Genomic DNA, 72,089 nt, shown 5'->3' with positions numbered 1-72,089 from the left:
CACAAGTATACAGGAGTCACGAACCACATATCACAGCCAGGTACACACAGGCACACAGCTTCCCTCCCCCAGCTTATTTACACTGGATGGCTTTAAGAGATGAGGGTGGCACTGTGGGTTAAACCACAGAGCCTAGGACTTGCCGATCAGAAGGTCAGTGGTTCGAATCCCCGTGACCGGGTGAGCTCCAGTTGTTTGGTCCCTGCTCCTGCCAACCTAGCAGTTCAAAAACACATCAAAGTGCAAGTAGATAAATAGGAACCACTCCAGCAGGAAGGTAAACGGTGTTTCCATGCGCTGCTCTGGTTTGCCAGAAGCGGCTTAGTCATGCTGGCCACATGACCCGGAAGCTGTACACCAGCTCCCTCGGCCAATAAAGCGAGATGAGCACCACAACCCCAGAGTCGGTCACGACTGGACCTAATGGTCAGGGGTCCCTTTACCTTTACCTTTTAGCCAAATTCATGGAGGATAAGGAGATCAATGACTCCTAGCCACAATGGCCATGATTTGTCTGTACAGTCGTACCTCAGGTTACAGGCGCTTCAGGTTACAGACGCTTCAGGTTACAGACTCTGCTAACCCACAAATAGTACCTCGGGTTAAGAACTTTGCTTCAGGATGAGAACAGAAATCACATGACTGCGGTGTAGCGGCAGCGGGAGGCCCCATTAGCTAAAGTGCTGTCTCAGGTTAAGAACAGTTTCAGGTTAAGAACGGACCTCCGGAACGAATTAAGTTCTTAACCCGAGGTACCACTGTACAGTAATACTTCTTCATAGCATTGTTGGAAATCGCAGAACGGGAAACTGCTCTGTTTTCCCGCGGGCATTTGGTAGGACAATGTGAGAACAGGGTCCTTGACCAGATGGGCCATTGGCCTGATCCAGCAGCCTATTCTTATGTTCCATAGTTTAAGTCACAAGAAATGATGGACTGATCTCATTTCACCCTGGATGGAATACAGTAGCAGAGCCTCAGGCACCAGCTGCTTTCAGTGTTTCAGCCACTATGAAGGCAGGGCCAATTCAGCCAGAGCTACGTATTTGGTGTCAGTGGGTGACATTTAAACATGGGTTTCAATTTCCCATTCAAAGTGATAGAAAAAAATGCTTCCTTTTGTGCTCCATTGCCATCATCATCATTCCGGTGTATTCTTAGCCAGGGAATAGTAATTTTATGCTCTCTTATTCTTATGAAAACTTATTATGTAAGTACTGGAGGAAGCTTTTGCTTTCTCACTGATGCTCCTTCCTTCCTTTCAACCCCCCATGCCTTCAATATTGGACAGTTCTGTCAAAATGGTTAAACTGGATCAGGGGTCAGCAAACTTTTTCAGCAGGGGGCTGGTCCACTGTCCCTCAGACCCTGTGGGGGGGCCGGACTATATTTTGAAGGAAAAAAATGAATGAATCCCTATGCCCCACAAATAACCCAGAGATGCATTTTAAATAAAAGGACACATTCTATTCATGTAAAAACATGCAGATTCCTGGACCATCCGCGGGCTGGATTGAGAAGGCGATTGGGCCAAATCTGGCCCCCAGGCCTCACTTTGCCTACTCCTGAACTGGATCATCCAAGGCAGCATGTTCTAATGGGCCACCTACAGTTCAAGCAAAGGCTGGTGGGCTAGAGTGGAAATCAAAGGCTTACGGAGACAATGGTAAGGCTTTTAAAGCCACAGCGGCAAGGATATATAGTATAAAATGGTCAGTGTTTATTTAATCCTTAAAACACTCAATTCCTTATGGGACTGAAAATGAATGGAATTCCTGAGGATGCCGCATCTGAGAGTGGTTTGTGCCAAAACAGGAAAGTTTTGGGCTGGCACACTGCTAGGGCACATCATGGGAAACATTCCAAGTTGACTCGGATATAAGATTTGTGGTAGCCCAAATGTTCTTTATACGGTGGAGAACCAGTGAAGGCTATGTTTCCTTGTCCTGCCTGCCGCTAGGAACTAGAAAGCACAAAAATACAAAATCAGAAAGCTGGATCAGCATTATCCTTTACAGCCACTCATACTTAGTAGCTGACTTCGTTGTTTCTTTGTTTTTTTCTTCACTGTAAGTCACGGCAAGTTCAATGAATCCTTAGGGAGGCAGACACCCCCCCACCTATGCCTAGTTTAACAGCATGTTATATAAGGAATACAGTCACTGTTGAGCAATGCCCTTGTTTTGCAGATATTTTGTGTTATTTTGGTAGCTGAGATCTTTCTGACTAAGCTGAACTATGACTAGACAAATTCATGGAGGACAAGTCTATAAATGGCTATTAGTACTGATCACTCCAGGATCAGAGGCACTCTATATCTTATTGCCAGTTGCTGGTGAGGGCTCATGTGTTGCCAGAAGGCTTCTCATCAAATTGGAGCAACTGGCAGGGTGTGGCAGCAGAGCTGCCGCCCCCAACAGCAGCATCATTGCCTCTTATCAAGAAGTTGGGGAGTCAGGGAGCCAATCCAGTGCTCCCACCACTTGGTTCAAGCTTACCTGACCTCAACACCACCTGCCCTTCCCCTTCCCCCCCTGATAACACTGCCAGGAGGCTGACTCTGTAGTTTGGTGTTGCCAGTGGCTTTGAGCCTATGAGAAATCCTGGTGGCCATACCTGCCATAGGCACGTGAAAACAGGGTGCAGGATACGGGCCTTTGGTCTGATCCAGCAGGGCTCTTCTCATGTTCTTATTTATTGCCCTGTACAGATCCCAGCAGTACCCTGTGTTCTTTCTGCGTACAGATATTTGCCCTCTGCACATGTTTTGTAAAGGCCAAGTAGACAGAACTGACATTCTAATCAAAATAGCATGAGAGATGTCCCTGAGTCAGAATAAGGATACCTATTTGCTTGTTTGTTTATGTATTTATAGAATGAAAGTATACCCCATCTTTAAGGAAAGCTTACCTTACAAAGTGCTTACGGACACGGAAAAATAAAGAAAATGACCTAACAGTACATATTGTTTTTAAAAAGTTATTACATGGTGTCCAAGTAGATCCAAAAATATCTCCAATTCCCATATAAAGGCAAAAACATCGTCCTCCCCCAACTCCCCAAGGGGAATAAAAACAGCTTTAGGAGCAGAAAGGAAGATGGCAAGACAGATTTAATTGAACACTTTGCTGAAATAAAATCAAGTTGTGGCTGACTATGGCATCTTTCAACAACCAAGAGAAAACATATTTCATTCTTCTCAAAGTCACTTCCAATGACCATGCACAGTAAATAACACAGTACAGAATGTATCACCGAACAACCGACTGTTGATGGAATCACAGTCGTTTTTATGGGCTAGCTTACATTTACAAGCCGAAGTATCACAGGGTTCACAGCCCTGTTTCTTGTCATACAGCAAGCGAACAAAGTTGAACACACACAGTGAGACACTGAGGTGGCCAGCTGGCATGGCGGGAACTGCATAATATCATTTGCCCACCCACATAGAGAGGGTTTCAAAAGTAATAAAAGGGAGGGCAACAGTAGTTTTGCAAGAGGACCCGACTCTGAATAATTAACACATTAGATAAGCTTGTAGACTTCAAGGAGAGACAATGGAAACACTAGTAAACCTCTTAAACATTTAATAATGTTGTCGTGTTTCTTGGGAAATGGAACTTTCCTAAACAAAACTAACAAAATGCATTTACAAACACTTTGTATATTCAGTATTAGGCGCAGGAACGAACGTAAATTGCAGGCTTTAGCAGCAGGGCTATATTTTAATATCCTGCATGTGTAGTCTGTTTATACCTCATGTTTCCATATTCTGCAAGAGATTTAGGACTAGTTCACACTTGATAAAGTGTCTCATGTTTATGGGACTGGTCGTAAGCCACACTGACATGGACCAGAGGCACCATTTGTGTGGTCCGTCACCTCTACACAGCAGCTGAGGACCTAGTCAACAAGGTCCTTCCTCTGCCCCTTTGGTGAAAAACTCTGGTTTGCATTCTGAAAATCTCTCCCATTGGCTACCACAGCCTCCTCCTCCCCAGTCTTTTATTGTTGCACTTTGGTTCCCTCACGTCTCCCCACCATTCTTCTGCTCAAAAAATTCAATTCTTTTGTCATTCTGATGACATGGTGATGCCCACCCTCAAATCCTTGCACTGTGTCAAATTAAAGATAAACTCTCTACTCTGGGAAGGGACCTGTCCCTCTGTAAATCATCATGCATGATGATGGTGCTATATGAATAAAAACATTATCATATTATCCATGGATTGGGGAAATCCAAAATAAAGTGTGGGCTGTCACTTGGTTGAGGACAATGGGTGAACAACATGAAAAACCTGCAGTCATGGGATATACTGAATTCAGCTTAAACTGCTGTGTGTGCACAAGATAGCTCAGTTAGTACACCATGAGACTTTGAACTTCAGGGTTGTGGGTTTAAGCCCAATGTTTGGCAAAATATTCCTGCATTACAGGAGGTTTAACTTGATGGTCCCCGTGGTCTCTTCCAACACTACAATTCTATGTTTCTAAGCCTCATTCCTGTCAGTGATCATGCCACAGCATCCTGAGATAACTTTAGTCTTGGACCAAATGCAAAGGAAACCCCACATGAAGTGTGTTGCAGAAATCCACTAATGATGCTACCAATGACCACCCTCTCAACCAGTGAACTATGCTTTGCACCTAACAAGTCAAACCCCGCATTGCTCATTTTAATAAGTCAAGAGAGACAGGAGCCAATGGGTTGTTGTTGTTATTGTTGTTGTTGTTGTTACTGCTACTACTATAATAATATACATGTGGAGGCAGCTTAAAGTAGTGGTCATTTCAAATCGGCCATATTATGTTTGCATTTATATGTATATATATCTTGCCCTTTGTCCATAGACCCCACTGCAGATTGCAGCAATCAAATACAAAACAATCACATATGAAAACTAATTATAATAAACCATTGCGTAGCACCATGTGGATCATCCCTGATCCACATGGCTTCTCCAAAATCTCAATTAGCCTTACTGTCCTCATTAAAAAGTACTTAAGTCTACTGATGTGTGTTTACATTCTGGCTGCTTGGAATAATGATTGCAGATGTTCACACCTGATGAGGAAAGCCTTTTCTCATATCTGTGAATTTATTCCCTGGAAACCATCCCACTGGTGTATTTCACCGCAGGGCACTGCAAGAAACGAAAGTCTACCGCAGAAACAGAAGAGAAACTACCAACTGCTGTCACCTGCCCAGCGTGAAAAATTATTGCCAGCTTCAAAGAGGTGGCTGGAAGAAAGGGAGACATGTAAAACAATAATCAAATCAGAACTTTTACTTTCATTTCTGATCTGGCTCTGGGGACTTTTTATCCTTTGTTTCTTTCATTTCGTAACAGAGATCTATGATTCTGTTCCATGTGTTTTTCTGGGCTTTAAGATGAACATATGTGGGGAAGGCGTCTCCACCTGTTTTACAGACACAGTTTATATTTCGTGATGTTAACACAAATCAGGTACAATTAGTTTTCTCCACCACTGAAAGGCTTAATATGACGGGTATCCATATGGTTTAAATAAAAGTCAAGGTCCTGTTTACATATTTCATGAATTAAACACCTTTTTTTTCTTAGCTGCTGGTAGGTTATCCAGATAATCAACATGGGTGAGGCCTGGTATTTGTCATTATACAAAAATTAAAGTGATTGCCAGATGTAGAATCAAGCAGGAGTTTCATCAGAAAACAGATTTACTTGATAAAACCAGGCACGGTGTATGGGTATGGACACTGTATGGCGGCCTCTATTTGTACAGGCCATCAAGCCTCTTATGTACTGTATTGTCCTATCCATACAGCTAATACAAATAAAGTATTTGGGCAACCAAAGAAAACCATGTAATTACTCTATGTGAGAGAACCACTTACAAATATTCTGTATGTCAGATGCAGCAAAGAGATGTACATAGGAGCAGAGACTATTGAAACAAGACATTCACATTATTTTAGGATTTTTGTTATTACTGACACACGAGAAGAGGCTAGATGAGGGCCAGTAAAACCCCAACCCTTCACCTTTTGCCAGCAGGCACTCTGAGACGTCTCAACTCTCCTGATGTCACCCTAATCTCTGAGCAGTGAAAGATTCCAGAGGTCCCAGGCATTTACCCAGAGTTCAGTTTCTTTGGAATGAGGGTCACGGCGGAGACTGTAGTGTTCTTATGGTATGTGGTTCATTAACACATACAACCTGACAGAGGAACTCAAAGCATTAAGATACCAATAAGGTCTTGCTTCTCCCATAGCCACAGCCTTGGATCCCACCAGAAATCAAGAATGGCTCTGCCTCTCAGCTGCCTAGCCTGCTTCTTGCTTCCTGCTTCTAGCTTTCACACACAACTCCGGCTTTTGTCTTTCTACCTAACAGATAGTTGAGGGATGGGGGCCCACCTATTTGCCCTCTGGCACCAGAGCCACTTCCTTTGTTACTTTAAGGATCCCTACTTAGGTCATTACCTGGCTATTCCAGCAATCAAATCCTTGTTTTATCCAGGAATTTGAAGAGACTCAGGCATACAGCCTACTCTCCCTTTCAAATTCACAACAGTATGAAGACTCAGCAACCATAACTGGGTTCCATTTGTCTGGTTGTCACAGCTTCTCTGAAGGTCAGTCTGCAGAGTCAGAAACTCCTAAGCTCTCCTCCCGTCTTATCTCCTGTGGCTTCTCTTTGTCCTCTCCAGAGCCTTCGCCTCCCCACATCCTATCCTTTTGCTCCAGCCCCACTCTATGCTCCTCTGTTAGGGAGGGAGTTGCAAAACCAGTATACAAATGTCTGTGGCACAGAGACCAGTCCTAGCACAATCATGTCAACCTTAAACTAGGTGGAAAAGATTCTGGAGCTGTGGAAATATTACCACTCATGCCACCCCCAAGTACTATATTAAGAAAAAAGCAGTGAAATACTTTTCCAGTGAACACCCAAAATTAGCTGCCTGAGGTGGCTGCCTCACTGTCCCTAATAGTAGGGCCTGTCACAGTCACACAGCCTTCCCATGGGCATTTGTGCTTTTGATGAACAGATTTCATACTTCAAGCAGCTCACAGTTTGCACAGTATTACTTTATATGCTTTGATGCATAAAAGGTGTAATGTTATTTTTGTTCCAACTCCTCCTTCAGTAGGTCTATCTTTCCCCCCTTTTGCTATACTGGCTTTTCATGCCTGAGTTGTAAACTTTGTATTATAGCTAGATTTTGCTTTGGTTAACTTGGGGGGTGGGGGAGAAACCCTACTTAATAAATCTATTTCTTTAACCTCTTCTCAGCTACTTGGATGAAACAGGTGTGGAACCGTGAACAGTGTTAGACCTGTTTAGCATGAAAGAAAATAAAATATTTCAGCACACAAAGAGCTTGATGGTTTTTGAATGCATGACAGGTGTATTGATTTCTGCACCTTGCCATTTTCTGAGTAAGATGAAGATTTATTCTTCAGGGATCATACGGAAATGAAAGAAATAATGACATTGTGATCAGAACATAAACATGAAATGCACTATAGCATAAGCCACTTCTTCATTATTTCATTTTATATTTAAGCACATTTGTGATATATAAAACCCACATGTGTTGTAAGCATGTAGAAATCACTACTTTTTCTTGAAAATATGAGAAGTCACAAGGAGTAAAGTGTGTGTATTTAAACACCAACATTGTCGGGGGGAGGGGAAGCAGTCAGGTTGCATTTTCTCCCATGATGACCCCTCTTTCCTTATGACCTTAAAAGCCAAGATTTATGCATGGAAATTACCATTGGGGTGTAATGAATACCATGCATGGGAACAAATTTCAAAGCTTAATACTATATTCCAGTGGTTCCCAAATAATGATATATAAGCTATCAAAGTTCCATGGAACAGATGGAGGTAGTCTATGGAAAGTTAGTTTTAACATAATTTAGCATTCAAAAAGTATGTTTTAAGCAACTTTCCTATTTACTTGCCCACTTGGCTTTTCAATTCCTGCTATTCAGTTTCAGAATGTCACAAGATTATCACCAGCTTATCTACAAAACCAATGAGGGATAATATGTCTCAAAACGTAACATTTCTACTGAAAACTCTTTGAAAAATGCATTGTCTAGATGGCATGAGAAATTAAAGTAGAAGTTAAAATATATATCTTGGCTGTTATACCATAGAAACTATAGTCTTCTTAATAACTTGGCATTAAGAATCAATTGCAACATGCATTGCATTAAAAATAAACCCTCTGTAATAATATTTCATAGTCAGATATACTTCTTTGTTCCAGGCACTGAAAATAAGTAGGATTCAAGGGTTCATAAAACTGCAACCTTATGATGGAAAAAAATGATTGCAATCAAACTCACCTTGTATTACAGTTTTCTGACTAGGAAATAAGTTTAACAAATAAAAGAATAAATGTACAACCAAAAGTGATTTTATCCTAGAGCAAAAATTACTAGGTACTGAAGTTCCTCATACTGGAAAGCATTATAGTGTGTTGTTCTTGTTCAGCTCTTTAAAATTTTTGTTTATGAAGACAAGGACAAAGATTGTGGTGATATAAGAATAGATTGCTATTCTTGTGCTACATTACTGGCAGCTAAAATCAAAACCTTAGATTTACCAGAAACTAATACGTTTGTGCTTGGAGAATAACTTTGAAATATTACCTTTCTTGAATTTTGTGTCATTATTTTGAGAGCCTAACAGCTCGTGTGAATAAAGGACTTGGTAAACGGAAAAAAATAAGTTACTGACCCCCAACTTACTGGGAATGCTAACTTGTGGCCCCACATGGACAGGAGGAGGAAGGGAGCATGACCATTTTCCAGCAAGGTCATGGTGATGGCTGGAGGGATCCTGGCAGGCTGATTGAAAGGAGAGGTGGTCTTCCATCTGAGAAGCCAATCAGAGGCTGCATTGTGGGATAAGACCTGAGAGCAGAGCAGACTGAAGGCTTTTATTAAAAGGAGAGCTAGACTACTCTTCACATCCAGCAACTTCCTTATCTTCTAATGTGGGGGTGGTATCGTTTATTCTTATTACTATATGTTGTGCATTTTTGTGTCTTTATATTGTTAACTGCCCTGTGATCTTTGGATAAAGGGCTGTTTGTTTGTAAAATAAAGTAAAATTAAATTAAATTATTGGTTTATGCATTTCCCTCTGGGAGACTCAACTTTGAAATATTGCTGTAGATGTCAGCCACTGAGTTGTTCAGGGTTGGAGAGAAAGTTTACCCACAGATCAATGGGTTTTCACCTCCCTCACAGCATTATCATACAGAGATGTTAAATTTTGGAATCTTCTATTACCTAAATATATTGTATAATCTTTGTGCTTAAGGTTCTCCTCATTTTATTTGGATTTTAAATTTCTCATTGCAGGCACCTTGAGATGGTTACTGAAATGAAAACAAGGTCAGACAAATGGTATACTCTCTGTATTGAAGCCCAATTATTACCTGCACTAACTTTTTAAAAAATGTGCAAGGTGATTGGCTTTTAATACTCCATGTAACAGTTGACTTGTATTATATGCTTTAAAAATATTTGAGTGGCAGATTGCAATGTCTACCATACTGTGATTAAATCCATACTTTAAACTATGAATGGCCATTACTCCCACCCCCACTTTTGACTACACATTCGAGTCATCAATTAAAACAAAACCTTAACATTCCACAGGAAGCTTGTCCCACTTGATTCAATCTGGCTACGTAATTAGCACCCCATTTATAGACTCCTCTATTTATTGTGACACTCAATTTATAGACTATTATACTAAGGTAGACGAGAAGTACCAAATTGTTTCAGTGCTTTATAATGTGCAAATTGAAATTCCAGGTATAGTGAAACACCATTTATAAAATACTGTGGAAAAAAATGAGTTCATTTTAACAACTCAATTTTATATAAAACCCTTTTGCATCTATTACCATCATGTTTTAAACTGATGTTCATCCTTATTAGCCGCATAACTGTATATTAGAATTGCTTTCATTAACTATTTTTCTGTTCTGTATATTCTCCGAGATCCTTGCAGCACAGCCGACTTTCCCCACGTCATCACGGCAACTGCTTTACAACTGCTGAGAGTTCAAGGCTGGCCAGAGATGGTCCAGGGAACTTTGTGGCTAAAGAGATTTGACCTCAGGCCTTCACAGGCCAAGTCCAACAATGAATCACTCTGGGAATTCAAAAGAAGCTATAAAAATGTTGTTATTGTTACACATATATAGCCCAGGCCATCTGTCACATCAGCTACATGGCTTCCCAGATGAACACAGCTAGTGAACAAGTACTTTTTCCTTTCTGTAGTTACCAGACCCTGGTGAAGGAGGGATGTTCTTACTAGAGGGGAAAGAAGGGCAGCACATTTAACAGTGTTGGAACAGCTACAATTCCCATCAGCCCTCACCTTCCCTTGAAGTTTAATATTCACCTGAGACTTCCTGGGCTGAAGCTGCTTTGCTTGTGCTGCCATACAAGAAGAAATACCAAATGGTATAAAATATAGTATTGCAATCTCTTGGAAGTATGAAGGAAACCTCAGTTTTCTGTTGCATATGAATAGTAGCAATGTCAAGGGATGAATAGTAGCAGTGTTGAGGATGCTTATTTTACTGACTTCTAATTTTGTAACACGTACTTATGGTTTTGTTGTTATTTTCTCTTTAAAAAGATGCTAAATTCCCTGCCTGGCATCAGATGGTGAACTGCAGATTAGAAATTTCACAGACAAAATGAAATGATGGCTGTGAGCTTCTTTCTGGTGGTACTGAAGGATACGCAGTACCAGCACCTAGAAGAAAAGCACAGTGATGGGGGTTGAAGTCCAGCAAATTCTGAAGGGCCACAGGTTTCCCACTTAGAATGCTGGACCAGAACTGGGGGATCTGGGTTCAAATCACTAGTGAGCCATGAAGCTCAGTGTGACTTTGGCTCACTCAATATTTCTCAGCCTAATAGCGTCTTTGTGATTTTTGTGATGATAGGTAAGGGAGAACCATATGCCCTGCCCTAAATTTCTTGAAGGACCGTGTGGTATGTGTGTGTTAAAATGTCCTTGAAAACTGGTTGTGAGATTAAAGGTAAGCTGAAATTTCCCAGAAAAGAATTTTCTGATACATTTTCTGAAAATCTATTTTTTCCAACCTCCATCCAATTCCTCTCTCCAAGAATATTCAGACAATATGGCTTCCCCATTGCTGGCCATTGATAGTGTGGAGAATTTGGGAGCACAACTGTGAGTCCAGTTTAAATATGCTTTGGTGTTTTAATATTGATAAAATAAGCAATAGGTTTGACCCCTTCTCCTTCTGATACTTCCCTCTTAGTCCACTGTGTCCTGGATCCACCAGTATGAACCAACTATATTTGTAGCATATATTCAACAATATATTTATATCATGCATCAACAATCATATGTATGTGTAGCTTTTTCATATTTTATTATTTTATAAGTATTCAGAGTTCTTTATTCAGGGTGTCTGGGGGGAAAGCTCATAGCAAAGGACGTGCAAAAGTAAAGGATACAAATAGTGCTTTCTTTCTGTGGGGGGCGCAGGGGTACGCATACCCCTAAACATTTTGTGAATCTAAGTTTGGCTTCATTGAGGGGCAGTATTTCAATGTGAGTAGGAAAATGAGAGTACCCCTAAACATTTTTTTTAGAAGAAAAAAGGACTGGATATAAATAACATCAGTCATTAAATGATACCAGTCTTCATGTGTACATAAATATATGAAGATTTTACATAAATGACACAAAACAATAAAACACCGTCCTCCCAAAGTTCTGCCTATAAAGCTGTCACCACTGAAAATTGGTCACTATCACTTGCTCTCCCTAAAGCCTGGGGCAAATCCACACTTACCTTTTGTCCTGCTCTTTCAATGCACACTCTTAAAAGCTGCATGCTCAAGCATGTTGCATGCTGTTTTGTTTGCCCAGGAGCTTTCCCCACGATAACCTGCTCTTTTGCACTCAGAGCAAACGTCATTTTGAGTTTTAAGCCATTTGCAATCATTGAGCCTTAAAAAGCAGGTTTTCACAGGAAAGTTCTGGAACAAAAAAAGGGGGAGCTTTAAAGTATGGACCATGCATAAAAAGAGTGGCAGAAATGTAAGTGTGGATAAGCCCTTGGTCTTGCTCCTGGCACAGAACTAACATTGTATTGGTTCATTCGCTTTGACTCCCCAGCAGTCTTCTCAAAATGGCTACCAGTGCCACTAACTCAGGAAAATGAAATTTACAGGCTTTTATGTTATAAAGAGCATAAGCAGAGAAGGAACTTATGGTTTTGGAGAACGTCATAACTCATTTCATTTTCTTCTTTAAAAAAAACTTCTCTACTAACATCTTGCAGGGGTTCAGGGCCTTGCAGAGATATGATCGCCAGACATCATGCTAACTGCACTGAGGTGCTATAGCTAACTGCCTGAAATGGTAGCCACTCCCTCCTTTAACTCTCTTACTGAGCATGTGTAGAATTATTGGTTGCACATGCTTAGAGGTAACTGAATCTGTGTTCAATGGTGCTTACTGTCAGGAAAGTACGCTTAATATTTCAGCCTCAGTCTTTAAAACCCCACAGGACCCTTTTGTTGTTTCTATCATTGGAAGAGTCTAGTCTCCATGAGGGATTTTTAGTAAAACTTGGAAATTTTACATATCCTGAGGCAGGGCAACTGTGGTTTGATGGGTAAATGTATCCTGTGCCCCATTCCCTGTGCACCATTCTTGGGGAACCTTAAAATCACCTCACCAATAAACTACTACATGTATTTCTCAGTCAGCCCTTATGGGAGAGCTAAACTGAACCTAAAAAGATGAACAAAACTTTCTTTAGGCCATTTAACGGGGGAAGAACTCCATCTTATGTGAAAATTGGAAAGAAATAAAAAATAATTGCAACAGTCTGTGCTGAGGAGCCCCTTAGTGTAGTGCACTTAAAAGTACTTCAAGTAATAGCTTGGTGGAGTCTCAGAAAGCATATGAAAATGTTTCTTTTTTTTCTCCCTCCTTTCCCCCTTAAAGGATACCAATTAAGCATCTCTAACTATATACAGACCAACAGTTTTCAATTATAAATTGCATTCTCCAACAATTACAAAGCCCCTTTGTATCTAAACACATTCATTGGTTGTATTAAATACATTTTATTGGCTTAGGATCAGTAATAATCAAAGAAAAGCCATTTGGTCAGCCACCCTTGGAGCTCTTTTCAACCATGACTTAATATAAGGCTCTAACCTACATAAATCATGGGTGAGTGGTGCATATACAACACAGATTCAAGACTGGTCATTAGTTTTAAAAGTTCAAAACAAATGATTCCTTTCTGTAGAAAAAAAGGGAGAACATTAACTGCTATTAATGCTGACAATTCAATTGCTCAGGTTCCAATATTTTCTCACGTTTTAAAGAAATGCAACTTTCAAATAGTTATCCACAAAGGAATTACCAGGAGTAGTTACAAGGAAGCATTATCTAAGAACCAGATATGTTCATAAAGGCAAGGGTTCAGATCTGTACACCACTCCCCATACGTTACACTTTCCTATTTGGTCCAGCCTTCAAACACTTTTTGGGAGGAATAGTTGACACTGTGGGTGGGTTTTTCAAGAGTGTCTTCATGGGCGTCTCTTGATTTTTCTTGCAGGCATTGGGAGCTTAACAGTGACACCATCAATGGTTCTTAATTAACATCTCCCCAGTGATACTTAGTCTATTTGTGTGTGAGAAAGATGCCCAGAAAACATATATGAAAATGGAGTATGCCACTGAAAATGCATTCCTTGGAAAGCAAGCAGCCTTTTCCACAGCAAGGTCTTGTGAACATGCTATGAAATAAAATGTCTGTTTCTATAGTGACAGGGTGGAAGTAGTTTTCATAGAGAAGACTGTAGCTTGATGCATATCTAACATGAGTGTCAGTGGGACAAGGCAGCCTATGCTAAGATCTGTATAATAACAGCATGTAGAAGGTAACTAATCCAGCCACTTTTAAACCTTATTTGAATGCACATTGTTATTCAGACAAGGCAAATAAGCCCAGGCCCTGTGAGGCCCAGTATTGTGAGTGTTTCTAAACTGTTCCCACCTATGCCTTTCAATTGTCAACCTTGCATTAGCTGGTTCCAGTCAATGAATACGTAAAGTAATTCCAAGTTCCAACTACAGACTCAGCTACATTAGTAAAGAAACAGCTATTTGAATGCGCCATAAACATACAACATCAGATGGCACCAGAGAGCAGGAAATTTTACAATGCGATTTTCCATAGAGATTTTTTTGTTGTTGTTGTTGTTAAAACGATCTAATTTCTGACTTACAGAGTTTTCTTCCGGTGCTTAGATCCACCCTATCTTGACGTATGGTTGACCAAAAATCATGCAACTTCTGCTGCTGGAAGTGTGAAAGCCTGTTACTGCATAGGCTTTCTCTTACAGTTTTTGCCCTGAATATGTGGACATTGATCCTGGGTCAGTAGAATGCACAGCAGGCGCAGCCATGAAGAAGAAGAAGAAGAAGAAGAAGAAGAAGAAGAAGAAGAAGAAGAAGAAGGAGGAGGAGGAGGAGGAGGAGGAGGAGGAGGAGGAGGAGGAGGAGGAGGGGAGGAGGAGGAGGAGGAGGGGAGGAGGAGGAGGAGGAGTCTGGATTTGATATCCCGCTTTATCACTACCTGAAGGAGTCTCAAAGCAGCTAACATTCTCCTTTCCCTTCCTCCCCCACAAAAAACACTCTGAGGTGAGTGGGGCTGAGAGACATCAGAGAAGTGTGACTAGCCCAAGGTCACCCAGCAGCTGCATGTGGAGGAGCGGAGATGCGAACCCGGTTCCCCAGATTGCAAGACTACCGCTCTTAACCACTACACCACACTGGCTCTCGTGGCACCATTATGATAAGGATAACAACTGAAGAGATAGATTTTTCACAGTGGGCCAGTTCGCAAGATACAGGAAGCCAAACTAAGGCTTAGTGAGTCTACATGAACCTTCAGGCTTCTGGGGAGAAGCTCACAGCCCATTTGCTCCTCTCCAGTGCTTTTTCCTGCTGTGCTACACTGGCTGTGGAAGCTGGGAAATTAGGGTAACAGAGGCACGGCCCAACCAACATCAGTCTATCTCAGCCATTACCACCCCATCTACCTGGTTTCTTACTGATACCCCGTCCAAGGGGTGACAGTGGCTACCAGCTGCCTCTTCCTTATTCTCAGTGTTGCCCCTTGTATAATGCAACAGAGAGGAGGATGTAGACAAAACTAGGATTAGTTAGCTGTGCCCATCAGTGACTCTAGTTCTACATACTGTTGGCCTCTTTGCCTTCTGCCCACAAGTCCCAATGGCTACCAGTGATCACAGCATACTGGGCTGAATATTCAAGAACGCACTGTGCTACCCAAGCTGAATTTATTTAAATTCAAGCTAAAAAACATAATTTTCTAGCTCTTCCTGGGAAATTGTCCAAAGAAAACCCAGAATGCGCCATCCACATTTGCGAAAATTTCCCGATACATGCACACCCCCCAATATGTTTTCTTTTTAAAAAACTTTGTAGACAAAATATTCCAGTCCAAATTATCAACAAGCAGTCAATGGAGAGAGAGAGAGAGAGAGAGAGAGTTAAAGTTCAGGAAAAATGAGGGGAAGGGAATACCAAGGGGACGAAAAAAATCATTGTTGCCTAACACCGTCGTCAGCTTTTTGGAGGCCATCAATCACCTTTCTTTCTGAAGTGTTGATACATCTGTTGAACTACTTGGCATTGGCACACGGGTGATAAAATCTTACACCTTTCGCCACCCCTTTGTGCATCTTGAGACAAATTAGCTACTGAAGAAAGAAACACTCAGGTCCTTCACAAGTCAGAAGGAAATGTTAAACTGTAAATATTAGTATCCCTCTCCTTCAGAACTGGCAGTAACTCTTCACTTAGACATAGGCAAGATCCATAGGCTCACAGATTATTTTTATTCCTCCTGCAAGTTTTATTAATGCCACCCAGGCAGCCTCAAGTGGGCATGTGGGAAAAGGGGAATGAATCCTTCTGCTTTTAATATTGACGGCGTGGGGATTGTACCGAATCTAAATGATATTAAAATTCCAGAAGATAAAGTTATTGCTCTCCTTTGACTTTCTAATGTTACTCGCTATAATATTGACGGAATTGCATTCTTGCAAGACTAAAAACCCATCTAGAGCGCAAAGGAGTATTTTGCATCAAGTCAGCAAATAGGTTTCCCCCCCATTTCTACCTCCTCCATCAGCTTCCATAAGGAAGCAAATGAGGCCTTTGTGGGAAATCATAGCACACTGTTCCATTCGATTCACAGAGATCACCGTGGTTTATTATTATTTTGTTAATAAACATTCAGTAATATGATATTTTCCAGTAGCCTATGGTTTATATGACAATTTTAATCCTTTTGTGTTTTGTAATCGTTGGTGAACGGCCACATGTAAACCTGGGAGCCACTTGGAACATGGCATACCATGGGAAAGTGGGGTAGAAATAAATGATGAAGGCATGAGAACACAATACAAGAAGTTACAATGTCACTGGCCGTATCAGTCATAAGTAGCACCATACAGTATCAGAACAGTAAAATACAATGTGTTGGATTCATCACTGTACATTGTTCAAATGTAACCAACTTCTGCTTGCAAAATGCGACTTCTGCTTCCTTTTTCCCTCCCGTTGCACACCATGTCCAAGGCTTGGTGTACTTTTTCTATGACTAGATAGAGTTTATGTTCTGTGAAAAGTCACCTTCTGGGCAATCGTGTGACTTAACTAAAATGATATCAGTTGATGGACCAAGCTAGTATAGAAACATAGAATTGTAGAGTTAGAAGGGTCCTGATTATTACCTAGCTCAACCCCCCCCCCATGATACAAGAATCTCAATTAAGCATACATGACAGATGGCCCTCCAACCTCTGCTTAAAAACCTCCAGGAAAGGAGAGTCCACCACCTCCCAAGGAAGACCTTTCCACTGTCAAACAGCTCTTACAGTCAGAAAGTTCTTCCTGAAGTTTCGTCGGAATCTCCTTTCTTGTAACTTGAATCCATTGGCAGGGGGAACCACTACAATTTGAGAGCCCAAAGATCGCCACTGCTTTCCCCCAATAGCACTTCATCTTCTCCACACAGAATGCCTGCTACTTGCTTGCTCTTCCTCTTGCTTCAAACATAGCCAAATACACCTTTTTATTGTTTTTAACCCCTCTTGGTAGCCTAAAATCATTCTGAGCTTTGCCACCTCCCTTTACCTTATCCTGGTTACCCTTGTATACACTTCATGATTTCTCCTTTCTTCCATTTAGTAGACCCACAAGAAGCTACTGAGACATTTGAGAAATTTAGTAACAAAGCTCTGCAAAATTGAAACAAGAAGGATGTAAATCAAACTACTTAAAACTTGTTAGTCTGAATGAAATAGTCAGGACTTTGAAACAGTTCTCATTTTTTAACAATACAGCCCGAGTCTACATTTGCTAAAGATGAAGGGACTCACACACCAGCCCTCTGAAAATTTAAACATTCACACACACACACACCCCATTTCAATTCTTGGAAAATAACACTGGATGGGAAAAGGAATGGGGTAAGGAAAGCACAACACAAATCTCATGAAAAGCAGCTTTGTTCAATGCCATTGATATACAGGGCTTCACTTTTATGTCTTGTGTGCTCATAAACGAATACCAGTTATGTTACCAAAATAGTAGTTACTATTTCTCCATAGAAATTAGTGCACTTCAGGGAATTTACAGTGCAAGGGGCGAAAGTGCTCTAAAGCATTTGGAGCCATCTGAATAACCCAGCATGTTTTCTGGCCATGTAGATGTTATTGCTGCATTCTCCCAGCTTCATGATGTTGTTTCCCTAAGTAAATCCAGTTTCTTTGCAAGAGAACCAGTCCTTTAAGATAAAAGTCAGGCCTGGATTCTCATGGGAGATATGATTTTTCTGTGAGGATGCACAGAAATGTCAAGAGATTCCTTATCTTGAAGTGTCTGGGGATTGACTGATAATGCAATCCCTGGTGGTGCTGAGTGTCTAGACTTGCTCCCTATATGTTATGTAGTCCACAGGTTACAATGTGGTACCTGTGGATACACATGTGCCTGCAAAGGCCTTCCCTGGTTCCCTCAGAGTCCCCTCCTCCCTGCTGAAGTTTCACTTTGAATAAGCATTCTCTTGTAGTCATGATAATAGGTTGCAGTTTGTGCATGATTACACTATGCGTGTGGTGTCCAGGACAGTTTCTCTTTATTCGCAAAGATGCCCATAGACTCCTAAAGGTTGGCAACTCCTAGTCTGCAATGACTGGAACTGGCACTCCAGAGTTTCTGACAGGGGTCTTTTCCCAGCCCCAGTTGGAGATGCTATGGATTGAATCTGAGGTCTTCTACATGAAAAGCACATGCTCTGCCATGGAGATATGGCCCTGTCAGGTGACTTTGGAAACCTCAACCTTTGCAGAAGTACCAGATAGATAGATAGATAGATAGATAGATAGATAGATAGAGACAGACAGACAGACAGACAGACACACACACACACAGTGCTTCCCCCCCAAAAAAAATATTTTTAGGGGTACTCTCATTTTTATTCAAGAAAATCACCATTTTATAGTTCAAATCGGGAAAAAGAAATACAGTAAATGGACAAAAGCACAAAGATTCACAAAATGTTTGGGGGTATGCGTACCCCTGCAGCCCCCCAGAAAAAAAGCTCTCTCTCTCAGGTTGGGGAAAAGCTCAATTGAAAATTGACCTCCATGCCTAGCATTTCTTTAAAAAAAAAAAAACCCAACAACACACACCCAGATAGGGTTGCTACCCATGCAATTAGCCTAATGTCTAGCTTGACCCTCAGTTTACATGCTTAATGTTACATTTAAGTAAGCCTTTTTCTGCTCATTTGTAATGAGATTGAAGTGCTGTTGTTGTGGGTATTGCTATTTTTCTGTATATACCTTTCCTCCAAAGAATGGTATGGTTTAGAAACTGGCAGACATACTTTTAGCGTGCTTTCGTTCCACTGTGATACAATTTTCTTGCAAATTGGAAATGGAAATTATATTATTTGACTTGCACGAGAGCTTTAGCTCTTTGTATTCTGGTAATTTCCAGCATTTCACCCCCTCATGATCCACATTTGTTCAGAATATTTGTTGATAATCTCTTTATGTGGTCGAAGATTAAAGTCTAAGATCAGAGCAGCTTGACCTCTTTATTGTCTTTTTATATGGCTTGTCTGCAATTAGGAGGCAGCTGTGGAACATGGCATCATTAAAGGAATAATTTGCTGACGGAATGACAAAGATAATATGCCCAGAGGGATTTTTCCCAATAGTAATTGTGCTGGGCAGTTACGCATGCTGTGAGTGATAGAGATTTTGGACAATTTGCCATAGACCATGTAAAGCAAGCAACAGCTTTATGCAGACAGAAATAATACATATAATTTCATTTTAAAATAAGAGAATTCTAAGAACTGCAAGCAACTATAACAGAGAGAACTGGGAGCCTCTCTTTTGTCCAAACCTATGTAATTAATGTAATACCAAGACTGGTGAATAAATAACACTTATAAATATTACTGCAATGGGGAAAGAAAATGTAATTTGCAAAGAAACCACACAAGGTCCAAAACTGACTGATTTTCATTACTGCACTACAATCAATACTGCCTTACAGAACCATGTTCTAAGTTGAGCACAAAATCAGAACAGAACCATATGACAGAATGGTGTAAGCTCTTGCCATCAAACTCTTAAAATATGATAAAAGCCAACCTCAGTTTTATGTAGATTTCTTTCCCCAAACAGTCTTGACTGAGATAACATAGGAGAAAAGGGGCAGTGGTTTCATTATGTATGCTTTTTATTCAATTAGCTGGATCTAAAGTGTGGGTGGCGCTGTAGTCTAAACCACTGTAGTCGAATCCCCGCAACAGGGTAAGCTCCCATTGCTCGGTCCCTTCTCCTGCCAACCTAGCAGGTTGAAAGCACGTCAAAGTGCAAGTAGATAAACAGGTACCGTTCCGGCGGGAAGGTAAATGGTGTTTCCATGCGCTGCTCTGGTTCACCAGAAGCAGCTTAGTCATGCTGGCCACATGACCTGGAAGCTGTACACTGGCTCCCTCGGCCAGTAAAGCGAGATAAGCGCCGCAACCCCAGAGTCATCCACGACTGGACCTAACGGTCAGGGGTTCCTTTACCTTTCAAGTTCCATGAGTAGAAGGCTACTCATGCAACAGAGGTTCTGCTGTCCTCTCCACTTCCATTCCCAGTGCCCATGGAAAGTCTCTCCAGGGAGCCTGAGCTGCATGGGATTGGGCAATTGTGACAAATTAGGCAGAAACATTAGCTTCAGTTATGGAGTGTGCACATCAATCCAATTTTTGGCAATTCCATCCACAGTCAGCAACACCGGTTAAGGTGGTACCCCTTACAGTTCAGAGCATCAAAAACACACAAATAATTTGCAGCATGGTTCACATGCTGGAGTATACATCTAATATTTGGACTGGTCCCTAAATATTAAAGTGAAAATTGAAGGGGCGGGGGAGAGATCTCAAATCAAGCTGCACCTGGAAATATAAAAACATAAGGCACTAGAGCAGTAAAATGGACACCTTTGATACATATTAAACTGGAGTTTTCAAAAGGTAGTATGGCTTGAGTATATAGCTATAAATTTTAATGCTCCAGAGCCATAAATTAAGTGCAATTTATTGTAGAAATGTTCATATTATTATTTTACACACTCTCAGTGCTCCCTTATTCTTTCATCCACTCTCTCCCAACCGTGACTCACTGCCAGCCACTCTGTATTGGCCTAGGTAGAGAAAAAAAGAGGTTAAAAATACAGAAAAGCTCCTTTGGCAGGTGCCATTTTCTTCTGCATCCTCCATTATTTCCTGAGTACCTTGATGAAAATTCTATTTAGTCATTTAATAGTTTCTAATCTGCTTTTCAGCCAAAATGTATGCCTCAATCATGAAAAAAACAAAGCAGTGTGAAAGGTTCATAACAAAGAAAAGGAAGCACTTCTTCACAAAGTACACAGCTGAACTTTGGAATTCTCTACCACAAAATGGCCACCAACTCAAATAGCTCTAGAGGAATTAACGGAGGATGAGGCTATCAATGGTCACTAGCCATAATGGCTTTATACTACCCCCAGCACCAGATATTTTATAATATTTCATAAAATTTATACACTGTCTGATTGTAACAGAAGAGAAAGGGGCCTCAGTACAAACAGCAGAAGTGACTATGTGCCGGAGAGTGAGTAGGGTGGATTCCCTTTCCTCAGCTCGCTGGTTGTTAGAAAGACAATGGCCAGAGTTGAGAGTCAAGTTATGTGAGTTAGAAGCTGGCAGGCTGGGCAGCTGGGAGATAGAGCTATGTCTGATTTCTGGAGGTGTTAAAACTGTGAACCCCTCCATCATAGACTCATGTTGTATATATGCATGAATAAATCATATATCATAAAGACCCCACAGTCTTCTCTGTCTCTCATTCCGAGGAAACACAAACCCTGGGTAAGCGCCTGGAACCCCTGGAATCTTGAAGAGCTCAGAGATTGGAGTGGTATACAGCTGTTCTAATTTTAGCCAAAACATTCCAATGGAGACAGGAGGGGGGATTTGAGATGAGCAATTCCTATAATTCCAATATTTCTATTGTTCTATTGTCTCTTCCTAGAGTTTCCTGTCATTTCTCATTTTACTACTTCTGCTTAATTCAAAGTTGGATGAATAGTGAGCAATGACTGAACTGTTTCCTGTTTTAAAGTTATCTTGGTGGTTGATTAGATTTTAGTAACTAGGAATTAGTAGCTAGATTACATATGCTGACCTTTACAGAAGGTATTAGGAGCTCAGGGTGTCTCCTGTTTGAGATAAGACACATTTGAGATAAGAATGCTACCAGACTCAAGAAAGTTCATAACCGGGATCTCTTTTCACATGCCAACCTTTTTACTCAAGCCATGATCTACAGTAATAAACCATAGAAAAAGTTCAGATTGACACACCTATTCACACCCAAACCCCTGAAAAGCTTCCCCAGATGGTCAGGGAACTGAACTTTAATACTGAATAAAATAGATTTATATAAAAGGGAAAGTCTGACTATTTCTGCAGCTCGTTCTCCCAAGCTTTAGTGCTATTTATTACCCCAGCTCCTTGACCATAAACAATCTATACTCATGGTCATATTTTTAGACTATTAGCAGTTGGATGTTCTTTTCTCAACTATGGTTTCTCCTTGTTAGTTGTTAAATTTAATTTAAGGAGGCTTTTAAAAAGCATCTTGCTTGCCATCAATTTTATTGCAATAAATTTGGATTATTACGCTATGATATAACTCAATTAACTACACATTTATTTCTGCTTTATGGCGGGGGGAGAAATCAATTCAACCATAAAAGGTTTCCTTTCCTTCAGTTGCAGCTGTGTGTGACTCCAGGAAAGGGTGATCTATTTATTCTAAATATAATGATAGTATTTTATTGTAAAATCCAGATCTGCGCCAACCAAATAATGTCTACAACAATTAGACAGCAGCTGCAATCCTAAGCATACATTGTAGCTGAATCCTATGAATGTTTAAGGTAAAGGTAAAGGGACCCCTGACCGTTAGGTCCAGTCGTGGCTGACTCTGGGGTTGCGGCACTCATCTCGCTTTATTGGCTGAGGGAGTCGGCGTACAGCTTCCGGGTCATGTGGCCAGCATGACTAAGCCGCTTCTGGCGAACCAGAGCAGCACACAGAAACACCATTTACCTTCCTGCCGGAGCGGTACCTATTTATCTACTTGCACTTGACTTGCTTTCGAACTGCTAGGTGGGCAGGAACAGGGACTGAGCAACGGGAGCTCACCCCTTCACAGGGATTCGAACTGCTGACCTTCTGATCGGCAAGTCCTAGGCTCTGTGGTTTAACCCACAGCGCCACCTGCGTCCTCAGAAGTAAATCTGAGATCAGAGGGATTTACTTCAATTAGTCATGAAAAGAGAACTATAAAAAGAAAATCTATAGCAAAACATCAAAGGTAATACACCAAGAGGCAACAGTGCCAGTACTAAAATGTCTCAGAATGGAATAAAAACAGGTTATTGTTAGCACATATTTAAATGTTTAAGAAATCCATCAAATGAGAAGCCAGAAGAGAGAGGCAGTCATGGTGCTACTACAGGGAAGTCTGCTTCTCGCATTCCCCACCCCCCGCCAGTTACCTAATCTTACCTATGGCCAAAAGACAGAAATGGCCCTCAGTGCTAATTCTCAAACAGAATGGCTTCCAAGTGAGTTAGTAAATAAGAATTGCATTCATTTATTTAATTTCCATCTAGCTATGAAATAGAAACTAGATTCATTTCGCATTTAAAGATAAACCTGCCTAATGCATACTTTCCAGAACAATAAGAGAACAAAAAAAATTCATCCTCCAAAATTCACAATTCTCTGAATTTTGCAATGCCATGTAATGCGTGAAAAAAGGAGCATACATATATTCATATATTAGCAAAAATAACATAAAATCCAATATATTAGCATATGATCCTGTATTTTGGAAGAAATTCACACTAAAATGCTGACAAATTTTCATGAGGGTTTTTGTTTAAAAAAAAAAAAAAGGAAAAAGGAGGGTAAATACAACGTGATCTACAAATGTGGAGAGCAGAAGTTAATATTGGAAAAAGCAAGAAATGGAGAAAAAAACAAATTGACAGATTTGCCCACCCCTGGTTTCAATACATCTCATTGTTAAGTGATGGAAGCAATAGAACTGAGCAAACATAGAGAGCAAGAGTGAATGTAGGTTACAGTACAGTCACATAAAATAAAATTATATGCTAGAATTACAAGCCCTTTTTGGAGCTTGCCACCACAACAGAGCCAAATATAAAGGCTTTGCAGTATTTCAAAAAAAGGCTCACTGTCGAGTGTCCAGGGGAAGAGAGCCACAGCTGTACATAAGTTGCAAATCATGTATCCTATGGGCAATTGCATACTGGGTGTTCTCAAAGTGATCAGGAAGTGATAGGGCCTGTCCCTTAAAAATGTAAAATAGGCCAGCGGGGGGCTTCTAGATAGATGAATCTTCTATTCCGTTAACATTACATTACAGCAATAATTCAAAGTTGGTGCAGATGTTACTGCAGCTGGCTCGCCCTTGGACGTTACTCCTTCTCCAAGTGATCTGCTCACATGAACAGTGCTAAGTTCCTGTACCGTTTACACTTATCCATGCTTGAGTTAAGAAAGGGAATCAAAAAGTGACCTGGAAACAGGAACTCACTTGGTTGAATTTGTAAAAACAACAACAACAACTTGCTGTGTGTCAGCTGTTATTTGTGCAGCTAATTCTCCTTTAAAGTATAGCTTGATTTACTTCATGTAATGAGATATAACAATAAAGTAAGCACATGTCATGAAAGCGATTCTATGACACTCTGAATTGCTATCCGATGGGGAGGTGGAGAAACAATTTTATCCCCACAATATTAGTCTATAAGTAATACAGCCCAGGGAGAATAGCTTCATAAAAAATATTCTATATCTTAGAGTGGGAATAATCTGGACATTAAACCTAGATCCCTCAACAAAGAAAACCACTCCTTTCTGTGGTCTGGTGTAAAACCTGTCTGACTCTTTATATAGAGTTTGGTGGGAAGGCTCAGAAAAAGCTCAATATGGAGGCCAAATGGCCGAAATATTGGGAAATATTGGAACAAGAAGGAGAGAAATTGAAATTGCAGAGTTTTGAGAAATTAAAAGATAAAGTGCGAGACTGGCTTCATTATTATCAAATAAGAGAGGCCTATAATTTGGACAAAAAAATTGGCTTCCAGGTGGAAAAATCAAAATTGGAAACAGAACTGTTAGATCCCAAAACTAAGATACTTTCAAGAATGTATAACTTGCTGTTAAAATGGAATACGCAGGATGAAACGGTTAAATCTGCAATGATTAAAGGGGCACAAGATATTGGTCATAACATTATGTTTGCTGACTGGGAACAGTTGTGGACCACCAGTATGAAATTCACGGCATGTAATGCCTTAAGAGAGAATATTATGAAAATGATATATAGGTGGTACATGACACCAGTCAAGCTTGCAAAAATATATCATTTGCCTGATAACAAATGTTGGAAATGTAAAGAAAATGAGGGTACATTCTTTCACCTTTGGTGGACATGCCCAAAGATTAAGGCTTTCTGGGAGATGATCTATAATGAAATGAAAAAGGTATTTAAATATACCTTCCTGAAGAAACCAGAGGCCTTTCTCCTGGGCATAGTCGGCCAATGGGTGCCAAAGAAGGACAGAACTTTCTTTATGCACGCAACAACAGCAGCAAGAATACTGATTGCAAAGTATTGGAAGACACAAGATTTACCCACCCTAGAAGAGTGGCAGATGAAGGTGATGGACTATATGGAACTGGCGGAAATGACTGGCAGAATCTGAGACCAGGGAGAAGAGTTGGTGGAAGAAGATTGGAATAAATTTAAAGACTATCTACAGAAATATTGTAAAATTAATGAATGTTAAAATGATGATTGGATTGAATAGGGGGTATTAGCAACAAAGTTAATAAGAATATGCAAAAATGAATTGATAATGGATGAAAATATAGAGTTATAATATGTTAAGATATAGAGTTAAGATAAATGAAAGAGGGTAAGGATTTGCTGATTTGATTATCTAAATGGGAATACAAAAAGGGGAGGTGTGAGGAGGTCAAGGAAACAAGTTAATGAGCATAAAGTTATAAAAAATGGATTTGTTTTTAATTCTCTTTTACCTATTCGTTTTTTGTATATTGTATTTTTATTTGTATTTTTTCTTTTTTATGTATTTTTTTTAGGTTTTCTTTTTTTCTTTTTTGTTCTTTTCATATGTTCTTTTTTTGTATTTTGTAAACTGATGTTTTTGTAAAATTCCAATAAGAAGTGTGCATGCACACGAAAGCTCATACCAAGAACTAACTTAGTTGGTCTTTAAGGTGCTACTGGAAGGAAAAAAAATGTTTTTGTTTTGATTATAAAATATATATATAGAGAGAGAGAGAGAGAGTGGTGGGGTTTAGGGCTTAGATCTAGCTGCCTCCAGGTAATACTCAGATAAACAGGGATAAGCCCATAATACCACATGACATTCAGGCAGTCAAAGAAAGGACTGGTAGAGAATTATAGGAAATAGGGAGACTAAAGCCTGAGGTTCAGGGCTACATGCATTCACAGACATGGTTTTCTGTCTGTTTCTGGGAATGGCTCCAACTGATCTCCACCAACGAAGTATTATTTGAAAGCTCATTGTGTAAATACAGTGATACTTATGGAGTTTAATTGAGCAAATGCCACTCAGAGTCCTCGCTAAGTTCTAAGGTTTCTACATTCTCCGCTCTTTGGCCCTTGGCCCCTCTGTGACACCAGAGCAGCTGTGCCAATGGTAGCCTGGAGGGCTGTGGCACTTTTGGCCACCCTCAGGCTCTCAGATGTCACAGAGAGGCTTGCAAGGTCAGTGTCAGGCAGGTGCCTGCCTTAGGAGTCACTTGCAAGAGCCGTACTCACCCACTGCAACAGCAGAGCAGTTCAAACAAGAGCATCCCGGCTCAGAAGAGGCAAACAATGCAGCAGGTATATTTTTAAAAAAGGTTGCTGAGTTCCCAAGGGTCACTTTCTTAATAGCAGCCGTATGTGTGTGCTGCCCTTAGTAAATGGTGAGGTGTTCATTGTTAGGTGTTTGGTTTGTTTATATATTCTTTATTCTCAAAATAAAGCTAGTCAGTCTATATTTGATAAGTGAAACCTATACAGTGGTACCTCGGGTTACATACGCTTCGGGTTACATACGCTTCAGGTTACACACTCCACTAAGCCAGAAATAGTGCTTCAGGTTAAGAACTTTGCTTCAGGATAAGAACCGAAATTGGGCTCCGGTGGCACGGCGGCAGCAGGAGGCCCCATTAGCTAAAGTGGTGCTTCAGGTTAAGAACAGTTTCAGGTTAAGTACGGACCTCCAGAACGAATTAAGTACTTAACCTGAGGTACCACTGTATATAAAACTCACAGGTCAGGCAAGAAGTCAGAGGTCTGGGAGAAGAAGCAGGACACCAGAGAAGAAAAGAATCTTAGGAGAGCAGTTCAGCAATATCAAGAGCTCACCCATAATAACCAGACTTGAACTAGTACATATAAAATTGTTATTCAAGACATTATAACCTTCTCTCTCTCCCTCCCACTTTCAGGCATTTGATCCAGTGTTCCTCAAGTACATGGTGGGCAGAGGGCAAGCGTGAATGTCTGAAGCAGGGAGACCCCTGTATTTATTTATTTAAAGCATTTCTGTATTGGCATATCCTAAATTGTCAGGGCGAGGTACAATATTAAATCAGAAAAAATGATCTAAAACAATACAGGTAGTCATTAAATTGACTGGCTTATAAAATTAAAATTATATAGCTGCAAAGGTCTGCCATCTCCTACCTATAAAGTAGGTCCATCAGGCTGCTGGAATACATTAAGCAACTTATGCTTATACAGCTTTATTTCTTATGTCCATAAGGGAGGGGAGAGTCCAAATAAATCAGAATTACCAAAAAGTTTATTTGAATAGAGAAAACTCTGTGCTTTCCGCTACATTTTTTTCACAGTCAAAATGACTGAAAACTTGAGAAACCATTCCATATTGTTGTCTTAAGCTGCATTTCTCCAGTTTTATCATCACCTTTTAAAATGGAATCTTGAGCAAATAATCATCTTGAGAGATAACAGCAGACAGTATTCTCAGAGTATTTATTTGTTTTGTTTTTCAATTTTCTCCTGTCAGCATCAGGACAGAAGGCTGGGCTGTGGCTTCTGCTATAACAAACCACATCCAGCTAAGGGACTAAACCACTTAGACCTGGTGCAGACAGTATGTTTGGAAAGATTGCTTGTATATTTTTCCATGGAGCCAATTAACAGCTGATGTAGGGACTCAGCGGAAGACTGAAGCAGCTGCTTTCATGATTAGGAATCTTGAATTCCAAAGTTTCAGTCCTACGCACACATGTGGAGCTGGTAGAGGCAGCGCTAGCACACTAGGTGGATGAGGAGGAACTGAGCAAATCTGTCATCCACAAATTGGGCCAGATTGCGAGACAGGCATTTCCAGTCTAGCCCATGAACACCAAAGGGCTTAATAATCCATCTAAATGACATTGATCCTGCAAGCACTTCTATAGTGGAAGATTACCCAAACAAAAACTACTCAATATAAATTGTTGAAATTGAAATGATTCTTGTCTTGTTCTGGGAGGAAAAGCTATTTAAGTCAACGGGCCATGCTTCCAAGTAATGTGTTTAAGGTTAGGATGAAAGGATTAATACAAATTTCATTCTTCTGTTGAAAATATTATGAATCAAAGCTACCTAAGACATTTGGATACCCAGTTAATGAATGCCCTCATGCTTTAGATAAGTTCTGATTCTTTATGTGACAGCTGTGTGTGATATAGCTTCTTTTGAAGTTAATAAAAAAAAAAGAACCCTAGACATTAATATGAAGATAAGGCCATGCCTCCTGAGAGGAGGGAACAAGATCTCATTACTTTTCACTTCTCTGTCAGTCTGATGACAGTTTCACCATATTGATATCTCATATAGGACTAAGCTACAGCTGACCTTCTGGGATTCTCTGACATTTTGTTGTATGGCAAGGCATTCTTTTCAGAGAATACACAGTGCTGAACCTTAAAAAAACCAAAAAGACTATAAATCCCATGAAAATTCCTTTTGCTTCTATCATCAAATTAATTTGGCAAAGGGTCCCCCTTTCATTTTGACTATTTTGTGCCTAATCAGCTGAAATTATTCTTCCCCTTGTCTCACTCACCATTTGTCTTCCTGCTTTGTCATTATTAGGCACAGTTAAAATCCTGAGTCAACCATACTTTAGAGATTATTAGTATATGGTCTATTTTAGCGAGAACTCCCTACTGGTATCATTGCCAAAAAATAGTGAGATTTTTTTTTATATAAAGAAATGAAATTGTTTCTTTGAAACATGATTCTTTCCGTATTAAAGAAAACAAGCTGACTAGACCAAGTCATTGGAGCGCATTGGGAATGGGTGTGTAGAGTGAACAACAAAGAAAATTAAAGAATGTATTCCTTAGTGGCTGCCTCTTCCCATCTTTGCTTCTCCACTTCATCAGTTTGGTGGGGAAATACTGTTCTCTGTCCCAAACTTAACTGATGGGAGAACTGAGTGACGATTGGAGATCATGATGGTATCTACTCTGTGGAGTACTCTTTCAGCTGAAAGGCAAAAACAGCTGTGTTTGTCTCTAAGGAGAAAAAGAACCCTCCAAAATCCAGAGCTGAGACCATGGGAGTAGCCAGGATTTTTGTTGGGGGGGCCAAACTTTTGTTGGGGGCAGAACCTCAGGTTTGTATTGATGTGAGGGGGCAGCTGCGCCCCTGGTCCCCCCTCCTTGGCTACGCCCCTGGCTGGGACATAACTAAGCGTATAGGGATGGAGGAGAAAATCTATTCAGTATGCACTGCAGCCAAATCCATCGATTTGCACTTTCTGAAACAATGCGGACATAAACTCAGCTATCCTTCGAAATTTAACCCTATCCTAATGTTGCAATGATGTTCTCCAGGCAACGTTTACAGAAATGCATAAATTAGGGAAATGTGTGTATAAAAATGAAGCTATTATCAAATATAACATGCAAAAAAGATTGAATTTGGGAAAAATTCTTGCAAAAATGTGTACATTGATAAAAACCACATATAAAATGTGTTTTTGGAGAAACTTGCTCTAAAATGCTGGTGAATTTTCATAAGAATTAAAAAAAACAAAAACCTAAGAGATACCACTGAATAATTGCCCATGTACAATGAACCTCCTCCATATGGATAACTTTAGGCTCATGTGAGTATGGGCCAGGAGTTCCAGTTGTTCACTGGGCTAAATTAACAACTATTGACAACAAATAACCTTTCCCTCATAAACTAAACAGTGGACACTCGGGTTGCGAACGTGATCCGTGCGAGATGCACATTCACAACCCGCAGTGTCCTCAACCTGCAGCGGCGCATCTGCGCACCCACAGGTTGCAATTCAGTGCTTCTGCGCAAAGTGTGATTTAGCGCTTCTGTGCATGCATGACCACCAAAACCCGGAAGTTACCAGTTCTGGTACATCCTGGTTTTGGCGGTCCGCAACCCGAAATAATGCAACCTGAAGCATCTGTAACCCGAGGTATGACTGTACATTAGTATAGTGAGTAGATATAGCATGCATTAGCAGAGCCTAAGAAAAACAAAATTAGGCAAGATGGTGTTTAGCTCAGATGTATTCTATTTTGTATATTTATGTTGTGAACTACTCTGTGATCTTCAGATGAAGGGCAATATACAATTATTTATTTATATTATTAATACTAATAATGTTACACAACATGCAGTGATAGTTTCATTGACCTCGCTGCGCCTAAAAGATAGTTAATTAAGAGTGTTTGCCCTGGAGAAGCAAGGGAAAAAGAACATAGCAACACAGAGAGAATAAATTTCCTCTACCCTTTGGCACATACTTAATTCCTTATGCATTAATGAAAATGTAGGGGAAAGATACATGAAGGTAATTTAAATTCTCCTTACGTGTTGGAATTTTAAACATGCAAATTATTGTAGCGGGGGGGGGGGGGAGAGATGCAACGTAAAACAATGTTAAATTAAAACCAGAATAGTTTGGTCCAAGTCCCAAATAAGCATCAGTGACCTGAAATCAATAGAATTTTACAGGGAATAAGATATTTTTTTAAAAAAAGGTAAAAAGGAAAAAGAGAAGCTAATATAGGCCTGTTGGTATCACCACATGGCTCAGAAAAATGTCCAGAAATATTACATTCTCACAATATAGGATATCCAATTAAAGTGTGGGGTGGTTAAAGTTACAGTGTCTGACTAGGACCTGGGAAACCAGCATAAAAATAATCACTTAGTCATGATGAACACAGGGTGACCTTGGTCCAATCACTGCCTCTCAAACTAATCTAATTCACAGAATTGTAGTGTGGATTGGGTGGGGAGGGAGAAGAACCATGTTTGTCATCTTGAGTTCTTTGGAATTAAAGAGGGAAAATAAATGCAATAAATAACTAAAATCATACTCATAATAGATCAATTGATTTAAGTTACTTAAGTCTACCTGTGCTTCAAGACCCCCAAGCCACCCCAGGAGAATAAAGACAAAGGACACAGAATTTAGGTTAATGTTAATGGGCAAAATTTAGGCCACAACTTTATTGGTTACAGAATGTGAGCGGTATTGGCTTAGGCATTGGCATCAACAGACTATCTCTGACTCCTGCCCACCTTGCAGGAAGTCTAGATGAGTAAACCACCAGTAGGTGGATCCCCGCCAATGCGGATCGACTCGCCCCCCCCCCCAGGTTCCCGCTGGGGTTATGGCATGGCCTAGCCCTTCCCTGGGCTTTGGATGAGATCCACACCCCCGGATTCCTTTAACGAAATACCCTTAAGCATGGAGGGGCAGGTGATGGCTGTACCTCCCCACCCCCATACATTGCTATTCCAATGCCTAACTGCCAAAGCTTACAAAGTTGTGACGATTGCTACGAGGTAGGTGAAAACCAAGTGGCTGGTGCCAATTTGCCAGGTGGAAAAAGTCTTACCAGGCCCCTCAACGGCGACCAACCATTAGCAAGGCAGTGGCCCTAAAAGAGGGTGGGAGGGCGGGAGATCCATGGTGCGAGGCTGAAAAAGGAGCTGCCAAAGTCGCGCTGCGGATTTAAATGGGCCCCTGCCACACCCCCACAGAGCCCTGATTTGCCGCCTGGCAAATGGCGCGACGCAGGACACCCTCAGCAGGACGCGGGATGCTATCCCACACCACACTGAGGCGGGGGTGGGGCCTGGCGGCCTGAACGCAACCTGGTCCCACTCTGAAGCAGAACCGATTTAACAGGTCTACTCAGAGTAGCAATGTTACATTTTGCCAGTTTCTATTCCAACATGTATTTGTTAAAGGGCTGTATTTGTTCCCATCACAATTCCTTCGTTCCTTCCCGACAGGCCTCTACAAAATTATTTGTAAATATAAATTATCTGCCATCATGTTTTATTTTTACTACAGCAATGCTATTTTCTTCTGGAACATGTAAACAGGTCATTCAGAGGGGGGAAATGTTGCAAATAGACTGACTGTTGTGTAGTTAGGAAGGCATCAGAACCTTCCCCAAGCTTTTTTGAATAAACATTCACAAAGTTTTTACTGGTAACATTTAGATAGATAAATTAAGGATCTGTACAGTTTTGTAACATGCAGAAAATAACATATGTTGATAAACCAGAGAAAGAAGCTGAGGAAAGTCTGGGGGGAGGGGGGTTATGTTTTTGGGGAGGGGGAGGAAAAAATAGGGGGGGATTTAAGGATGATATGGGGGTTTTTAATAAAATGTTATGTTGAAATTATTAATAAAATATTAACAAAGAACCTTACCCAAGCTTTGCATCCCCCTTAATCAGCTGGAATACTAACCCTATTTACCTAGGAATAAACCCCACTGAATACAATTGGTATTACTTCTTAATAGACACGGCTAGAGTTGCAAACAGTGCTGCAGCTGTTCAGCAATACCCATAACCCTTCCAAAATAGGAGTGTCACTTAAATGGCTTTAAAGAAGATAAGATAACTTCATGGAGAGCACAACTACTAGCCATGATACTATGTTATACCTTCACTGTCAGAGACATTACGTCATAGTCTCATTGCCGAGCAACAACGTGGAATAATAGCCCAGCCAACCAGAAGAGTCTCTGAGGTGTACTTGCCTGGAAGCAGAGTCAGCACCCAAAATCAGGTCCAGTCCTAGGGTCCTAGGGTCCAGCAAACAGCAATCCGTGGGGTCAGATTGTCCAGGGAACCCATTGATCATGGGGTCAAGACAAGCAGGAAGCAGCAAGGTAGGGCCAGAAACTACAAGTATTGTCACCAGCATTTGCCTGCTGCTGGAAGCTCTGCTTAAGAAGGCTGAAGCCAGCTGGTTCTCATCAGTGCCTTCTCCTCTGAGTCCTTGAAGGCTGATCAGCTGCAGGTGGAGACACTTCACCTTCTCCCCCTTCAGGCTGCTGTTCAGCAGGTGAAACTGACTCTTGGCACATGACACATTATGCTTCCGGATGCCAATTGCTGGGATCAGCAACTGGTCAGACTGCTGCTTGCAGGCTCCCACAGGCATCTGGTTGGCCACTGTGAGAACAGAACAATCAATGTATATTCGTTATTATGTGGCTGTCGGATAAACCACAGAGCCTAGGACTTGCTGATCAGAAGGTCGGCAGTTTGAATCCCCGCGATGGGGTGAGCTCCCATTGCTTGGTCCCTGCTCTTGCCAACCTAGCAGTTCAAAAGCACGTCAAAGTGCAAGTAGATAAATAGGTACCGCTCTGGCAGGAAGGTAAACAGCGTTTCTGTGCGCTGCTCTGGTTCGCCAGAAGCGGTTTAGTCATGCTGGCCACATGACCCGGAAGCTATACACCGGCTCCCTCAGCCAATAAAGTGAAATGAGCGTCGCAACCCCAGAGTTGGCCACAACTGGACCTAATGGTCAGGGGTCCCTTTACCCTTTACCTTTATAGCAGAAATATTTTTTGCTGTGTTGAAAAAAAATACTTTTCTGCTGCTCCACGCAATCTCTAATAGAATAAAATTCATCAGCGCAAAATGGTGGGCTTTCTCACCATGGCAGCCAGCTGATGACTATGGTATATTTTTTCCACATACATTATCTGTGTTGTGGAGGAGGGAAATCACATGCATTATATAAATAAGAGGAGATTGGGGAGAGATTTTTTTTTTATTAGAAACATGTAAAGAAAGGAAAAGAGGGCCCTATATCACTTCAATTTGTTCTATACTGTCCACAGAAGGGAAGAGAAGGGGAATATGTTTCAGCCAAAACTAACAAATATCCAGCTACCCCTCATTCCACATTCTCTGGTTTTGAGCTTTTCCACTGAAAAGAGCCCCATAAGTCAAGAATGTTAAAATTACCAGGAAGACTGTGCACACACAACTCATCACAAATCCTGGCCTAGCTATAACCACATGTTACAGTGTGCAAGTATGCGTACCAGTTCATCATAATCTTTCAGAACCGGGGAGGAAGAGGAGGGGGGAATGTCACAAACTGATCTATACATTTGCACACGCAGAGGTACAACAAAAGAAGTTTCTGCTCTATGGCTCCTGTGAGAATTGCGTTTCCTGAGGGTTGTAAAGGCAACACACTTTAAAATGCACTGTCTTAACATTGTTCTCTACTGCCTCCTCCCTCCCTCCCACCTTTCGACTCTCACAGCTACCACATGTGATGGAAAAAGTCCAAGCCAAACACTCTTACCAGAGCATGCTATAAGACAGATGACTAGGCCTCAGGCTTGGCCACTACAATGCTGTTCTATTCTGTATTTATTTTTGTAGTTCAAAGACCTGGCAGCAGCCCATCTGATGCCTGCCACAGGGACTGGTACACTTGTTATTACTGCGGTGAAAATTTCAAGCCTACAGTCAGTGTGTGTGAGAGTGTGTGTATGTGTAAACACACTCACACACTTCAGTAATGTGCCAGCCACCAAGACAGAAAATGTACTAATAGCAAGAGGGATATTTGAATTAAGCCAGCTTCCATTGATGATAGGCTGCCAACTGGTGGACCTTTCGTTAATCACAGCAACCCTGTAAAAGAGGTTTGTTTTCTCCTTATCTTAGGTCACTCAGCAGCCCAGCAATAAGCGATCTTCATAAAGCATTCTTTATTTGTTTCCAAAGGTGACATGCCTTTCCCCCACATTACTTACAAAAGCAAGTTATCATCACGTATCACTATCATTTCCATGCACTTTCTTTCTTTTTAAAAAAGTGATGCTATGCAATGCACTAGATTTTTTTAAAGTCAAATTAGTATATAGTATAATTAATCAGCATAGTGATTTTCCCGCCATACATGTTCATTGTAGTCCCATATATTATTTCATTCTCCGAGATAACTGATTTAGCCTAAAGAACATTTTGGGTGCAACCCAGAAAAAAAAAGATCAAATATATTAAAGTCTCATTAAAAGAAATCTGAAATAATTGATTTTAATGGGGCTACAGTATATTATGTAACTTCTTCTGTGTCGTGCCCATTGCAATAAACATTAAATTATTACAGAAGAACAAAAGCTACATATGATACGAAAATGTGGCCCAGAAAAAGCCATATCTAGCCAAGTTTAGCATCAAAATAAAATTCTGGGAGAGGTGCATTCTCTCACCTTCAGCTACTTTGACTTTTATTAAAGAGGAATTGACTTGACTCCAGTTTCGTTCAGATATCAAAATGGTCCCAAGATTTGTGGTGTATTTCTTATATTTCTTTCAAGAAACGTTTGCTAGCATCAGAGTCAGAGCCAAACTGATTAGGGCTTCAGGCAGCACCAGAAAGATCCATGTCTGTGAGTGAAAGTTCACAGAACAATGCTGCCATGCTGAAAGGGGGGTTGGCTGCTCTACTGAGCTCTGACGGCATTGTGGGGGGCAGCCTCAACCATGGTAAGGGTCCGTGTTGTACCCACAGAAAGCACAGGTGGATGAAAGCTACCACCAGTGGTTTCCCTGCCCGTAGTACCCAAGGGAAGCAGCCCAAATGGAGCATTTCTTGGGTGAGGGATGAGTGGAACTGGTGCAGCCAAGGATCCACTGGATCATAAACTGGCCCAGCTACCAACAATGGGACTGATCTGGGAGTTTCTGCTGTTCCAGTTTGGAACAAGCAAAACATGGAATGAAACTGTTTTGCCTGCTGTGAAGTGCTCCTTGCAACTCCATTGCTCCCAGGTGGAAAGTACGATTGCTCCTTTCGTGCCTTATCCCTTAAGCTACTTTGTATACGATTATACATACTTCCTTGCCAATTTATTTAATCAAAATATACGGCAACCCAAAGAAAGGTTTCTTCAAAATGAAATGTCTGACTTGTATATTATTAGAATATATAAAAAAAAACCCTTCCACTGTATGATATTGGTTTTCTTCTTTTGACTCGGCAGCATTTAATATGCTTACTATCGCTGGATTTCATCTTGTTTTAGAAATCACTTGCTGCCAACCTGCAAAATAAATTTAATTTTGATTTATTTTTCCTCCTAAAAGATGTTTCTATGGATAATCTTGAAATAATAGGAAAAGAACAGTGGGCAGTTTTATGCTGTAAGGAACATTTTTAAAGAACATTTGTATGTTTATATATGGTCATTTACACATATATTTCTGCTCAGGATAAATTAAGAAGTGATTGACATCTTAGTAGTATAAATGTGGTTTTCAAAATGCTCTTCAAATATTAAGAAGCGAATTGCATTTTTACCAGCCTTAATGTAACAGAAACAAACATGTTACATATACTTACCCAATAAACTTATTAAATGTTTACTTATTAAATCCAGTCCTGGTGGAAATTATACGCAGAAAGACTATGATTCTGTGATTTTTGTTTTGAAAATGAGCTATCCGCATTATCTAAAATCTGTCATTTTTTCGAGACAATGGAAATGTTCATCCTCTCCAGACTGTATACAAATATAGAGGGAGGAATTAGAAAAGTGAGTAGCTAATAATTATCAAAAAATAAACAGATCAATATTCATTCTTTGTTCAATGGGATTTAATCCCGAATAAGTATTTATAGGTTTATGACATAGGTCTAAAAATGGGTTGCATCTGTATGTTGCAAAGGAAAATTTCCTTCCAATGCAAAAAACATATTCAAAGGAGCATTTTTCAGCAGGATCCGAGCAGGGGAGGAAAGTTAATCTTTCCTTCCCTACCTGCTGTGATCCCAATTTTTATCAGACACACAATCAGCTGCTATTTCCAGTATTTAAAATATGTCTATTTAATGTAAAAAAAAATTAACATCATATCTGGTTTGCTCAAGAATGTAAAAAGAAAAGTGGCATAAGACATTTCCAATTATATTCTAACCATTACCTCTTTCTATGAGACATCAACTGGCTGTCCTGGCCCTGATTACTGACAAGTAATCTGGTTGACAAAGGAACCACCAGCTGGATACAGCAATGCTCATTCCTACTTCCCATGAAACTTTGTTCTGGAAATCCAAGTTAAATAGAAGGGTAAAGGTTTTTTATTTAGGAACATAAAACAAGCTATACGGGATTATGCCACAATCTCATCTAGCCCATCTCTCTTTTCTTACTGTGGCCAACCAGATGTCTATGGGAAACCCACAAAGAGAAACCAAGAATGACAGTGTTCTTCCCACTTGTGATTACCAGCAACTGATATTCAGTGACATACTCCAAAAGTGGGGATATAAAACTTAGCAATTGTGGCTAATAGCCATTGAAAGCTTTGTCCTCCATGAATTTGTCTAATCCTTATTTAAACTCAACCAACTTGGTGGTCATCACTACATCTTCTGGGAGCGAATTCCATAGCTTAACTATGTATAGCGTGAAGAACTGCTTTCTTTTGTCTGTTCAGCTTCTTCAGATGGCTCTGGATTTCTAGTATTATGAGAGAGGGACAAATCCATGCTTAGCAGATGATATAACTGAAATAAAAATCAGAAGTGGAATTATCAGCTAATCGTTACTGATTTTCCTCATTGTTTTTCTTTCTCTTTTGTTCCTTTCTTTCCCAGCCTTTAAAAGTTTTCTGCAAAGTAAAGGTGTATTTATGGTACATTCATAGTACTTGTGGTAATTGGTGGGATGTGTGTCTTTTTCAGAAAGCGTGTTCTCCTTCATGGAGAGCACGTGTTGCGGTGGGGGCCACCAGGACACTCCAAAGTTGGGGGCGGGCTAACTGATTGTTGGCCACTGATGCGATTGGGGCTTCCCTTGTTGTTGGGAAGAAGTTAATGTTGCCATTTATTGATTGACAGCCAGAAATACTAAAACTCCTTGCACGAGGCTAGGGCTTCCTCTTTTCGCCCGTGCATAGGATTGCCCGTCCCTCCCTCCCTAGAATAGGGTTGTTCGCTTTGACCTTGCTATGCCTGTCATGGGGTCGTCTGCTTTGGAGCGGGGGCCTGGTAGGAATTTTGTCCATTTGGCTGGGGCCATTTGGTTTTTGCCTACTGCGTAGCAAATCGTCACAACTTGTAAGGTTGCGGTTAGGCATTGGTTTAGGGGCATGGATTGGCTGTGCCTGCCCCTCTAATGCTGCTGCTGCAAGGGATTCCATTAAAGGAATTGGGGGCTAACTATTGCTTGTCCACTCTGTCAAGGGGGCTCGGGCCATAGCAATGAGCTCCTGGTTGCATTTGGGGTGAGGGCAGGTTCCCTGCTCCGCGTAACCCCCAAGTGTATTCCCCCATTCTGACTTTCGCATCGTGCGGAATGTCAGTCTGTCCCCCATGGTGGGGGCAGATAGTCGCAACCAATGCCTAAGCAACCACTCACAAATTTGTATTTTAATAAAGTGGTGGCCAAAATTATGCCAAAAATCTTAAACAAAAAATTCTGTGTGATGTGTGAGTTACTGGGGTGGACCTGGGGACCTCAACATGCAACAAAGCCACATTATGTTAGACTGAGCAGGGTCCATGCAGAGTTATTAAAAGAAAGATGGGAGGTGGGAGTGAGGGAACATTCACTTTGCTTGAACAATATTTTGTGACAACATGTGAAATTCATACAGAAAACAAAGCACAAATTAACAGCTCATCAGCATCTGTGAAGCCACACAAGGCATGAAAAACATATTCATTTAAAAAAAATGTGAATCAAATAGATGTGTGGCTCTACACCTGGTTGAAAATTCATAACTAAAGAGTAATGAGTGGCTTGATATAATATCCAGTAAATTTCAGTCGGTTCTAGTATATATTACATGCAGAACTCTTTCCTCAAGGCCAGAAAAAGGAAACATACTCCTAAAATTTGCAAATGGCAAAATAATAGGGAAGTCTGAGAAAAAGCTTCAAATAGGACAAGCTTCAAATAGGAAGAACAATGTAAGGGAACAAAATTGTATGTTGAAAAAGGTATTTCCATTTAAGCTTTATTAATTAATTTCACTGGATGACCCTAATCGCTGATATTGTGAAAGAGACTATTTTCTTTATTCACTCTGAAAATATAATTCATACTTTTACTTAAATCTCTCTTTTTCTCCCCATCCCTCTCTAGTATGGTCCCATTAAGTTCAGTTTGACTTACTCCATTGTGCATAGGATTGCAATTTGGTCATTCAAACTCTTACTATGCTTAATTTTGTAAATCTCTAACACATGTGCAGACAGAGAGAAAAGGCTCCAACTCCAGTGCCCAAGCCCTGCTGGAAGAGGTTACCTTACCAGGGCCCAAAGGCTTCTGGCTCAGTCTGCAACCCCATTACTATGGAGGAAATAAGATGAGGTTAAATTATAAATCAGACTTGAGGATATTTATGGAAAATTGTTTCCCTGTATTTGTTTGGATCTTGTGAGAATTGCTGGCATCCATCAGAAGAAGTAATGGAGCAAAACAAGCAACGGTTGGAACAGTGAGTTGCTAGAACAGAAGGTGTGTCCTTGTGAAGTTATTTTACTATGACCCCAAGATTTTAAAAAATGCCAGTTCAGACACCACAACAGTCATACCCAGAAACAAACGTGTCTTATTTTCTCCTTATTTTTTATTGAATTCTATGGCCTATTTTGTTGCCCATTCACACAGTTAGGATGAGAAAGCTTTATGGTGCTATTCACTGTCTGCTTGGAATATAAGCATCCAGAATAATTAGGTGCCATATGCAAACCCATAACTCCTAATTATGAATAAATATTATTAAATTGTTAAATTATACCAAGACTCTGAACAGAAAGTGCCTCGATGAAAATTGTATGCAGGGCGGGATGAGGGGGACAGAGAGATAGCAATATTTAAATTTAGGACATTCAGGACACTGGTACCAAAAGCTGAAACTTAAGAGATAGACAAAATGTGCATGGCTACTGAAGATTAATTTAACACTGTCTGAAGACTGAAATCTGGCTAAACTAGGACATAAATGTAAAACAGAGTGTTGTTTTTGGCTCCTCTGTTTGCTCTTAATAATCCCATTCTACTCACCCAAAGACTCATCTAGACTTTGGTTTATATTCCCAATGGTCTGACACTGACTGAATTCACATAGTAAGAGACTTACCTAGCCATAAATATTTTAGCTGTTGTTCTGTTCAATCTCAAACTAAAATGACTTGGAAAGGTAGGATTTGGATAGGGAAAAGGTTGACAAGAAGTAGAGAAAGTGGCAATGCTTCCTCGTTGGGTGGGCCTCTCCTTCTCATACAATCCTTTCATGCTAGATAAGGGCTGCTGACTTTGGATGAAAAACAGGGACAGGCCAGTTGCATCTATTAAAGATTGTTAAGATGGTCTCTTAGATCAACTGAGGCTTATTAAGTCTGGTAGCATGGCCAGAACCACAGCTACAGCTATTCTATCTTGCTTTAATTAAAAAAAACATATGCAGTTTTTCACATCATCATCATTCAGGGTGGATGTCCAAAAGTTTTCAAATGAAGGTTTGGTTGGAAAAAATTAAAAAAAATTATACCATTGCCATTCTATGAGAAGAAGGGAGGTGTTCATGGTGAGTTCCGGCACCTCTTTTTCTAGAAAAATAGCACTACAGTCATACCTCGGGTTGAATGTGCTTCAGGTTAAGTGCTTTCGGGTTGCGCTCCGTGGCAACCCAGAAGTAACGGAGCACGTTACTTCTGGGTTTCGCCACTCGCGCATGCGCAGACACTCAAAATTACGTCACGTGCATGCGCGGAAGCGGCAAAACACGACCCACGCATACGCAGATGCGCCGTCGTGTCTTATGTTCCATTCAGGATGCGAAAGGGGCTCTGGAACGGATCCTGTTCGCATCCTGAGATACCACTGTAATTGAAAGTTACCATGTTGCAGAATGGTGCCTCATTTTGAGATTACCAACATTACTAATACCTTTGCCTTAAAAGAAAAATATATCTTATTAAATCCTCTCAGTATCCACAATATTTTAGGCACAAATAAAAGAGAAAGAAACCCATACTGTTGCTGGTGGCAACCTTCCAAAATGGGTCATCTTTTCATAACCCAACATGAAATGCAAGCATATAATAGTATTTTGTTACATATTTTTCAGACATATGACTAAGGGTGGGGCTTCTATTGATTTATCCTATGGCTGGTATTTCATTAAGTGTTATAACAGCATAACAAGATTCTCACGTTTATTCAAAATTAACCTGTGGCTAGCACCAATTTAATACATTATAAAAGCAAAAAATATTGTACCTGTAGTTAAAGCTTTATGATATTTGTGAGCTAAAGCCCCTATCAGATTTTAAATGACAAATTCTGCATATTCTCAATAAAATATCTATTGCCTCCACCAAATGCATTTTTCACTTTGGCAAAACCTTTGTATTTTTAGATCATCTTGACTGAAATGGAAAACTATGATATAGTCAAGAAGCAAGCAATTCATGTGAGGTCTTCTAGGTAATTTTCCTGTGGTTTTCCTGTGAATGTTACAATAAATCATAGTTCTAATAAAAAAAGCATTGAATATGCATTTGCAGATGGGAAAAAAGACTATGCACAATAGAACAAGTCTTTGTGTGTACACATGTGCTCTATGTACAAGTTTGTAAGAATAAAACAAGACTGTATGTAACCTTTGGTAGTAAAAGCCAAATATATCTCAAAGACCACCTTTGCCAAATGAATAAATCTGGGCATAGAGGCAGATTTAGGGGAGCACAACTGGTTCGGTTGCACTGGGTGCAGAGCCTCGAAGATGATGTACAACTGTGATGTAGAATGGAAGGCAAGAGGTGGGCACATTGAATTTTTGTGTCGCATAGGGCACTACTGAAATTTGAGACCCCAAGGTCTGCCACTGCTGATGTGGTGGATGCTAGTGGTGCTGTGGTCTAAACCACCGGGCCTCTTGGGCTTGCTGATCAGAAAGTTGGCAGTTCAATGGGGTGAGCCCCAATCATTCTGTCCCAGCTTCTGCCAACCTATTCGAAAGCACACCAGTGCAAGTAAATAAATAGGTACTGCTGTGTCAGGAAGTTAAATGGAATTTTCGTGTGCTCTGGCTTCCATCACAGTGTTCTGTTGCACCAGAAGTGGTTTAGTCATACTGGCCACATGACCCGGAAGGCTCTCTGTGGACAAACGCTGGCTCCCCCGGCCTGAAAAGCAAGATGAGCCCATAGTTGACTTTGACTGGACTTAACCATCCAGAGGTCCTTTTACTTTACCTGCCACTGCTGGGCACTGTGTTCATCATCCGAAGCCCTTTTCCATGGGCTCTTTCCATAGGAGCCAATGCCTAGGGACCGTGGTGGCTTCAGCCCCAGCAATAAAATATTTGAGAGGGCTAGGCCTCCACAAAGTTGATGGGCATTCCCATTCAAATGGTCTGTGTGCACTGCATCATGTGATTGATTATGCGGGGTGGGGCTTACCTGGGGCCCTACAATATTTTATTCAAGTTGGCACACTAATGGAGGTGCAGTGAGTGGCAAACCAAGTCCACAATGTGGATGTGGACCCACATCCATGATGTGGATAAAAATTGAATTACTTGGGTCTGCCTGCCTTTGACCCCGCTCCAGCTACTGTTGGCCTCCCTGCTGCTGCCCTACCAGTCCCAATAAACACTAGTCACCACAGCCTCAGCATGTGAGAGCCACTCATGGGGTGGGGAAAACTTAGTTGTCTTTTCTTCTAGAAAATTGTGCCAAAATGTCTGGCAAGGGGGAAAAAGGATTAGTGAACAGAAAGCCATGGGCTTTTTCTCATTGTTTAAATGGAACATTTATGATATTGGGTCAGCTGACTCTATCCTTTTAAATTTATCCTTTTGCTCTCTGATGTTTATTACCCTAATCCTCTATCAGCTTTTTATCTGTATTCTTTTCTATTTGGGATAATTTCTGCAATGATCATCTAAATTTTACTTTAATTTCAGTTCTACTTTTTTTTAAAGAGCAAGACAAATGCACTCTTCATTGAGATAAGTTCCCCCGCCCCCAGTCCATGTGATCACTCATTGCTATAGGGTTTTATGCTGGAATGAAGGCCAATTCTTCAAACAATGATTTTTTCCCTCCACCTACCTTGAGTTCTCAAAGAAAGCTTACTATTCCATAAATTTACCTAAATCCATTATTAATAGCAAACATCTGGTTAAAAATTGAGTTAACGTCCTTGGAAAAGGTTTGGAGATGCGTATTGTTTAGCATTACATTATGGGTTTAAAATTATACCAGATGAAACCGCATGAACCAATTTTTAAAACTATCTCTTAATTTTTTTCTGCATAATGTGACCAAACTTTTTTTAAAGATAAAATAAATTGCAAACAAATGATAATTACTAAGCAAATAATAGTTACAATATTTTGATGCAATATCTGCCCTGGTGCATGCAATCATTATTACCATTAATTAAAAACGTATGTGGCACATATGAGATATAGTGGACATTTACTAAATCAGGCCCCTATCACAACATGGAGCAAAATTATCATACTGAATGTATATATCTGTATTTTTAAAACCCACTTTTATCTTAGTTGCTAAGAACAATCCATCAGAAATGCTTTGCTCTTTTAATTTAGGAATATTACAAGTGTGGCCTGCCACAGCAATAGTAGATAGGTACTCTCTCAGACCCAATGCTTATTGGAAGTGCATTTTAGACAGGAATGCACCTAGTCCATTTACACCTACCCACCCAGATAATGATTCACTCTCTGGTTTCTACCATCAGCTATAGAACCTACTGGGAGGCTACACTCCTTGTATCTAAGGAAGAAAATCATGGCAAGGAGCAGACAAATCTGGTCCCATCCATCAGCCAGATAAGGAACAGTTGAAGGGAGCATGCTTTCCCTATCCTAGCCAGCAAGAAAACTTGACTCCAATTGCCAGGTGCCTGTGGAGTGCAGAACTGAAGGGAATCATACTTTGCTCACCAATCAACTAGGTTGGGAGTGGGAAACATTTTGGAGGGCTGAAGGCCACATTACATCAGGAGAAAGTGGTTGGGGGACACATTACTATAGTGGACAAGGCCAGACGCAAATATGCTCAAGGCCAGAAATTTATAGAATCTCACACTCACCACATAGAAAATCTCACACACCTTATAGACGTACACACACTTCACATAATCAGGCAATGGTGTTTCCACCTGCCTCGGCCCACCCAGCTTTTCCCAGTCGATGACTTTGAGAACAGCAGCAGTAGCTGGGAAGAGAAGTTCAGATAGATAGATAGATAGATAGATAGATAGATAGATAGATATAGATATAGTTTTATAAGTTGTGTGTTTTTGTTTCTCAATTTGACCCTTTTACATGGTTTTGTATGTGTTGTGGTATTTTTGTGCATTGTGATTTGCTGCTATTTTTATTGATTATAGATTGGTAATTCTTTATTGTGGTTGATAAGTGTGAACTGTTTAATTATTTGCTGATGTTTCATTTTACTGTTTACTATTAGATTCCGAGGTATTGTTGAATGTTGCTTTATATGATATAAGTTGTTTATTTTTAAGTTATTGTGACTTTTATACAGTATTGGATCAGATTGTTACTATTAATGTTTGATGTTTTATTATGTTTTAATGTGTTGGAAGCCGCCCAGAGTGGCTTGGGCAACCCAGCCAGATGGGAAGGGTATAAATAAAAAAATCTTCTTCTTCTCATCATCATACACACAATCACAAATATACACATGCATGTTAACTCTTATCAAACACACACACCACACAAGCAGACAGAGGATGCTTTTGGGGGGAAATCAATAAATAAGATTTTAGAAAACATACAGAGGATGCTTTCAAATTCACTATTTTAGGTGGGATTCTGTCATATTCCAGCAAATTCAAGTTGCACAATTGAAGCTGATAGTTCTTGGGCAACAAAACCATTCCCTGACCCCAAACTGGATGTTTTGTTGTAAGGAAAATGATGAGGACATGCGATAGAAAGTGTGGGACAATATTTGTTGAAAGCAACTTTTCTTCCTGCATACAAATAAGGAGAATGGTCATCAAATAGCTGACGCTGACTGCTGAATCAAGAGGCTACTGTATCAGACTCAGATACACATTGGCGACTGTCATTCTAATCAGTTGTTAGTCGCACAGTTGTCAGGAACGCTGTGGGATGGCTGTTGGTGTTGGCATGCTGACTTGCTTCCACTGTACTTGATTCAGCCTGAGGCAAGAAGTATATAGGATCAAGACTATTATATGCTGGCATAGTGGTCTGTAAAACGATCAGGAAAATATAACCTCATCTATATGAAGTTTTTAAAAAAGGAGAGCTGGGTTATTTTAATTTAGAAATAAATAAAATGACTAAGATGGGGATATGATAAATGCTCTTGCACAGCTTCTATTCATTACAATGAGGCTTACACTGATGGATTGTGCCCCATGTCATTAACAATTTATACGGTAAGCAGTCACTTGTAGTAGAATGGAACAGAGGAGTCAGAAGCTGTATTTATATAATATAGTGGAAACTCTTTTATTAATAGAGCTCCCTTTGCCAAATGGAAACTCCTCTTTTGAAAGCTGTTTACAATCTTTTCCAAAGCTACTTAATGCTGCTTTTTTATCATGGCTAGAATTACACAGCTTTTGCTAAATGGAAAGTCTGGTTTTAAACATCTTCCATTTTGTTTGGTAGAATGTCTCATGTATAATCCAACAGCTTCTGCTCAATGAAGTGTCTTTGCCCATGGCCTTTACCACAGTAGATCTAGACAGATGGATAGGCAGACCAGCAGATGACAGATAAATGATGGATAGATACCCATACAGAGAGACACACAAATGATCAAATACACGTAAACAGCAGCAAAAGCATGCTACATTAGCCTTTGCTTTTGTTCTGACAATCGCTTCTAAACTTATATTGCATAAGGAGAAGATGGTGTTAACTACATTATTATTGTTGTTGTTGTTGTTGTTTCAATCCTAGTATCAAATTATCAGTGATAATGAAGAGGAACAGCTGATGCCCAAGTGCTGGAACATTTGAAATAGCCACATAATAATTCCTGCTATCAGGCTATTTTGAGACCTGTCCCTTTTGAGCCATTTTCCACCAAGTGGGACTGAAATACTTTTTGTACAAACAGACAAGCTAGACTCTTTACAGTGATCTTGTCTTTCTAGTAGTGTTTGATGGGAGGTATAGGCAAAGAGGTTGGTCACCAATGTGATGCCCCCCATATGTTGTTGGAGTCCAATGATTATTTTAATTAAATAATAATAATAATACACAATAATGTCCTGAGTTCAACCATAGAATACCTTCTCTTAGTGCCCCCACAAGCTTGAGGTATAGTAGAAATACCAGAGAAACAGTCTTCTTGGTAGTGGCCCCTTGTTTTTGGAATGCGCTACCTGTGGGAGCGCTTCAACACTAGGCATTCCCGTTTTTCTCCTCCCAGGCTTTTAAAACCCGCTTCTTTTAAATTTCCTGTTTTAAATTAATTGTTTCTGTAGTTTTTTTTTCTGTGGCTATTTAAGGTTGTCTTTATTATTTGACTTGGTTTTTAGCTTCTTTCTGTAATCTTTTGAACCTGCTTTCATACTTGCTGATGTGGGTTTTTGTTTCCTCACTCTCATTTTCTTTCTTCTCCTGTTTGTATGATGCCCAGAGAGTAACTGGGCATGTAGCAAATTTATTTAGTAAAGAAAAATACATTTCAATGGAACTCTGTGCTTGGAGTTCCCAGAATAATTGTCTTTTTATAAAAAATAACTGTGAGGACATGTGGGGTATATGTGTATAGGCCCACTATTTCTACTGCTCCGGTACCAGACCTTCCAAGTGTTCCAATTTTCCAGGGATGTCCCTGATTTAGAGAAGCTGTCCTAGTTTCTGATTTGATCCCAGAATGTCCCATTTTTCCTTAGGATTTCCTTATTTTCATTGGGAAAATGTTGGAGGGTATGGTAAGATGTCTCCCTTTTCACTGGAGAAATGTTGGAGGCTATGAAGTACATGTCATAAAACTGAATATGTCCAGCTTTAATTATGATTTAGATGCTCCCACAGCAGAACAAATAAAGGAAAGAACAGTATTGATTTACAAGTATGGAATGCCTAGAGGTAATTCTGCTAATGGTGAAGGAAGCTCTGAAATTATTCAAGAGACAGTGTCAATTATCAGGCTTTGGAAGGGGCAACACACCATTGCCAACAACTGAGAAAATGATGGGAGGGAAAAAACATTAAGATTGTTCTCCTGGTTTCCAAAGATAGTAAATGAAGAACGTCTGGAAATGAATAAACAAATTGGGAAAAAAATGTTGATTTTAGCTCCATTTGGCCCTGCCTCACATATTGCTTCTTATGTTTCTTTCAATATGCAGCTTGGTTAATTGGTAATAAGATTATTTTAATTAAGGAAGAGAACTTGTGTGTGTGTAATAATCATTCACCCTTCACCAGAAGGTCGCAAATGAGAGTTGCAGTGTCAGAAGCAGGTTTAAAAGTCAGAGTTAATATTTAGTGTAAATCATCCTTGCTTTCCCATTCCTGCTGTCCTGAAAACTCATTTAGGTAAGTTGGAAGAATTAGGGTGGCAAGAGATGGTTGTATGGTGATTCAGGACCTAGCACTACCCAGAGGGATTTTTGTCTATTTTGGTTTGGAGTGGATTTAGTGACGCACACACACCCATGAGTCTAAATGGCACCAAATACATAGTTCCTTCAATTGCCACCAGAACCTAGGTGTGCTCCCCCTGTTGGATTACAACAGCAATGTATGGAAGTGAGAGCTGGACCATAAAGAAGGCTGATTGCTGAAGAATTGATGCTTTTGAATTATGGTGCTGGAGGAGACTCTTGAGAGTCCCATGGACTGCAAGAAGATCAAACTGACTGGAAGGACAGATCCTGAAGCTGAGGCTCCAATACTTTGGCCACCTCATGAGAAGAGAAGACTCCCTGGAAAAGACCCTGTTGGGAAAGATGGAGGGCACAAGGAGAAGGGGATGACAGAAGACGAGATGGTTGGACAGTGTTCTCAAAGTTACCAGCATGAGTTTGACCAAACTGCGGGAGGCAGTGGAAGACAGGAGTGCCTGGCGTGCTCTGGTCCATGGGGTCACAAAGAGTCAGACACGACTAAACAACAACAATGGTGCAATGTGCAAAAATATATTTTGCCCTACTAGTACAGTGTATAGTAATATTTAGTAGACAGATAGGTGCTTGGAATTCAAAGGCAATCAACCATTCAAATAGCAGGCAAAAAAAAAAAACACATGCATCCCATTCTATACTGATTTCCCTTGGCTTCCTGACTGGTACAGCAGTCTCAGTTGATGATTGCAGAGAGTTGATCTCTGAATCGTCTCTTTTCATACCCGCAGCAGCATCCAATTGACTGACCATGTGTGTAGCAGGTGTTCTGCATGCAGAACGTCTCTGTTGTGAAATGTGAGCTGATTGTGGAGTCTTGACCACACAAAGATCAGTCATTCATTTATTAATGGCAAATCAAGTTTTTATAAAGCCCAGTTTAACATATATTGGTTATATTTAAATCAATCTAGTTAATTCCTCTGAAGAAGATAAGGCCACAGTCATTGGAGGAATGCATATAACTGTTTAGTCTGTGTGTTTACTGGTTTATGGGAAACCTTAGCTGCGCCCAAACATAGCAGTCTTTAATGTTAAGGAGGAATATATTTAGCCATTTTAGCAAGGAACTGTTGTTTTAATGCTTTTGCGTACAAGTTGTTGTTGTTTGATTTGCATCTGGTCCAGCAACCCCTAATTCGGTAAATTCTCAAGTAAAGCTTTTATCTGGTCTTCTAAAAATACTCTGCTTTCAAAGAAAGCAGAACAAAAGTACTCCCTTTAAATTCCAGGCACTATTCATCAGGATGTAAGAAGAGCAAAACCAAGTCCTGTTTGAGGCACAGAACTTTGATGTCTGTAAGAGATTTCCTGCAAATCAGACTACCATGGCCAAGTGTCATTTTTAGTCCACCTTCTCTGAAATAATTGAACTTAGATGAGGAGGAATTTCTCCTTTATTCTCTTGCCTGAGTGCTTTGATGAGCCAGCTGTCTGAACATCCTCATAGACCAAACTCACCATACTGATGGACAGGCATTTATTTTATGAAGACTTTCAGCTAAGCTGCAAAATGAGGAAATTATATTTGAAGAGGAACACTGAAATTGGTGCTTTTTTGTCTCAAATTAGGATATGGATGATGAGGGGGGAAGATAGAGGTGGTGGTGGTGAGCTTTTGTAGCTCACTTCCAACAAGCTAACACATTTTACAGAACAAATACACTGTTAGCAGTCTGGGAAGGAATTATACACTAACTATAGATTCCTAAAAGTGCATTGAAAGCATTGATATTTCCCGTGCTTTTTTAGAAACGGCAAGGGGGGAGGGGAGAGATAAATATCTGAAGAGAGCAATTTCTATGCTGTACGACCCACCACAACAAATGAATAATCATTTGTCAAATTTAAGTTCAGTGGGGAAGTCTCCAAGCAGCAGGTGGTATCTGAGTGCAGATAGATCCCAGGGTGAGATTCCAGAAGTTCTCAAATATATCCATGCTTGTTCAGGTTCTTAAAAATTAACAGCATAAAGCTAATGAAAACTATGAACCCTGGTTGCATATGATCATCCTTCCAGGTAAAATGTATCTAAGGAACTTCAACAGTCAACTCTAGTCCCAAATCTCTGCTTTTTCCATTTGCAACCACTCATGCATTTATCTTCACACTGGGAAGCTAAATCAAAAACGCAGTCTTGGATATATGAATTAAGACTTGTGCAACCTGTGCATCCTTCCCTTGTAGGTATTCAACAATCTGTACAATTTAATCATTGTATCGCAAATGTGACCATGTGAGTCATGGGTGTCCATCAAGTTTGGGTGGAAACAGGAGCAGGTCATCAAAAAAAGAGGTAAAGCAAAGAAACAAGGGATAATGAGACAGCAAGGTTGATGGATGCACAATAAAGCATGACTGTGAGCTGGGGCAGAAGTGAGAATATACAAGGCAAAAACTGAACATGAAAACACAATGAAAGGGAAGGCTGAATAACTGTATGTGCACACAAGCTGATTTGAAAACAACAAAACATTGACTTGGATCCAGTACCATGAGAACAAGGACCAGCTCAGTCAGTCCTACCATTAGGCAGTGTGAGACTTTTCCTCCTGAACCCCTTGGCTGTACCCTTTTGCTGAATGACGGAACTGTGTGTGCCCTATGGCTGGTTCTGCACCCCCATACCTAGCCTGACACTGTGGATGACACTATCCAATTATCAGTACTAGAGGAAGATTCAACTGTTAGTCCAGTTAGCTTCTGTACATGGAATAGGAGGGGACCATTTTGTCCTCCATCTCAGTCAGCAAGATGTCTTGGGCTGGCTTTGATGACTAGCAAACTGGGAAAATGCCATCTTTAAAGAAGTTATATCAGATGGATCTCATCATGACATGCATCTACAAGATAATGTGCTTGTACGCACATGACTCTAAAAGGCAGAATTTATCAGTCTGATATTGGTCTCCTCACTCCAAGAGCAGAGGCCTATCGGTTTCAGTTTCTTGGCTAGCTTCCTTGTAATAAATATAGGCTTGGTGTATAATAAAAACCAGATGAGTAGCTCTCAAGCTACAGATGTCTTCTTTTTCTTGTGATTCCAGCTAAGATTGTTCTTACTCTTCATAATCTCCCACAGCTGCCAAAAATCCATCTTATCTTTGCATGAGGTGAAATTTCCATTAGCAGCTATTATGGTAGCAGGGGTCAGACATCCAGTGTCAGATGAGCTGCTAAAAAGAAAATGTAGGCAATGAAAGAACGTTTGAGCTGAGATGGAATATATATATTTTTTAAAAGGAAATTCACACAAAATTAACATGCATTCAATAATGTTTTGACAATGTTGATGACGCCACTGAAGGGGGGAAAAGGTATATCCACAAAATGGAATAAGATTTCAATGGTTAAAAAAAAATGGAAGGTCCATAGCTCAGTGGTAGAGCACATAGTTTGCAAAGGTCTAACATTTAATCCTTGGCATGTTCAGAGAGGATTGGACTAGGAAATAAGCTCTTGCCTGAAAAACCTCTGATAGCTGCTCCCAGTCAACATAGACAATGCTGAGCTACACAAGCCAATAACATAAAGCTGAAGAGCATAACGTGTTCCTATTATGTTCCACTTTCAATATGTAAAAGGAGCTATCTTTTGAAATTTGCACTTCTCTGAATTTTATGGTCTATTTTCCAAATAATGCACACAAAAAAGGTGTATATTAAGAGAATATATGTGTATAAAATGCATAGGGAAGATACCATAAAAGACATTATAATACGCATGATAGCATGCAAATATGTGTACATTAAGATAAATTTACACAACAATTCGTGGACCTTTTAAAATAAAATAAAAATCACAAGCTGTTGCAGAAATGTGGGGAACTGACCTTAAGATTGGCAAAATGACAAACCCAAGAGAAACAAAAATTGACAAATCTGACCATCCCTAATATCCAGCAGGTGTTTCATTTTCTTTTCTGCATAAAATATCCAGTGTCAGCATTGCAAAGCATTAAATAGCTGACATGTCAAAAAGTATGAAAGAGATTTTCAAAGGAACAAGGAATGGACAGCAATCCATCTGCAAGACTTTTCCTTGACTTTGTTGGTTATGAATGACATAACGTTGCTATGCCAGCAGTGCGGTGTACGTTTTCCCCCCTCAGTCACTGTATCTTCAGCAAATGATAAGTGTGAAGTGGATCCCAGTTCCATGAATGTAGTTTGTGGCTTGCATTTAACTAGTAAAATATCCCAAACAGAACTTTTTGATCTTTCAGTTACAACTAGAGACATTTTCAGGAAACTATCGCTTTACGTGTTCTCATAAACTAGAAAAATGTCTGTTTTTGTTTCATTCTTGCAGTGAAAGACGACCAATAGTTACTCATTGGTTTCCTCGTGTACATTTATTGGGCTGATAAAGACTGCAAGATGTAGTGAAAGAAACTCTTGGTTTATTTTACTTTGGCAATAATAAGAGCATGTAGCCAATTTTAAAAGCCTAAATAAAGCCAGAAGAAAATAATTGGTATATCCTGATATAACCAGTACACACAGAGAGACAGACATGCACACACACACACACACACACTCCACTCATTCTTTTACAGGTACCTTCCAGAAATACAGCCAATCTTTTTTTTACTAGCCAACTGTTTTTAATTCTTTGCCTCTTATTTTTAGGGTTATTACAGCAAAAATTTCATTGGAACCATAGGAGCTTTGGTAATGGAAGTGAAGAAATAACTTATATGGTACCACAAAGATACAAATTTTTAAAAAGAACCATTGACCAACAATGCGCCCAACTCAGATATCATGTTCCCTTCATAATTCAAGGAATATGCCTTAGAGAGTAGCCAGTGGTGAGGCATGGGTCTCGTTTAAGCAGTGGCTCTACTCAAATTTAAATGCGCCTGCTAGTGCTACACTCTCACAGTCAACTAAAAAGAAGCTTCATATCTAACCACAGAAATCTGCTCCACCTCCACTATTCATTTTTCCATTCTGTAACAGTCCACAGGGCACATGAAAAGTACTTGATGCTTTTTCAAATTACTAGCTATAAATTTTATTTTAAAAAATATGAACAGATTTCAGTCCAGCCTGCAGAGTTGAAGTGAAGGTCATTACATGCCAGCAGTCTAAGAATGGCTGTAATTATACCTTTTTATACTATTTTTCTGGTGCTATATAGAACGCATCATAAAAACACAGGAAACATTAATCTACAGATTACTGTTATAAGCAGAAAATGTCTCCCCCCAATTAAAAATAGCCTTTACCTTTTACCGTTTTTATTTAAAATAAAAACAAAAACACTTTTCCCTTTAGAAGCATGCGTATTTCCTTTAAATACCCATTACCTAAATGAGTGGGAGCCAAAAATCACTTAAAATACCGTGCATAGGCATATATTGATTTAGTTACATTGATTTCCATGGTACTAAGTTGACTTAGTTGCATAGGTTTAAATTGGGTAGCAATGCAAATTAATTTTCTGTCTTACGTTTCTTCCAATTATTGGATTGTAATAGCATTGATTGCCATCAAATTAAAAATGAAATTACAGAACTGAAAATGATGCCCCAACCTGGATGTCTATCATAGCCCTGGGGTGCTTTAGTAAAGCACACACAGGAAGAACATAAGGAACTGCCTTAAACTGAATGGTCCCTCTAGGTGAGTATTGTCTATATTGGCTAGTTCACCAAGAGATTCCAGGCATTGAACTTGGAAGGATGAGCTCTACAGCTGAGCTATGGGTACTTAGATCTCATTTGCTGGATAGGGACAAGTGAATCTAATCCACTTGTATTGACCAGAAGCTTCACTTTGGCTTCATAGTGCATGCAACTTGTCAGATTCATTTCAGTGGAAGGAACAGGTAAAACCACCAGCCACAACAGCATACCAATAGTGGCAGGAGGGTCCTTCCATTATGTACTGGGAGGTGACAGTGGTGGTGGTACGACTACAGGGTTGATGAGTGGATGCCCTGATTATATCAGTAGTCTACACATCCACCAGCTTCACACCTCCACTGATGCCTCTCAGCACCACAAGATAATTCTACTGCCATGCTGGGCAGCTTCCACTTTTGCCTAATGAACCACCCCATTAGCTAGCACTCATCTCTGCATATAACATAGGTCAGCATGAGGGTTTACTAGGTTCCTACAGACAATGTAAACAGGAACAGAAATCCAAGCCAAAAAAAAAGGAAAAAAAGCATGACTGGCTTTTACTAAATACAATGGAAAGCAAATGCCCACAGTGTTTCAATACTAAAATTCAAAGCAACTGCCCACGGGATGTCAACCACAACAGGGGATAATAATTACCAATCAGAGACGGTTCACTGAAAGCAAATGGTGGATGACCAGTCCTCTGATCTTCAGGCAGAAGTGGGTTCTGGACCTTCTCCTGTCAGTCCAGGACAAGGCGTCATCTATGGAACAGGCAGGCCACCCTGCATTATGTCACCCACTGAGTTCTACTTCAAAGTCTCTTCTTCAGCTGACACAACTTGAACTAATTGCATCCTATATTCTTGTTTGCTTACCTTCTGATTTTTTCCCCTCTTGCCTTTTTATAACATTTTTTTTCTCATGCTAGAATCTTCCATCCCCTGTGCTTGCAAAAACTGGCTGAAGGCCTCGTGGCCCACTTGCATTATTTCTTCACCTGTTATCTATGTGGTGTGATAACTGCATAAATGGTCTCTGTAAGCATACAGGTGACGGAGGAAGCATTCCTAACTTGTAAACTAAAGCCATTGTCTTTCACCTGTTTTCTAGTACCTCTGATCATCCAGATTGAATATCCCCTATTTGTTCTTTTCTCCTCTCTCTCACACACATCATGCTTCCCTTTCTGCTCCTTCTAAATCGTGCCATCTCGGCATGGCCTTCCTTGATTTAGTTCAAACATCAGCTTGACATCTTTGCAGTCCAGACATACCTTTGCATAGTCCACCTGTCTTTAAATTGTGGTTAACAGCATAAAGCTCCACACAGACTGAGAACCAAAGGGTTGCCCATGTCAGGCTAGTTTTGCTCATACAAAAGTGTTGTCCATGCCAAGCCAGGTTGGCCAGGTCAACTTAACCAAGCCTTCATATGCATCTCTACTTCCTCCATTGAAATGAATAGAAAAGAATCACTAGCAAATAGAATTCAAGTTCTGCATTCAAACCCATTCATCCACAAGGAATCACTAAACTTAAATATCTGGCTATAAGACAATAGGCCCACTTTTGAGCAGGAACTGAAAGAAATAAAGCCAGAAATAAGAAGGTTTACCTGACAACATCAAGACGACATTCAATAGATTGGTTTTTAAAGAATTGGCTTATGATTACTAGACAGCACTCAAGAGTTCTGGGCTGGAGCAGACTATATGTAATTTATAGTATTATTTATCCAGTATCTCTTTTATCAACCTATGTGGTCCATCTTGAAGTAATTGTTTTTCTCTGTGAATGCATCTTTATTTTATCTCCATCTGTTTTTCAGATCAATGATTTTTTTTTTATGAAAAAGGGATTGTTCTGGTTTTGTCTATTTATCCCACACACACACAACCATTGAGCGCATACTGTTGTTTATGGCAGAATATCTATTAATTAAAGGTTCAAAAATGCCTTTAATTGTGATAGAAATCTATCGGCCTTCAGGTATATAGTATTAAATTGTCTTCTTTACCAATTGGGATAACTTAATAACTTAAATTAATAGTGAAAATATCTGTATTGGAATATATGAAAAGTCATCTTCATTTTCTCAAATGCAAGTAACAAAAGATGAAATTATATATAATTATTACCATATTTTATATGAATAAAGCACTTTCTTGTGAATTAGTTCTCTCAAAACACATCACATAGCACGTCCCCTTTTTGTGACTGGGCAGCAGTTGTTCATTCTACAAAATAACCTGAAACAAATGAAAACACACTGAGTACAATTTTACTCAAGTCATATTTGTTATCACAGATCAAACTTTATGGAAAATAGACACAAATCATGTACCAAATAAAGAATCTTTATGAGCAGAATGGAACAACAACAACAACAAAATGCATACCTTTGCCCCATAAGGTTCAACAATAATGTTGAACACTCCCCGTTGTCTTTTTCTTTGACTAGTGCTTACTTACACACCTGGCCCCTACTCTTACCTGGGAGCCTAGGGGAGTCACCTTCTCCAAGGTCTGATGGACCTCCTGTTTCAAACACTAGAGACAAATGTCCAGCTGTATTTACTTACCATTAGTTCCTACCGAGGAAATCAATCACCCATGTCTATTAACAAGACATTTTCCTATTGAAGGAAGGTCAGCTTGTTATAACATCATACACCCTTAGGAAAGGAACCATAGCTCAGCCACAGAGAAGATCCTTTGCATGCGCAAGGTCCCAGGTTCAATCCCCAACATCTACGTGTAAGGCTGAGAGAGCCCTGTCTGAAACCCATGACAGCCACTGCCGGTCAGTGTAGACCAAAGTGAGCTAGATCTGACTCAGTATAAGGGAGTTTCCTATATTCCTATAATAGGTAATTCCTAGAAGTAAATGTGATTGTACTGGGGAAAAATAATCACACATAATTATAATTAATCCAGCCTGCAACAGTATTATTCCATGTGACATTATTACTCAGTAACCCACTGACCTAGTTTCAGTGCAGCAGAGTTCACATCATCTACTGAAGCAGACTTGTAATGAAGTTTAAAGATACGTGAAAGAAATTATCTGACCTACAGTGCCAGACTGGGCAGTACTAATCTGCCATGAGTTATAGCTATTTTGTCAATCACTAAGGATTAAACAGATGTAGAATGATAGTATTTTAGTGCTTCCTCAGATTCCGTAATCAGGTTTCAGCCTTTAGTGTTCAGTCACTTGCCCTTCCTGTTTCATGTGGTAAAGAGGGCGGGGGAGGGGAGGTGGGGAGAGAGAGGGGGGGATATATGGACTGATTGTCAGGTACAGTACCCAAAAAAATTCTCGTGACAAAATATATACTTTTTTTAACCAATTCAAAATGTCATATATTCTTGCCAGCTCTCTCTATATTCATACAAAGGATGCAGCCATCTACATGGCAAGTAGAATGGATGCACATTATAATAAATAACACAATGGGAAAACCATTGTTCCGTTCTGCTGAAGGACAATGTTACCAGTATGACTGAAATGCTCTAAAATCACCCATTCTAAATATCTGCATGTATTTGCCTTGCAGGAGGAAGCCAAATCTCTCCTCCCCACCCTCGCCCCATTTAAGAGATGGTGAAAGATTGATTCTGACTTTGTAAATGTTGTTCATGACTTGGTGATTCAGCCCATTTTTCTGCAATCCTAAGTTCTCATTCAGAAACCATCCACAATTTATTAATATGTTCATTCATAGGCATTTATAGCCCACCATTCACCATGCAGTCCCAGAACAGGCTACATACAGCTCAATGCAATTAAACACAAAACATTAAATGGGAAGGATTTTCAGAGCTCCTTGTTGATGTCACACATCGGTGCTCAGTGCCTGAAGAATGGAACAAGTAATTGGAAGAGCTATTGGTGCCTTCTTTGAGGACTTATTAAGATGGTCCAATGAGAGGCAGTCGGATCCTTTGGCTTTTATTTTATTTATTTATTATTATTATTATTATTATTATTGTTATTATTATTATTATTATTCAATGACAAACCTAGACAGCATCTTAAAAAGCAGAGACATCACCTTGCCAACAAAGGTCCGTATAGTTAAAGCTATGGTTTTCCCAGTAGTGATGTATGGAAGTGAGAGCTGGACCATAAAGAAGGCTGATCACCGAAGAATTGATTCTTTTGAATTATGGTACAGGAGGAGACTCTTGAGAGTCCCATGGACTGCAAGAAGATCAAACCTCTCCATTCTGAAGGAAATCAGCCCTGAGTGCTCACTGGAAGGACAGATCGTGAAGCTGAAGCTCCAATCCTTTCCTGCCTCATGAGAAGAGAAGACTCACTGGAAAAGACCCTGATGTTGGGAAAGATTGAGGGCACAAGGAGAAGGGGACGACAGAGGACGAGATGGTTGGACAGTGTTCTCGAAGCTACCAGCATGATTTTGACCAAACGGTGGGAGGCAGTGGAAGACAGGAGTGCCTGGCGTGCTCAGGTCCATGGGGTCACGAAGAGTCGGACATGACTAAACGACTAAACAACAACAACAACAACATTATTATTATTATTATTATTATTATTATTATTATTATTATACTATCCTATACCTGGGGGTCTCATGGCAGTTCACAGAATAAAATCAATATATAAAACCACAAAATACCTAATAAAAACAAAAACAACCCAATAGCCCAAATGCCTCAAGCTTACCCACAAAGCCTCCCTGTTGAAAGTCCCAGTTGGCCTGTGGAATGGAAAACTGACCCAGGGGATTACCACCTTTGCCCACTGGCTTGGAAAAAAGCAGTTCCTTGGTTTTCTGAGCTGCCAGAATTTAAGTGTCTGAGATGGCTAAAGTACAGGTGGCAGCCTACTTGTAACAGATCTGACCCAACACAACTTGGAGCTCCATCTGTAAGCCTGCCCACCTAGCTTCCTTGGGCCACCCTGCTAGCTTGGCTCTCATCCCCTCTGCCTCTTCATCCCCAAATACCTTCAGAGACTGCTTTGTCCCTTATGATGTTTAACATGAACCAAAGGATTGTACATTTTAAGCCACGAGCTTTCTTCAAATTATGTCCACATTTTGTTGAGCATTGCCAATCACATTGGATTCATAATTGGAACCACAGGCTGCTGTGGTACCCTTGGAGGCTTCAATATAGGAGAAATGAACGAAACCACTTGACCACAGGATATTTTAAAAGTCATTGTAAATATGTGCATGCAGTGAAATGGGTGATATAATACGCTGCTCATGTGACCATTTTCCACCGGGATGAAATCACGACTTTCTACTGGAACTGACTTTGTTAGTTCAGGGAGCCATTGCTGACTTCAACTGTGTTTATTTCTATTATTTTCTTAGTCTGGGTGGCAAAGGCCATTAAGTAAAAGAATTGCCACGCTCCATTTCTTCTTTGGAGTAGGCATTTGTGCCCCTTGCTATGAGCCTCATCTGGCACCTTCTTTATGGTCATTCTAGTGCCAGGTGAATTTTTGTTCATTCTCTTGGGCCGTCAAAAAACAACAACAAATTGTGATTTTACAGTTTTGAACCACCATTTATATGCTGCGTAATTTAGTCATCTGGTTTTATTCCATCGGCTGGAAACGTTTAGGCTGCAAGGTGTTATTTTATATTTGCCTTTTACGATGCAACCTTTTAGTATTTTAATTGTTATTGTATTGTGTTACGTCACCCTGAAAATTAGTGAACAATGTAATTGGGCAATCTTATATACTGTAACTATAAGAAACAAATAAATATGAGTGCAAGATCTAAACATTAAGAATACAGTGCAGAAGAACTATGTAGCAGAAAGAGATGATTGTGAAACATCTCAAGGTGAAGAAAGGTTTTGTTTAAAGTCAACTCAGAAGTTCAAGCTTATTTCTTGCTTCTGCTTGCTTATCTATAAACATACCAGCAAGGATTACCCGATGATTTCACAACAATCATGTGAATGGGGATTGGGTTTGGGGGGGGGCAGGCCTAAGGTTCATGCACAGCTCCATAGGACTATCAGAGCTCTGTGAAACATTGATGGATCACATTGCAAGTATTTACCATCCAGACTACTATTATTGCAATTAGTAGCTCACTAAAAGGAAACCCAGAGTATGTGCTTGACAGTGTTTGTATAACAAAAGCAGAGGCAAAAACGACTTGCTCCTGTAGCTGGATATGAAAACTAAACAGCTGGGGAACTGAAGAGCTGAATTATTTATATACAGAGGTATTAAAAGTAAATAAAAAGCCACATAGTAAGCTCAGCAATTTCATTTGTCTTTTCTGAACTCCTTTCTCTCTTAGAACAGAGCATTTTGTTAAAATAGAATACAGAGACATTCAAGTGGGATACTACTATTTTGGCATGTGCAAAAAGAAATGTTGACACATAACTCATTTTTTTTTAAATTGGGCACTATTAGCAAGTGCTTATGAAATGCTCATTAGAGTTTTCAGAACTAATGTGTTAAAAAAAACACCTCTCAAAATCCAATGTACTTAGCTCAGCTCCATGTTCTCTGTATTATGCACTTAAGGATGTGTGCATTTATGTATTATTTTATTATTATTAATAATAATATTTTAAACTGCCCTTCAACTGATGGTCTCAGGATGCATAAAGGAATAGAGTAAAATGTAACATAAAATCAACAACAAAACCATAAAATTCTATTGTAAATCACTGCAGGATGCCTCACATGAGGCATAAAGCCGGATGAACCACATGACTTTAATAGGCAATAAAAAGGCATCAACAAGAGGACAAATGTATCTCTAATGAAAGAGAGTACCATAACTGGGGTGCCATAACCAGAAGGCCCTGCTATATATCAATTTGGAATATTATCAATGGAACTGTATGTATGCAATATGGGAAAACCTTTGCATACTGACACACCAGTATAGCAATTATGATCTGCCATTTGAAGAAAATAATATTAAGAGGAAAATACTCATTTTGATTTTCATAACAAAGGATTATGCCTGTTTCTGTAAGACATTGTCTTTCTTTTACAGATTTTCTAAATATCCATATATAATCTATAAATCATATATGGATAAAGAATTAGGGTAGATTCCCCCCCCCTTAAATACCACCTTAATTCTCTACCATTTAGGATATATGGACTTTGAGCATTCAGAAGAGAAACAAATAGTGTCCATGAGAAGAAATGGGAAGGATCACCAAAAAGGTGAAATCAGGCTTCCTTCATAAAGGGAAAAAATGCAGGATCATAAACTTGGAAACCTTGTTGAAGGTCCTCTAGTTCAATCCCTTGGTGGTGATAGTGTAGCTCCACCATTCCTAACAGATTCACATTTATTCTTTTCTAAAAAGATATCTCCAGAGATAGGTAATCTGCAACCTTTTTCAGGAATCTGCTTCCATTGTCCAATGGCTTATCTTTTGAAAATACATACATTATGTTTCCCCTAATATTCAGAATTTCATTACCTCATTGACGTTTTTAAAGTCAGGATCACAGTGTTAAATGCAGCATCCCAGTATATGCAACACCTGCCCTACTCAGTTGAACTCGGAGTGTGTTTCCCATGGGTGCAAAACTCTCTGCTACATATGTGAGAAGTCAAAATATAAATAAAAGAAAGAAAGAACCCTCTCCCACCATCATATAAACTCTGAATGTTCATACATATATATGAATATTTGTGATGAACAAAAGAGAGGATTTCTTATGTTGGTAGTTGATGCTAAGTGATTATGGTGCTCATCAACGTTGACGTCATGACTGAGCATTCAGCAAACAAACCCTTTCTGAGCATCCCATTCTCAAATCTCTATAACTTCCACCTTGGAAACAACATTGTGCCATTTTTATCAGAGCAGCTGATGAAGATGGAAGCCAAATGTTTTGCCACACAGATAAAAAAAATACTTGCAATTAATACTTGTTAATTGCAATAATGTACAGTGGTACCTTGGTTTGCAGCCATTTTGGATTACAACCATTTTGGATTACAACCATGTCAAACCCGGAAGCACATGCCCCCCCTTTTTTATTACAACCCTTTTTTTTAATTACAACCTTTTTTGGGGGGGGGAGGCCCCATTGGCGAAAGCGCACCTTGAGTTACAACCTGTTTTTGGTTTACAACTGAACCTCCGAAACGGATTATGGTTGTAAACCAAGGTACCACTGTATATATTTTGTTAGTGATTAATGGAGTCCTAAAAGGGACTCAGAGCAGGTTGTGTTAAATGGAGTTTGATGCTTAGGTATCAGGGTTTTTTTAAAGTCATCATAAAAAAACTGTCAGCACTTTAGTGTGCATTTCTCTTAATATACACATTACTGTAGGTTCTTTTGCCTAACATACACATCTTTGCAAGTAATTTCCTCTAAAATGCTTACCCTTACATTCAAAGCCCTGGGGCCCAAATGTCTGAGAGAATGCCTGCTCCCATATAGACCCGCCCATGATCTGCAGACAAGGCCCTCTTCATAGCGGGAGGTACATATAGCGCAAGGGAAGGAGTTCCCACCTCATTGAGGCCTCTTCATTTTATTCTTTCAGGAAACAGATTGAGCTGTGTCTGCTTTAGCAGACTTTTGGAGGGGATGCGGTGAAGAGTTGTTAGTTGATATACAATTGGACTGGTCTGGAAGTGTCAAATAATTCAAAGCTGCCTTTTCCTATTGTCTTTTACATTTATGAATTTTTTTATTATATTTCACCTGTATTTTATGGTATTGCTTTTATGTTTTTGTTGAGGTATACTTATCACCAAAGGGCAACATATAGGACTGGTAAATCAATCAATAATATAATGCTATTTAACATGTCCACAATATACACATTTTAAAGCACAATACCCCCTAATATTCAGATTCTTGTATGCATTATTTGGCTGAAGAACTGCATCATAGAGATTTGGAATACAGTATATGGATTTCGAAAAAGAGCTGTGCTTTAGTCCGCATGTTGGTTCTGCTCATGTAAATTAGGTGCATTCGCATCAAAATGGAAAGCAAACCAAATGTCTCCCCATCCCTGATATGAAACAGTATTCATATATTCAATTTCCTGCACCCACCCCACAGTCTAGATCAAGAATAATCCTGGGAGAGCTCCAACAGCACCAAGGTTTACAAGGGCCTTGAGAGGGACTGTACAATGCAAAGGAAACCTTTATTACTGTGCAGCTGTTGGGTTCCGTGAAAATAAAAAAGGATATTTGTAAGGGTGCTTTGATGTGAATGCTCAGCTAATGGCAGGGGTCTGGATATAACAAAAGAAGGTGGAATGATTACAGTCATGTTCCTCTTTTCAGGTCTGAATCCACTTTTTTTTTGGTCCCAAATATGTGCTTCACCAGCCCTTCATACAATAGCTCTGGTTATTATTTCAGCCTGAATGAAGTCACCTGAAATACATCTTATAAGTTCTCTAAAACATGTGATCTCTGATCTAGTTCCACCAACATCTTTATTATCCTATATTATCAAAATTTAATAGTCCATATAATGACCTTGTGTTTCAGATCTGATGCCAAATATATCTGATTTTCTTTCCTGGCATTTCAGGTGCTCTAGGGAGTAATCCAAGTACATCTCAGCACTGCTATTTTGGAAGGTTTCCATATTCATATGAACATGGACGAGGTTTCCACATAAGGTAAAGCTGTGGGGAAATATGAGAGCAATGGGAGATGGGGCAGAGGTAAAGAAAAGTGCAGAAGGGGTGGGGAGGAACTTACTAAAAGAAGGTTGAAATGACTACATATCTCTCACACACTCACCATTTGGAACCATTGCTGAAACATGGGTAACATTAAACAAATGGCTCAGCCACTTTTCTTTTTCCAGGAATAAGGTAATGGATAGCAGGCTGCCTTGGATCGGTCTTGCCAAAATGTTAAATTTGACTACTGGTCATTTCAACTTCTCATGTTTGTTCACCTTAACTAACCTATAGAGGCAGGCTAGTATAATTCATGTTGCACCGATGAAAACAGAGGCCTGACATGATTACTTCCCTAAGGCCACAAAAAGATTTCATAATGTAAATGGGGCTCATGAACTTCAGTTCTTGAAGTTGTAAGCCTGGCTTTCTAGACTAGCACCAGACAGCTTCCCACACCCCATGAAGGTTTGTTTATCCATGGGGATTGTAAACCAAGGGTAGGAGCCAACACTGAGCAGAGCAGATCATGGGCGAAGCCACTCTTCTTCTCTTGCTGCAATCCCTCCTCCTTTTCTGACCTGAGAAACTGAGAGAGATTTTGGAAAGTAGATGGGGGCAGAGATGTAAGAAACCCTCCTCTTCCTCTTTATCCTGAGATGCAAAAGCACAGAGTTAGTGATGGGAAAGGATAAGAGGAAGATCCTTGGCCAACCTACCTCTACCTCAACCAGCTCCTCCTCCTGTCCTGGGTCTGGCTGATTGCCTTGCCTCATCTCAGCTCCCTCCATCTTCATCACTATACCTAACACTGGAATTATGGATTGAAGAGTAGGAGACAAGCCAGCTTTTTGCAGATGGAGAAGGCAAGAGGGAGGCTGCTCCCAGCTAGCCTCTGCTGCAGTTGTGCCACTACCGCAAAAGAAGTGGCCTACCAATCCTTGTCAAAAAGCAAACAAGGGGGGAAACCTACCCAATCCCCTTCTGACACTGTGGGATGGATGGGATTAGACTGAGGGCTGCATCTGGTTCATGGACATGGAGATTTCCCACCCCATATCTAGACCACCACACCCTTTTGCAGAAATGCTTTAGTGTACAAAGTTTCCATCAGTTTCAGAGTAATCCTCCTTCAAGGGTTAATAGGATCTTTAATTTATTTAGCTCTCAGAGATGCTAGGCATGAGACTGCTTATGCGTAGCTAGTGAGGAATAAAAGTCCTTAACAGTCAACTCTTAATATCCAGCAGAAAATTCTGATATTGCTAATTTTCAGTGCTGATTCGTATTGTTTTGCAAGAACCTCATAAGCAGAAATGCCTTCCATATCTGATTCCCTGCTTCTGCTGTAATGCTCAGTGTGGGGTTCACAAATTTCATCACAGATGTAGTCTATGAGTTCCTGCAGTGATCAGGAATGCCAACATGTCTCCTCCAGTCAAACAAAACTAGTTATTGCTTATTTGTGTGTAAGCATATTCATATTCAAAATTGCCTAGGAAATAGCATTGTAGCTGATAAACACACACACACACACACTTAATTCCCCCCCCCAAAAAAATAAACAGGGGGAAATCTCAAATGCCACTTACCAATAAACTCCTCCAGCATTACTTCCAACTTTCTTTGCACATTTTCTTTACTTTGTCTTTTTCACTATCTTTTGCTATGACATTTTTCTCTCTAATTTTATCAGTAACAAGCCTTGAATACAGATAGGTAGCCGTGTTGGTCTGCCATAGTCAAAACAAAAAAAATTTTTTTCCTTCCAGTAGCACCTTAAAGACCAACGAAGTTAGTTCTTGGTATTTTGTGCATGCACACGAAAGCTCATACCAAGAACTAACTTAGTTGGTCTTTAAGGTGCTACTGGAAGGAAGCCTTGAATAGTACCACTGCAGTCTACAAGCAGTCTTTGCACAGAGATGAAAATCAGACTTTTCTAAGAATAACTTTTGAATTATTGATATGTTCAAAGAATACTTAGACTCAGCAGAAACTCAACCATTTAAAAAAGAGTACTGAGCAGCATATATTTCTTTACATCATCCTACAGTTTAGCAGCTGAATCTACATCTGCCTCAACTTATAGGCAGGTAGAGTTTGCCAACCTGCACGATCACTTTATTTATTTGAGGCAAGCGAAAGTGGAAGAGATTTAAGCATGGGGTATGTTCATGTTAGAAAACTTGAGTGGCCACTTATCGCCAGAAAAGAAGATATATATTGCTCAAAAAGAAAATAAATCCGGACACATATTTTCATAAAGTTTGCATATGCTAACAATATATGTAGAGATACAAATTACAATATAATATATATAACTGGCCATATTGGGATATATTGTCACCAGGTAACACTCCTTCCCGCCCCAGCTGTGCTTGTTTAGCCTGCTGTCCAACTATGAAAATTTGATGGGAAATTCATCACCCTTCTTCTTCAAGGCCCTTCCTCCACATAGATCTTTATCTTTAGATGAGATATCCCTTCACACAGAGCAATGGTTCACAAACTGTGTTTTGGGTACCACCAGTGGTCCATGAGCTTCATTCAGGTGGTGAGTGGCATGTATGCATTAAATATTCATATTTATTTTTAATTGTATTTTATTGCTTATTTTTACACTTTTTGAGGGTTAATATATGAGAAACAGGTTTCTCTTTTTCATATTTTTGCACATAGGTGAATGCAAACAAAGCACTTAAACCCAACATCTCATGTGCGAAGCTTGCATTTGTGCAAAAATGCTGTATTTCTGTTTAAGATATATGCAAATGCGGGCAAGCAGGAGAAGACTGGGTTCCACTCATATGTAGAGATGGAGAAGAAATATGAAACAGTTCCCATTTAAAAGAGAACTTGCTTAATTTGCACTTTCTACAACAAGATGCTAGCCGAAACACAATTATCCTTGCAAAACTCACACTTCTCTGAATTTTGCAGTCCAGTTCTCCAGACAAGAAACATGTACAAAAATCATATACTTGTGTAAAGTGTGCATATAAATGCATATGTTAGTGAAAATATCATACAAATTCATTATGCCAGGGGAAATCACATCCCAATAAGTGACAGCCGCATACAAAAACGTTACAACAGTCAAACATCTGAGCTTTGATATCACAATCCCCCAACAATCTGGAGAAACAATCATACATAAAGCATGATAAGGAATCTCATGCTTTATGTAGGAAAAACTAAGATATTGTTGTGTTTTGCAAAACACTTGTTTCAGAGTAAATAGTTTCCAGCTGATCCTTTGTAGAGAACTCCTTTGTAGTAAGTGGTTTGAAAACTCCAACTAAATACTCTGAGCTCATCCCTCTTCCCAACAAGCATAAAATGTTTTTGCACAAGTATGGTAAGAGTGCTCTGAAGATAAGGCACATTCAACATTCAAGCAGAAATGTTCTCAACTTTGGGGCACCAGCTCAGGAAAACCTTATCTTCAGGCTCTGTGGATTATTCCCGTCACATCATAATAATTTGTAGCCCTCAAGCTATTAACCAAGGTCTGTTGCTCATTCACCATCAAACTCGGCACAGTGAATCTATCAAGGAATGAATTTTCTGCACATCTTAAAGCGTACCTCCTGCACAATTTCAGTTTTCAAAGCTGGACCCCTATTGCTTTATTTGGTTTCCATGGCTTTATGTTTTATGACAGTGTGATTAACAATTCAGTTTTGCTACCACTGCAAACAACATGTAAGATATTCCATATGGTGACTGCCGACAGTACTACAGATCCCGTCAATAGGCAAGAACCAAACACCTGTAACTGTAATGATAGATGGATTACTGCTCAGCATGAATTTACAGTAGGCAGTTAGCAAGCTATGTAAGTATCCAGCAATACAGCTGGTCTATGAGTTGAATGTAGCTTCTCAGCATTTGTCTACATAAATAAAAGTAAAAGCTGCATGCCTTTATTTCAGGTCTATTTGGCTCTAACAATCCTCTGATGGCTGAGTGATATTGGAAATTTGGCTGGAGGACTGTTTGCATTTCCCCCTACAAATCAAGCACAAAGCAGAATTTAGGGGACCTAGGCGCACTCAGTCTCTAGTAGCTTGGTTATGAATTTCAAGGACCAGTTCCCCATGATCCTGGCTTCTTCTCAGTAATCACAGTTCAACGAAACCACAGGTCCTCATGTTCAGACATCTTGGAGATCTTTGAATCTCTTCCTCTGGTATGCATAAAAATGGTGTGTGTGTGTGCAAGCCTGAGGATCACGCAGGATCATTCATATAGCAAGAAACAGTCATTTCTCATTTTATGTGACGCAAACCTGTTTGTGTGTGTATTCACATGTCACTGCTGTATGAAACCAATTCAATGTTGTATGGATGTCCAATCACTGATGAAGTCCATTTCCTCTCAAAAGGACTCAATCAAATTTCAGCACATATTTAGCATTTTAATGTTCCAAACTTTGTGGTATGTTTAAAAGATATATTTTGCAATGCCAAGAAATAAATTTTCAGTCCTGGTGTAATTATTTTTCATCCTTCTTCAAATGCCACTCTTAATCTTTTATTTTTATGTGTCACTGTAGTTCGGTGTTGTTTACTAGCTATGGCATCATTTTGACTTCCAACATCTAAGCCAATGGATCTTGATTTCTCATCTTGCATTTAAGTTGTGATTATGTATTTATTCATGTGTTATATTTTTATAGGTTCAAATGCCCTTATGCTGTCTATGAATCTTATATATGAATTTACAAGCTTAAAACTGGAACCTAATACTTGATTTTTAAGAGGTGCTATTAGGCAAAATGTGTGATCTCATGATTCCTGGATACTGTAAAATTTGGTTTTGGTTGGAAGACAAGGGTTTGAGTATTATTCAGCCAGTAAAATTTGTAATTTTCCAGAGGTTTGCCAAGCAACAAGCCTCAAGTGTTTCAAATCTCCCACAGTCCTTTAGATATAGCATAAAGGGATTTTCGTAAATTACCCACCAGATCTTCTACCACAGATCTCAAAACATGATCATGGCAAGCATGACATTTATAGACAATAAACTTGTTCCCGGTGTAAGAAATACTGTAATATTAGAGAGGGCAAGGTTTGCAAACATTAATTTTGACCATGTGTGGTTTGAATGTCATGAATTTTAAATACTGGATTTCATTTTTTTCTGTGCTAGATGACTTTTAATACATTATCTTGTGTTTCATAGAATTCATATACCAGGAAAGAACATGATTAGCAGCCATTACGTTCCATGGGATGATATCCAATGTTAGTCATACTCCTATAAGACTCATTAAAATCAATTGGTTTAACAAGTCCATTAATTTCAGTAAATATGACTAAGATCAATATCACCCCGTGAATCTGTGTAATCCCTTTTTTAAAGCCATCTAAGGTGGTGGTGATTACGACATCTTGTGCTAGCAAATTCCAAAGTTCAACTCTATGCTGCATGAAGAAGAGAAGAAGAAGAAGAAGAGTTTGGATTTGATACCCCGCTTTATCACTACCCTAAGGAGTCTCAAAGCGGCTAACATTCTCCTTTCCCTTCCTCCCCCACAACAAACACTCTGTGAGGTGAGTGGGGCTGAGAGACTTCAGAGAAGTGTGACTGGCCCAAGGTCACCCAGCAGCTGCATGTGGAGGAGTGGAGACACGAACCCGGTTCACCAGATTACGAGTCTACCACTCTTAACCACTACACCACACCAGCACTTCCTCATCTGAACCAAATCATCTCCTACAACAGTAAATGAGAGAAGGTGCTCTTTTCCCAGACTATGGCTAAGAATCACCCGAAGAGCCAATCAAGCCACTAGATGTGGTTGTGGCAGCCAGTGTAAATATGATGTGGATGATAATGATAGTGGCAATATGGAATTTCAAAGACGTGCCAGGTTGACAGCCTGTCCAAAGCTCAATTCATGATTAAGAAAGAGGACTGGAATTTTGGCCAGAGGTAGAATAGAAACTTCTTATTGCAAAGTAACCATTACTGATCACTTGGATTTCCAGGAGGACAAAAAATCCTTTTTTAATGTCTCTTAAGTAATTATCTTACCTTGGAACGAAGACAGGTAGAGTCATTTTAGCCAGGAGCTGAACTATTGGTTCCAGCAAGTCTGGCTGGTGTCTTGACTTATTCCCACTAGATTCCAAAAGAAACCTTGAGTTTTCTGCCACATCAGGTATATCTGTTCTAACCTACTAACTTATTACTATTTGTATTTAGCAGATAATTTTGCATTCTTTTAGAAACTAGTTTTAGTGCCAATGCATTCTGAAGACTGAGTCACCAAGATCATTTAACTTGTTGACAAATAAACATTGGGAAATGAATGCATATAGCATTACCTTGGCAAACAGCAGTTTGGGATTAAGATTCCTCTAAATTTAAGTTATAAGCATCCATTACCTCATCCTTTGCCAAAACTGGGCTTTCGTTGTCAAAAGAATGTTTCCATTTAAAATTCTAATAAGATGCTGGATCTCACACAGCACAAAAACTGCAGTGCTTTAGTTTAATTTGAACACAGTTAGAGAAACGATTCATTTTATTTTGGTGTCATTTCCAATTAATGAAAAGCATTCATTAATCACGCTTTATATTGTGAGACATAAAGGTTAAAATTAGTGTCACTCCAAATCCTATAAACTGTAGTTAGCTGGTAAGCATTTAAATACTTCTTTGTCCCCCTTTTAAACAGCATTTCACCTGCAGTAATATTATTGTAATGGCAGTTTAGACGAATATGTTGGAATTCTCTATTAAATGCCCTGTATAATTTTTAATTAGAATTTATGGTGGTTATTTGGAGAACTATATTAAGCACATTGAATCCATATGGCATTGTGGTTTCATCCACCAAAGTTGCCTCATCAGCTAAGAGAAGTATAATGATCAATATGTTTATTACTCATATTTAATAGTGTACATTAAGCTGCGTAAGATTACTATTCCTGCCAATGACTTAGAAATATGAAGTGCAAGGCTTATTTTAAGCTTGTTGGAGGGTTTTCCAGTAGTTTCAGGATGTAAAAAATATTTTCATTGTTATGTTTCAAGTTTGGACCGCTTACTAGATGTAATCTTTTAGTCCTATTGGGCACAATCTTTGCAGTGCTACTGCTGGACTTAAAGCTGAAGAACAGAGTTGCAGAGCACAGCTCTCCCCAGTGTCCCTTCTGGGCTGATGCTGATTGCTGCAGTCTAAGAACAGTATCCTTAAAAAATAATTACTGTGGTGTTACAGATTTACTAGACTCCAACTCCCATCAGCCCCAGCCAGCAGGGCCAATCATCAAGAACGATGGGAGTTGTAGTAGGGTTGCCATATTTCAAAAAGTAAAAACCAGGACACCCCGAAAGTTGTTGAGCCTTTTTAATCATGGCACTTTTTTTAAAGGCAAACTCCAAAGTTGTTTTCCAATTGACTTGCCTAAGATGCAGGACAAAGTGCCACCTTTCAGACACCCCCCCCCCCGACATCAGTTCCAGCTTTGAAATCCCAGTAACATCCAGGAAAATCCAGACATATGGCAGCTCTAAGTTGTAGTCCAGCATCATCAGATGGGTTACAGGTTCCGTACTATTGTTTTGCATGCTAAGGTCCCCCAAGACACCCCCAGCCCAATAACTCACACATCACACATAATTTTGGTTTTGGTTTTTGGCATAATTTTTGGCCACAACTTTATTAAACATACAAGATGTGAGTGGTTGCTTAGGCATTGGTTATGACTATCTGCCCGCCCCGCCGCCCGCCTTGGGGACAGAACTGACTCCCGGATTCCAGCGAAAGCCAGTGTGGGGAAACAAGATCGGGGATAACTGGAGCTGTGACACAGACCCTCAGCTTCTCCCCGCATGCTCCCAGGGGCTTACGCGGCCCAAACCCGATACCAGGGGTTTGGACGAAAGAATGGTAAGCCCCTGAATTCCTTTAACAGAATTCCCTTGCAGCAGCAGCATTGGAGGGGCAGGCACAGCCAATCCATACCCCTCCTCCAACCAATTTAAACCAATGGCTAACCGCCAACCTTACAAACTGTGACGATTTGCTACGCAGTAGGCAAAAGTCCAAATGGCACCCACTAATCAGCCAGATGGCAAAATTCCTACCGGGCCCCTGCTCCAAAGCAGATGACCCCATGACAGGCATAGCAAGGTCAAAGCGCAAGCCCAAACAAGGGAGGGCGGGCGGGTGATCCGGTGCCCACAGCGAAAGAGAAAGCAGATCGCTGTGAGCACTGTTTAAATAATCTCTGTTCCCACCCCCAAATTGGCAACATCCATTTTACCCCATCAACACTAACAACCAATCCTTGCCAGGCCCCCTTTATCCAATCCTGCCTGGCAACTACGGGGTGTCTTGCTTGGCCCCATCCACAACACTTGCTTTCTTTTAATGAGAACACGCTTTATCCTCAGGGGGAAGTTGGCTGGGCATATTACATGCTAGTAGTGTGTTCTGTAGTTGACACATGGATGCCTAAAGGATACCCACATAAGAACATTAAGTACAGAGTCTACAATTACCTTGTTATGCCACTGAATCCTTGACCACATAAGACATAACCAGTGTTTGAAGAAGAAATGGACAAATTGATTTCCAATCCATATCACTTTTGCATGTTTTTACTCACCATTCCATTCCATTTCTGCACTCCCCTGGTGGGAAAAAAGAGTTGTAAGAATCCTCCTCTGCTCTCTTCAGACCACTTCCCTCTTTTCATTTTCAAGGTAACCTATGATTACTTTTGCTATGAGATATTTCATGTGTGGAGCAGGGCAGATAAATTATTTATTTATTTTTAAATTGCCATTCTGAAGATCAGGCCAAAAGGAACATATAGCTATGGTAGCATGTTTATGATAGACATATGTACTGACTTGGGAGAGTACATATTTTTATGTGCAAAAGAGCACAAGCTGCTTGTAATCTTATTAAGGCATAAAGTGAGAAAAAGATAGGATATTTAGAATAATGTCTCTTTCTACAGAGATCTCACTCATGACAAAGAAATAGAGGCCCATATGTTCAGC

The 72,089-nt window shown here is 39.9% G+C and overlaps 1 long non-coding RNA gene across 1 annotated transcript; it reads left to right on the top strand.

The window, feature by feature from the left end:
• The first annotated feature begins 32,759 nt into the window (after window positions 1-32,759).
• Window positions 32,760-65,507, top strand: LOC310742568. The gene is made up of 3 exons (XR_014538565.1): window positions 32,760-33,006; window positions 62,963-63,053; window positions 65,435-65,507. It is a non-coding gene; the product is annotated as an uncharacterized lncRNA (long non-coding RNA).
• The last annotated feature ends 6,582 nt before the right edge of the window (window positions 65,508-72,089 follow it).

This window comes from Podarcis filfolensis (assembly GCF_964270895.1).
Source record: "Podarcis filfolensis genome assembly, chromosome: 9".
In the NCBI taxonomy this organism is placed as follows: Eukaryota; Metazoa; Chordata; class Lepidosauria; order Squamata; family Lacertidae; genus Podarcis; species Podarcis filfolensis.
Note: the sequence above shows the minus strand (reverse complement) of the source record. Positions and strands in the feature narration are given on the sequence as shown.